The sequence below is a fragment of the Terrapene carolina genome, unplaced genomic scaffold, assembly GCF_002925995.2.
Source record: "Terrapene carolina triunguis isolate 2854851 unplaced genomic scaffold, T_m_triunguis-2.0 Scaffold96, whole genome shotgun sequence".
Lineage (NCBI taxonomy): Eukaryota > Metazoa > Chordata > Testudines > Emydidae > Terrapene > Terrapene triunguis.
The window spans coordinates 38,831,040-38,902,354 of record NW_020664447.1 but is presented as its reverse complement, the minus strand read 5'-3'; the positions used below and the strand labels follow the sequence as shown (position 1 = coordinate 38,902,354).

At 43.4% G+C, this 71,315-nt stretch overlaps 4 protein-coding genes across 4 annotated transcripts in view; 1 reads left to right on the top strand and 3 right to left on the bottom strand.

The window, feature by feature from the left end:
- The window catches only part of ELMSAN1 (ELM2 and Myb/SANT domain containing 1), a 47,783-nt gene extending 44,024 nt beyond the window's left edge, over positions 1–3,759 (top strand). The window contains exons 8-10 of the mRNA XM_029911410.1: position 1; positions 424–635; positions 2,098–3,759. The exon at position 1 is cut by the window's left edge and continues 158 nt beyond it. Of these exons, the coding sequence (XP_029767270.1) occupies position 1; positions 424–635; positions 2,098–2,302 (418 nt within the window). The 3' untranslated portion in view covers positions 2,303–3,759. The remainder of the gene's footprint in view (positions 2–423; positions 636–2,097) is intronic.
- Positions 3,760–18,050: 14,291 nt separating this feature from the next.
- On the bottom strand, positions 18,051–34,292 carry DNAL1 (dynein axonemal light chain 1). Its single transcript, XM_024197519.2, has 8 exons — positions 34,256–34,292; positions 30,528–30,566; positions 25,536–25,645; positions 24,407–24,462; positions 22,074–22,129; positions 20,428–20,554; positions 19,836–19,982; positions 18,051–18,097 (listed from the first exon to the last, which is right to left on the bottom strand). Exons 1-8 carry the CDS (start codon positions 34,256–34,258, stop codon positions 18,051–18,053), a joined length of 585 nt encoding a protein of 194 aa, XP_024053287.1. The 5' UTR covers positions 34,259–34,292.
- A 14,832-nt stretch (positions 34,293–49,124) lies between these two features.
- LOC112104887 (acyl-coenzyme A thioesterase 5-like) lies at positions 49,125–56,364 on the bottom strand. The gene is made up of 3 exons (XM_024197475.2): positions 55,541–56,364; positions 51,200–51,402; positions 49,125–50,778 (listed from the first exon to the last, which is right to left on the bottom strand). Exons 1-3 carry the CDS (start codon positions 56,100–56,102, stop codon positions 50,203–50,205), a joined length of 1,341 nt encoding a protein of 446 aa, XP_024053243.1. The 5' UTR covers positions 56,103–56,364; the 3' UTR covers positions 49,125–50,202.
- An 8,669-nt stretch (positions 56,365–65,033) lies between these two features.
- Positions 65,034–71,315, bottom strand: part of LOC112104889 (acyl-coenzyme A thioesterase 1-like) — an 11,787-nt gene continuing 5,505 nt past the window's right edge. Inside the window, exons 2-3 of the mRNA XM_024197476.2 lie at positions 68,937–69,139; positions 65,034–66,148 (exon numbers count right to left, since the gene is read on the bottom strand). Coding sequence (XP_024053244.1) covers positions 65,546–66,148; positions 68,937–69,139 — 806 coding nt within the window. The 3' untranslated portion in view covers positions 65,034–65,545. The remainder of the gene's footprint in view (positions 66,149–68,936; positions 69,140–71,315) is intronic.

The window sequence follows — 71,315 nt, the reverse complement described above, 5'->3', positions numbered from 1 at the left end:
GGTCAGTGTTGCACTGAGTTGCATGTGCTTCCCCCCCACCAGTCCTTTCTACACCCCTGGTTAACAGTTTGGAAAATGTTGAATAAAGATAGACAGTTCCAGACAAAGTATCTTCAGCTTTAACTTTTCCTGGTGGAAGGAGCTTGAACTGGAAAACTCTGAGTATTACCAGCATCCAGATGGCGTTCTATATGACTTGATGGGCAGGGAGAGATGGTGACTAAGAATGTGATGAAATCCTACACAATGCCCTGGGACTGGTGCTCGGAGAGGAGGATGAGTGGCGCTAGAAATACCAGAGAGAGTTTCTCATTAGGGATGGCTTGGATTGGAATACTGTGGGGTCAGAGTTCAGCCAGCAGCCTTTATTCCAGAGATGCCTCATTTTCAGTTTGCTTTAACAACTGTCTCTTTGCCATGTAGGTCAATGAGATCCTTATTTCAAGAACCGAGGAGTCTAATGCCCCAGGGGAAGCCAGCAGTAGGACTGTAAGGAAGCCTAAGGAGGCAGCAGTGAAGCCTCAAAAGACTTCTCCCCCAGTACAGAGGAGGAGACGGAAACCAAAGCCAAAACCAGACACACCCAGTAAAGCTCAGAACCAAGAGAACACGTTTCCATGTAAAAAATGTGGCAGGTAAGAGTAAATGCATTGACAATGACAATCACAGGAACGTTGTACAAAAGGAACATTAGCTTGAGAAGCAGTTTTTGTGGAGATGTACAATAAATTGTTGGAAATGGAGGCAATAATATGAACAGCTTACCACCACTGGTGCTGTCTTTCAGATTAGATCTTAAAAACAGTTGGTCCTTAATGACTCAAGGTTGTCAAAGGTCCCATAGTAGTTTTCATAATCATGGGCATATTAACCCAAGTGCCCTGAACAGATTACAATTTGGATGATCACATTCTGCGACCCCCATGTATGCTTTAATGTTGCTGTGTGCTGTTAAACGGCTGCACGTCCCACCTCAGCAGTGTTTACATTTCACTGGTGTGTGGAGAGATTCCTGTATAGCGGAAAAAGCACTTTAAGAACTTGTCAGATGACTAATACTATAGGCATGTAGGGCGTTATCATTACGATAGCAGCAGGTGCCAGGTAAGGGGTGAACAAATGGTTTGATTAAATTTACACAGGTCTCTTATGCGTATCGTATGTATATTATTTTCCCTCTGTGACTCCAGCCAAGAAAGTTCAGTTTGCTGCCTAAATTGCTTAATCCCAAAGAATAACGAGTCTCATAATACCAGGAGTTCCTCACCATTTTAAATACAGAAGCAGGATTGGGAGGAGATGAGGAGAACCAGAAGGAATGACATCTTTGTCTAATTCAGTCATCAGTGGTGGTGACAGGTTTCCACGGTGTGGGGGTCACTTAGCTGGCACTGGCAGGACACCTCTCCACTAGGCACTGAAGTAGCACAGCTTTGAGAAGTTTCACTGTTGTCTCTCTAGCCTGGACGCTCACAGGGGGAGAATCTTAATGGTGTTCAAGTCTATTTGGTGCCACTAAAATTGAGAAATTATTGCAGGGGAGAAGAGGATAGAGAGAGAATGGAAACCACAAAGGGCAAAAGGCAAAAAACATTGACCCTGGGGGGAGAAGTGCAAAAAAGAGGGCACTGGTCATTGTTTGTCTGCTTGCTTGCTTATTTATTTGTATTACAGTTGTGCCTAATAAACTGGGGGCCATTATTGCTCAGCAGTGTACAGATCCATAGTGAGAGGCGGAGCCTGCCTCCAAGAGCTTAGAATCTAAATGGACATGACAGATAAAGGGTGGGAGGGAAAATCAAGGCCTAGAGAGGTGAAATGACTGGTCCAAGGTCATACAACACATTGTCTGCCAAAAACAGAATCTAGGTCTCCTGAGTCCTAAGTTAGTGCCCCATCTACTGCACCACACTGCTGCGTACGGAATGGGAGTGAGAGCAGTCGTAGTTGCAGTAGTTCCATGTTGGTGGTGATACAGGGTCTTTCTCTGTAGTCTATTGACTTCAAACCAGAGATGCAACAGCCCCTTTGGCAAGGGAGGGAAGAGGAGGTACGGAGAGACTGAGCAAACAGGTACATGTGTGTGTTCTTCCTCAGGGTCTTCTACAAGGTGAAAAGCCGCAGTGCTCACATGAAGAGCCACGCGGAACAGGAGAAGAAGGCAGCAGCATTGAAACAGCGAGAGAAAGAGGCGGCGGCGGCGGCGGCAGCAGCAGCGCAGCGGGAGGAGAGCAGTGACGAGGGGAGCAGCAGCAGTGACAGCAGTGGCAGTGGCAGCTCGGATGAGGATGGGGAGATTTAGCCATAGCCCTGGGGAAGTCGAGGGAGTAGCAAGGCTGGACCCCACCTCTCTCTCGGTGTGTTTGCCTCCATTCCTGCACTTTCCTTATCTGGACTGAGTTATACTAGGCTTCTGTCCATTGCTGCCATTTCCTCATCCCACATTCTGCACCTCACCCTGTCAGTATAGACTGAGCCAAATCAGTGGATAAAGAGATTTGTGTGAACTTGGATATTCTTTTTTACAAATCAAATTTCTATTTTATTTATAAAGGTACCTGAGGTACGTAATAGAACAATGTCATCAGGAGCGGAATTCAGTTCTCCTGCGGATCAGTCAGGGCTTTCTCCTTGTGCTTGCCAAGAATCATGGCAACGAGACTCTTGAGTATAAAGGCTTCCAGACCTGAGCAAGAAAAAGATGCTCTGCCCTGAGACTGTCTGCATCTAGTTACTGTGACACCGGTGTTTTGTAGTGATTTCCTTCCATAGCAAATTGCCTGTCACTGCCCTTCCCGCTTTCCTCTCCGAGTGCTATCCAGGCTCTTAGCAAGTTCTGTGGAAATATGAGACATACCCTGGGTCACTGTATGACAGAAGTGTGAGGGGGAGGGGTGAAGAACAATTCACCCCACCCCTCTCCTCTGAGAGCAGATTTCTATTTTCCTGTAGCAAGGGGATGCCTGATATTTCCTGTGCCATTAAGAGTTCAGTAGAGGACATATAGCATCCTGTGAGATAAGAGTAGCCACAAACCTTAAAGATCTGGCCACATTGTGTACAGGAAGCGAAGTAGTTATTGGGTCACTTTTAGAAGAATTTGCCCCCTCACAAGTGCAATTTGAAAGGCCTCTATCGATCACATCTGGCTTTAACTCATTACAAAAGGGAGCAAGGTTGTTATGAGACTTGACTCAAGACACGTTTTTTGCATTGTGCACGCCTCACAGAGATGGGAAGGGTGGACTTGGATCTCTTCCTTAGGCTTCTTTACTCCCTTCCACAAAGGGCCATTATGCAGGAAGATGCCCATTTTCCCTTTACCCATCCCTTTAAATGGCCACCTACAGGAGTTACACTGCAGAAGCTCTGTGTCCTTCCATTCATTCCTTTGCAGATGTGTTTGGACTGCACAGAATGCTGGGCTATTCCATCATGGCCCCCTTCCCAGTGAAATGTAGACTCTTCATGCAGAGCTGGCATTGAAATAGCCAAAAGTCTAGGCAGCTAGGCCTGTATCAAAGCAAAGTGTTAAGAGAAAGCAAAAATAGGTCAGCTGAATGCTAAAATTGCACAGAATTTGTCTGTACGTATATACATAGTGTTCACATACCTTTATTTCATAAAACTAAAAAATCCAGTGTAGTTGCAGCTGTGTTGGTCCCAGGATATTAGACAAGGTGGGTGAGGTATTCTCTTGTATTGGACCAACTTCTGTTGGTGAGAGAGACAAGCTTTCAAGCAGGGGTGCAGTATGCAGTACCAGCAAGAGATTTATTATTACTCTGCTCCTTAAAGGAGCAGAACGCAGCTAGGGAGGACATTCACTCTTTATATGGCTTTAACAGCACAATATAAAGTTTGTTAGCATATATAGTGTGCTGTTACGTTGGTCAGGAGTTTTCAAGAGGGGAGAGGTGGGGGGACGAAAGGTGTTTAAACAATGTTTTTGATTCTGTTTCTCCCCATTGGTCTGAATTATCCATGACATCCACACTGCATCACATCAAGTCCAAATCATTAGAGGAATGCCTCTGCTTGCACTGACCAGTGGATGTTTGGATTCTGATGTCAGCCCAGTTCTGCAGTCTGATGGGAATCAGGTGTTGTCCCCAGTGTACATACAATTCCTTTATGCAGCCAAACTAGTCTAACATGCATTTTGCTAACTGGAACTGGAGCAGCAAAACAAAGAAAACAAATGCCTTATTTTCCAGCTTTGTGGGTGAGAGAACTATAAGTGAAGATTATAATGCCGGACACTGACAGCCTTAAACCAGCTGCCTCAGGAATCTGACAAGAACTCTACTGAAAATATGTTACTCATCTTAGCAGTGGAGCTAAGACTTATCACACATTTGCCCACCTTTATTTAAATGAAGCTCCTTCTGATCTGACAGCTTAGGCATTGTCAGTTTCACCCAGAACAATTTACAAACTTGGAACCTAATCCTGTAAACCCCTTAATCATTTGATCAATCCCATTAAAGATAATGGGACTATTTGCATGACTATGGACCACTTTTGGGGGCTGGTAAAAGTTTCAGGAGTCTGTTCCTATAAAGGAAGTTGAATTCCTCATTGAAATGCAATGTTTGGGTACCATAAATTTTGTCTTTTAATAAGTCATACGTGGGCTGAAATGGCTCCTCACCCAACTCCCATATTCCATATAAACAGACTGAATCCTACATATTTGGGGGGAAAGTGAGTAGTTAACCATGTTGATGTTTGTATATACAAAGGGGAGGTATCAGAGGGGACGGAGAGCGTGGGGGCCCCAAGCTCGGGGTGGGGAGGAGTCACTTGGGGAGGTCACGTGCCCCCCCCCCTTGTGTCCCTCCCATGAGTGCAGTACCAGCAAGAAATTATTTCTACTTGCACCACTGCTTTCGAGCCACACAGAGCTCTTCTTTTTCTGAAGAGCTCTGTGTGGGTCAAAAGCTTGTCTCTCCAACAGAAGTTGGCCCATACAAGATAATACCTCACCCACCTTGTCTCTCTATAAAGAATCCAGTTGTTTCCTTGTGCTGCATCCATTGCAGAAGAGAGTAACTGGCTCCTTTCATGGCCTCTGCCCTTCATTATAAGTATAGGGAGAAGAAATGGGGAGATCGGCAGGAGCCAGTGAGAATAACTGAAGAGGCAAATTGGATTTAGTGGCAACAACACCCTGCAGTGAAGCCTCCGTAGTACTGTGAAGCATTTGTATCTGCAGGCAGCCAGTTCTCACTCCCACCTCCGGAGGAACATCATGTGCTGATATTTATGTGGCACTTAACTGCATGAGCAAAGAGCAGTAGTTTGTAATAAAATGTTTAAATGTGGCAGTGAATTGCCAGTTTTCTGATGCTAGTGCAATGCACATCGGATCACGTGCAGTTCAGTAGTGGCATCTGGTGGTAAGATAAGTTAATTGCCTGTGCATTCCTGAGCAGTGCTGCTTGGCTAGTTCCAGTAGATGACAGCAGGTTGTCCCTGATCTGGCTGACTTGCAATAGGCTCTCCAAGCTGCTGGATAAGTTTCAGGTAAGAATGCCTTTGTGCTTGTTCATGCCTTGTGCTTGTTCAACTACAATTTAATATAGTTCAGATTCCAGCCTGTCACCTGCCTGTCCTGGCTCTTTTGCCCCCTGGCACCAGAGCCTCCTCCACAGACCTTGGGAGCATCTCCTTTTTTGGCAGCTACAGTTGTTTCACTGCCTAATTAAGTCCTCAAGCCATATATTTGATACCCTACTCTTTAAGCTGTTCATCTTTGCACAGCTCCTTTTCCTTAGTTAGGAAGGCTTCTTCCTTTATAATAAAAATAAATATAGTTAATTGACTAGTATTTTTTAAATGTTAATCATTTTAATTGACAAGAAATGCCCCCTCTTTCCACCCGCATATTTAGCTTCTGTAACTAGCCTGGGCTTATACCAGTTTGGGGATCAAAAAGCCGGCTTCCAGTCCAGAATCCAGATCTCCGTGTGCAATCCTATAAAACCCATTTGTCACTGTGTGAACTGGTCTGGACTGGAATGTGGAAGCAGATTGCCTGTCACCTGCTATTAATTATTCATTAGCAAACTGCAGAGAACCAAAAGCAAATAATTTTCACAAGAAACGCTCAAGCAGCAAATCTTAAGAATTTAAATATTAATTATTAATAAAGAATATTTTTATTTGAAAATTGGGCACACTCTGCATGCTCTGTGCTATCCCAGCAGTGCTGTAAATAACTGAATATTTGGAGTGCTGTGTCAAGGAGAGAAAAAAGTCAAGTAGCTGTGTATTATGTTCTACTCAAAATAAGTCACTTCTGAATTCTTCACATCTGCTAATGATCCATTTTCAGGGTTGGACGTAAATTCCAGTAAAAGGTTACAATGCCATTAAGCCTTAAAATGGCAGTTCTTTCCAGAAGATTGGAAAATCACTAATAAATGCCAGACTCTGGGAATTAGAGAGCAATGCAGCAGTTTAAAAAGCAAATAGGACGATTAGGTGCATTTTAAAAGGGATTGAAAATAATGCAGAACATATACCATCATATTGAACACCTGGAGTACTCTGTCCTGTTATAAAGTGGAGATCAAAAAGGCCCAGAAATAAGCAACAAAAATAAGTGGAGATACAGCTGGACTTATATGGGCTGAGAGAGAGAGCAGTCACTAGGATCATTGTGTTGGAGAGGAGGCTTGATTTGAGGTATTGAAAATTATGAAAGTTATAAAGGGAAACTTATCAGTCTCTCTCCTTTATTCCATAATAATGGAACAAGGGAACAATCTCTAAAATTCAAGGGCAGTGCAGTTAGAACAAATACAAAGAAATACAACAGCATGTAGCCACTCTGGAAATCATGACGTCAGATACCCTGGCAGGATTTCAGAAAGGGCTATATAATATCACAACCTCTAGAATTCTTAGCTAGGAAAATTAAGATACGGCTAAGTAAATTGTATGGGTCAGAAAATGTTCTTTTGCTTTCCCAGTGAGAACAGTGCAGAGTTAGCTAGGTGAGTTGTTCTTTACCTTCCCCTGAAGCTAGGTAAAAATTCCAAACTAGATGAATCATTAATCTGCTCTGCTGTGGAAAATCCTCCATATAGGACAGGGATTCTGGGACACACCGTCTAATGTGCCCCCAAAATGCCTTCCTTTCTGAACAGAAATTAAATACAGTTCTTTTATCTCTTACGCTCCTTCCCTGATTATGCCCTGAGTAAAATGATTTAGTATTTTTAAAATGCTCCCAAAGTATGCTTGGTGCTTTAAAGAACAAAGTCTAGTCACTGCCAGGAAGAACTCGCAGTCTGGTTGTAGCTATGACATGGCAAATGATGGTAGTGGTCAGTCAGGAGGGGAAGGGGTGAGGAAGTACAGGGTGAAACAACCAGATCATGCAATTACTCTATGCATTGACTTAGTCTTCCTTATGGGATTAATAGCAAGTTCTATTTCTAGGAGCCAGTAGACTAGCTCCTTACTTAGATTTTCTTTACCTCTTTCTCTTATACCAGGGGACATCCATCTAGACATGGGCGCTGATTGATTTTGCTCTGTAGAAAGGTTTTTTTTTTTTTTTTTTAATGCACAAAATTAGTGGATTTATTAGATATTAATGAATCAAACATTGGTTGTTTTTTCATCCATGCAGATATCTTCTCTCCTAACCTTTTGCAGCTTGTCAGTCTGTTCTAATTCAGTGTGTTTGGAGGTGGAATAGGTAGAGTTAGTACGTTTGGTGGGGGTTGCTTAACAGAGAGTGCCTTTTCTATGGGAACAAATTCAATGTTTAAATAAAATCCCCTTGTAGATTGCAATTCTGCATGTGTAAACAGGCTAGTGTAATAGCCTTTTCACTGTTGGAGGTCAAGTGAGAATGTAAACCTACTTGCTATTTGGCCATATTTTAAACATTACCCATTTGAATCTACCAGACACTGGATGCCATTGAGGTGTACTGACAGGGTGCATGTGGGAAATCTTCTCTTTTGCCTTCCTACAGTGTTCCTGGCTTTATAAGCACTCAGTATTACACCTGCTGTCTGGTGTGATCTGCATAGGGACAGCATTTCAGTTTTGTAGCAGTGTGTTTGTTTCTATAGCTGTAGTTATATAAGGAGAGATGCAAATCTACTGTAGCTCTGGTATGTTGCAATTTAGCTGCAATTCCACATTTTTATTTATTCAGCACAGTTATATTTCGGGCTGGACTGAACAGGTAAAACTGATCTGAGAGTACTTGGCTCTGAGGAAAATGTATCTCAAGTCTACCAAGATGCTACAAAATAATAACAAACAAATGAAAAAGCCTACCGTGGCACATAGTGTTTTGAATGGCTATGCAGGGGTAAATATGTTTACTAGCGTGGTATTTGATAGCTAGAGACTAGTAGAAACACAGCTATATGACAGCAGGTAAAGGGTAACTTTGAAATCTGAACCTAAAGTGTCTGTTAAAAATATCTGTTCATCTCTATGATGATGTTGAAATGTGAAATTAAAATTAGCTAACCAGATTTCTGGGTGGCTGATTTTTATTTATTGACTTTAAGAATTTAATTGGATGAAGCTTTTAGTTATAGTACACTAAGATTAAGAATAAAGTGGCTGACACACAAAAACAAGTGTTTCCTAAGCCACACAGAATGCACCTTTTTACAAATGTCTCTGCCTGTTAGCTGGTGTACCCATTCTACCAGTCACTGGTCTAGAAAATCATAATGATATAGAAGTCTCCTGCTTTTAAAGTAAATATTGTGTGGATTATGTCCATAAATATCTTTGTTTCCTTTCAGTATTTGTCTACAACAGGAGAACTTGATATTATGACAATGTTCTAGCCCCAGGATAGTGTCTTCTAAGCAAAGCTCTATAATTTACTGATTACTGCTGTCAGTTAAAAGCTAGAACATTTTCCCATGCACTCTTTCCCCTAACATGCCAACACAAACTGTATTCTCCTCCAGTGTACACTTTTGAAGTTTATTAAATTTCTCAGAGATTAGGAAGCAGTGTCTGTACTGCCAGCTTTGTTTTGTATGAGAAGCGTGTTTTTTGTAAATTTTCCATTTGGGTTCAGCTGCTTCATTCACCCGCATTCTTTCCTGTGTCAGTTGTTGGGAGAAATACAAAATTCTAATCCCCAGCTGTCCAAAAAAAAAAAAAAAAAAATTCTGTCTCGAACAGGGGATTCCATCAACAGCTGAGCCTGGAAAATCCCAGCTCCTTAAGTTTGGGAGAAGGCATATATTTTTATAAAATGTAATTGCATATTTTTAAAAACCTCTTTCCATGTTCGCCAGCTTCTCAAAGTGTATTATTTTCCCCTTGTAGCTTAGATTTGATACAAATAGGTTTTTTTTGTGCGTTTTACCCTATTTTGTTCTGATTTACATTTGGTGATGTACTGTACAGGAACAGTCTCAGCCTTTGTAATTACTGTATAAATGCTTTATTATAAAAAGTATATTACTTTTATTTTAACAAATGAGCAGACACTGCCTTTTTGTGTGTTTGCTGCTTAGGGCACCTTTTAAAAGACTGTTACATATTAAAATAGTGTACATATCTATATAAAATATTTACCTTTTTTTGCTGTACAGTTGTGATAGATCAGACTGAATTTATTTTTTGTGCTCTTTTTATAAAATATTAATACACTAAAGGAAATCTTGCTGATGTGATGTAATGTACCCATGTAACTTATTTACTTAATGTCCCTCTGTATCTTTTTAAACCTTTTATTAAATAAGGTTTAAAAATAAGTTTTATAGCTGAAGTTTCTGTTGTTTTGGTTGAGTATTTTAAGATAGAAGGTGGAAAGGGCTGTATCTCAGCTGTTATGGTGTCTGAAGCATCCTTAAATGTGGTCCATGTAACACACAGACAACAGTTCTGGTTCATGTTACCAATCTCCTTTGCCTTGTATGATCAGTGATCCAAAAATTCACAATAGCTCCTGCAAGTCCCAGTCACCCCAAGGAATCCTCAAGAGTCTGTCTCCATTTTTCTCTATATACCCCTTTCCCAAGATAACATATTGACCTGCAGCAACTTCGTCACATCCAGGAAAGCAATTAACAGTGAGAATTTTGTCTACAATACTGCTCCTGAAGCAGCCAGAAGGGTTGCAGTAAAACAATTCAAAATGCAGTTCTTCAGGACAGATTGAACACCCTCCCAGCATGGAGAGAAGGACCAAATCGGTTTCAGATTCTCTGTCTGGTTAACACCGCACTGGTCCTAGGAGTTTGCTGTTTTTTCCCACCCTTTTCAGAGATGCCAATTCTGGTGTTCTAAATTATAGGCTTTCAGTTTATGTATGCAAACTAGAAAACCTAGTGCACAGTTACAGAAGCCCATGAAAAGTGGTTCCAGGTCAACTCCCAAGATGTAAATAAGTGATAGGATTCTACTTCTGGCATTACAAGCTCCTAAAACCACAGCTACGTGCCAAGTGCTAGGGGAGATGAAATGGTGGTGGCTTGACTCCATTTCAGTGACGGGTGCCTGAAGTGTGAAATCCAGGAAAGATCAGTAAATTGGTAGCATTGGAAAAAACATGCTAGAATAACTTCCTCCAGCAGTCCTAGAGCTAGCAGTAATACATCTCCCATGTTTGATGCTTGAGTGCACAGGATGCAGTTATTCCAGCTGCAAACTACATACTGCTCCATAATTTGCTTGTTTACATTCGTGTCAGGTTTGGGTTTGTTTTTTTTAACTCTTCCATTTTGGCAAATAAGCACATGGAAATAAACACGTGTTCTTTTATCCAGAAATTACATCTCTTTGAAGGAGTTTGATCTTGTTTACTTGATGAACCAGCACAGCTTTGCCTGTAGCTGGTGGTGTCTTAGCTGTGATGCCTAATAAATATAATAATTCCTGTGGCTTAAAAAATAGTCTTTAGTTACTGTAGTTAGGTGTTTATATAGTGCTCATTGTCATTGCATTTAAGTGCCTGGATTCGTAACCAAAACAGGTGCATCACTAAAATTTTATACAGTCAGCGTCTTGCTGGCATGTTAACAAATAAATAAACGATGAGTAAACAAGGGTGCCTCACATAGTTAAACTTAAATTACTTTCCCCTGTGGCTTATATAGTAAATGTGTAGCTACTTAAACCTTTATTCCATGGCAAATGGCCAAGCTGTGTTAGAAGAAGGTTTATCTAATACATACCGTGTTTCCCCGAAAATAAGACAGTGTCTTATATTAATTTTTGCTCCCAAAGATGCGCTAGGTCTTATTTTCAGGGGAGGTCTTATTTTTCCTGGAGCTTCGGGGCCTTATATTCGGGGGTGGCCTTATTATCGGGGAGGTCTTATTTTCGGGGGATGCCTTATATTACAGCGAGAGGCAAAACTGGAAGTAGGTCTTATTTTCGGGGGATGTCTTACTTTCGGGGAAACAGGGTAGCTTAAACACGGCTCTCCAGCTCCAGTGTAGATGGGGTCTAAATGAGGGATGCTTCTAATCAAGGGCAGCAGTTAAAGAAGCACATGTGGTGTTTTGTTTAACTGTTGTTTTAGAGGGAGCAGAATTGCTATTGATCGCAAAACAAAGTGCTTACTTAAACACTGTGGCTTTTTAAACAATATAATCAAAGTCTGAGGGACATTTGTTAAAATTGGACCTACATTAGAATGGGTCCAGTGTCGGCCTTGAAAAGTAGACTGTGTAGCCCTGAAATGGTTAAACCATGCAGATTTTTCATTTCGCTAAGTTTGGACCATTACAAAGGGTCAGAGATCAAATTTTGAAGTCTCAAAATGGGACCCACTTCCTTTAAGAAAAGGAAGCAACTGGTTAAATCAACCATTCCCACTCTTTCCTCACCTAATTTGTGTATTTTTCCATACTTAGGCTGGTTACTAAGGCCAGGACTGTGCTTAAAAATGTTGTCAATCTAGTAATATTGGTTAATGACATTTTTATACCATCAACGCCCATGGTTTAGGAAGAGTTATACTGGCAAAAACATGCATTTGCTAGTAGGGCTTAGTTCATTCCGGAAACTGGTATAAGTTGTGTCCTCAGTAGGACAATTTATTGCCATAGCTATCCTAGCAAACCTAATGTAGACAAGACCTTGGAAGGAAATTTGAGGTAATGGATGAGTAAGAAGTTTGGCTTTGCAAGAGCCACTCAGGCAGTATAAACTTAAAGAAATACACCAAGGCTCTGTAAGCTTTCCAGACCATTTTACAATCATTTCAGAATATTAAACAGAGGATTTTTCTGTGAGAGGGGAAGTGGTGATGAGTTAGTGGGACTGGGCCGAAGTCACATTTTCTATTACAAAAGGTAAAGGGATAAAGAGGATTAAGAGTAAGACCATTTCACTAAAGCCTTATGCTGTAAAGCTAGGACAGGGATGTGAACAAAAATGGAGGATAAGATACAAGGTTCTATAAATTGTCCTTAAGCCAAACTATTGCTCATCATCACACACAACAGGGAGGCACTTTTTCTTTATAAAATAACATTTATTACTATTTATGAACACACTTCACAAAGTAACATTTAGAATTTAGGCCTAAATAACTTAATACACAGCAAGTTTAACACTTTGGTCATGCTACAAAATTACTTGTATATAAAAGATTACCAACAAACTAGGTGTTAAATCTGCTCTCCCACTTGGAGTTTGTTCTAGAAGTGGAGACTTCTCATGTCTGCATTGCAGCTGGGTGCATGCTTCCCAGTGCAACCTAGGCAGCAGTGCTACCTTAGCTCACGCTAGCATGCTAAAAATAGCAGTGTGGCTGTGCTGGCATGTTCAGCAGCTTGGGCTAGTCACGAGTACCCATCACGTAACCTGAGTGAGCCACACACAGATTGAGCACTGCTGGCTTTAAGTTCCCTTCTCACATTCTAGCAACAGTTTTCAGTGTAATTACTGAAATTACAGCCAAGCATTGGCTGCTTGGCGACTGACAATATGTGGGCAAGCGTGGAAACACCCATCCATTTACTGACACTCTGCTTTAATGTAGCAAATTTCTACAAGAAGGAAAAAAAGGGGGGAAGTGTGGGGAGAGACCACACTATGTTTGTGCGGGAGAGCAGGATTCCACATGGCTTGAGAATTTTACATGGGTGCTCCTTTCACCCATGATCAAATCACTAGGTGCTACGTATCATAACAGATGTGGTGAGACATGGAAGATCAGAGAGTAAGGAAATCCTTTCAATAACCTGCTCTGCTAGGCCCAGATCCTGAAAGGTACTTAGGCTCCTAACTGGTAGGCCCCACTCCTTACGGCTACATATCTGCCATACTTTCCACCAACATCCAGTGCATAATTTTTAAAGTGCAAATCTTCTTTTAAAAAAAATCAACCCCCTTCACTTTATTTTGCAAATGTAAAGTTTGATTTGTTCATAAGAGTAAGCATAATACATTAGGCAAGGCGAGACTTTAGCTGGGCTTTCCTGCCAACTGTTAGGGGAAAAAATCAGATTTTGGTAAAAAGCTTTTTCAGCTGACAGTAAAGGAAACCCATTTGGTGCGTTCCTTAGCAAATGCTCTCAAATAAGTCTGATATTTCAGTTCTTGTCTTATCAGAAAGGATGTTACTCCCCCTCCTGTCCCCACTGCACCTAAATTACCATTTCACATTTATTACAGGATAAATTTTGTGTTATAAAATGTACTTTAATGTCAATGAGATTGGCTGCCTAACCCCATCAACGGTGAATTTTCATTGTATTCACAAGCAGCAGCACAAAAAGGCCAGCACAATTCTACCAATTCCTTAATGGTTGTAAGAGCTGCTCTTGGACTTTGCTGTACAGATACTGTTAATATTTAAGACAGAGGTGGCAGGAATTGCACTTTGTTCTGTAACCATCACCCTGGATTATCCTGCAAATCTTTTCAGTATATCGCTGTTTTGTGCTAATCCCCTCTCCTGCACCTTTCTAGTCTGTTCTCAAATGTTGACGCTGACTTGGGAAATGCTGCCTGTGTACTTGCACACTACAACGACTCTACATGGAGGTAAATCAACCAGCAGGACTGTGGGTAGCATCGGAAAGTGTTTTTCATACCCGCCCTTCATCCACAAAAAAGGACGTTAAGAGGCTATAGCTAGTTTAATACCATGGGTGAATGCTTAACTAAAATGACAAAGCCAAATGGCTACTTCTGTGCCCACTGTTCTGAGGATGGCCATACTCACAGGCTACATGATAGCATATTCTTCTCAAATGTGTATTAGAGCTATTGTCAACTGTTTGGAGTTGCTTTTCCCCCCTCCTTAACCCCTTCCTTCCCACCCAGTGCCAGAGAATGCACTATTGGTAGAAGGAGAAGAAAAGCAGAGGGCAATAGCATTACATGAATATGCCAGAGGCAGCCTCAAAGCTCAGTGTGCCTGAGGGCATACTTCTCTGACAGAGTCACTTTTGCTAGCTGTGCTCTGGTCATGGCTCTGCAGCAAACAACCCAAACTGGAAGTGCTACGCAGCGCTCTAAAGGAATTACAGAAACTACAGTTAACCACCTCCTACTACTAGCACTGAAGCTACACATGTGCAAACAGCTTCAGAATGTGTTACTTTAAGAAACCTGGACACCAAGACTTTTGAAGGGAATTCATTTCAGCGACTAGGAGTGAATCAATTCTAAAGTAGGTCCCCACTGACTGATGCTTTCCTTAAGAGATTACTTTGAAAATCCTCCTCAACCCTCCATAGGAGTTTGTAAAATATGTGAAGAGGACTGTTGCTACTTGGCAATTCCATTTGCTAGCAGTATTTAGTCAGGTTTCATACTCACCCAGGCTTTGGCTTGCACCGAGAAATGCTAATATTTTAACTACAGTATTCAAGGGCACAAATCTAGCCTACTGTTCTTGTACACAAGAGTTGACGGCAGCAGAGGCTGAGTATATCATCAACGTAGGGTTTAAAAATAATGTGTAAAGCCACCTCCTGTCCAAAGAATTGTTAATTACTAACTCTCAATGAATTTAGTGCTGAAAGGGATCAAAATGACAAGCCTGGTAACAACAGTTAGCTGTCTACAAAGTTCCCAGCTTTACCCATCTCCCAACAGTATTGTCTATGGCCAGTACTGTCTTGTCCTGATCATCAGTAGAGACTGCAATCCTAGAAAATTACTTTTGAATGGCAAGTTGGCTATAAGATGACCAACAGGACCACTGAGAATAGAGTCAGACTGCATTCAAGGCAGCACAGCAGGCTGTCTGGAAAAGTTTTATCTTAGATGAAGAATGTCAAAGACAGAGGACTCTCTGCATCTGTTCATTAAAAAGGAAGAAAAGACCCTAAAATTAGATTTGAGTCTTACCTGCAATGACCGGGCAATTACTGGGCATATATGGCATACATATTCCTGTGGGAATGTACAGAGTAGCTATAAAGAAGTTAATAGCATTGAATTGCTTTGCCTGTAGTCTTCTACTTCACACTGGTCACTTAGAAATTGATTGTCAGAGCTGGAATTCTACCAGAGTTAGACTCGGGGAAAGTAATGGTACTGCCTACCATAACAGGAGCTGAATACTGCTGTTGCCTGGGGCCAACTGCATCACCACTTTCCTATCTTTGAGCATGGATTCCAAAAATCCAGCCACAGCTTCAGCTTTAGAAACACAAGACAAATTACGAGCGAGGTTCTGCTTCTCTCCCACACTCATTCTGCTCCTCATACAGCAATATGCTCATTGCTGCCATTTTAATCTGATTAAACTGAATTGGTACCAGGAATAGGAAAGTAAACCCAGAACTTTAGCAATCTGAGCTGATAAAAGGCCTGTTTAGGTCATTTTATGCATTTTCTAGGGGTCAGTGGTGCTTTCTCTAATCATCATTTCATGCATTTCATTTTAAAAGGATTTACTTGTCACATCTGGGGACTTCACTAAGATGTCATCATGTGGCAAAGCAGTTTAGCTCTTTATCAATATTTATTTTCCAATTCCTACTTCTAATCTCTTCTGTCCTTTCCCCAGCAGCTACCTAAACCTTTCATTCACCTGCCTACATCTGTGCTTTAGAAACAAATGAATACCCCCCAATCAAAGCTTATAAAAATACCCTCAAGTCCAGGTCTTTTGTACATTTGTTTGTTTCTGAACAGCTATCAACCTCCTTAGTTTAGTAGAATATTCCAGAGCTGTGAAGGACTACATTAATCAGTCAGCTAAAAAGAAAGTCATGCTCAGGCTAGTACCACAAGCCAGCTATTGGCTAGTAAAAGTCTATGTATTCAAATCTAAAGTGCCTAATTTCTTATAACAATGTAAAGAAAAAACCAATAAGTACTTAAATTCCACCAAAAACTATGCAAAGAGTTTCCATTGCTTCATTTAAAAACAAATATATCAAAAGGTAGTCGTGGCCTTCTCAGTAATGAAGTTTTGAGTTCCAGTGCAGTTCAAGATGATCAGTTATAGGTCCACTGCTAATGACAGGAGATCATTAGACCATTCACTGCCTTTTTTAACATGAGCCCATGACAACTACTGGGCCTACCAAGCTACAGATAACTGGCAGAGCTCTGAAGGGCAGAAAAGACAGCCTCACATGTTCTTGAAGTGTTGAGGGGTAGTGATTCTTCTTTGAGTAAATGCAGACGTGTATTCCACTTTGGTGTGTGTGTGCCTAGCACGCTGGACCAGAGACTTCTGCCTAGCAGTACTTGTAGAGGGACAGTGCATGCACCTTGTGGCTGTGGCCCCTCCCCTGACTATATGAGGTGGCGCCGCCCAACCCCCCTCAGCTCCTTCTCACGGTCTGTGTTTTTTCCTAAGTCGCACTCTTCCCCAGAAGAACTGCATCTCCATTCTCTGGATGTCAGGCGATGTCTAGCCTTTTATCTCGACAGGACCACCGGTACATACTTCACCTCGCCTGTTCATGTCACATGCAGCCTTCATGAAGGGGCAAGTGGTCTCTACACAGACCATCTCTAGATGGATAACATGCTGTATCAAGACTGAGTATGAGATAGCTTCGGCTACACCTCTTCCGCAGATACAGGCTCACTCCATTAAGGTGCAAGTGCTGTCCATAGCGTTCCTCAGTGACATTTCCATAGTGGACATTTGCAGGGTGGCCACGTGGTTGTCCACACATACATTTATGGACCATTATGTTACTACTGCATCTTCCAAAGGGAACAAAGGCCTCAGAAGGGCGGAAGATTTAAAAACAATCCCTACTGCAGTAGACTCCAAGTCCCGGTTCCAGATTGAGGTGCTTGCTTAGAAGTCACCAAAGCAGAATACATGTCTGCATCCATTTGAAGAAGAAGAAATGATTACTTACTGTAACTGTGGTTCTTCGAGATGTGATGCAGGCGTGTATTCTACGACCCACCCTCTATTCCCTCTGCATCGGAGTCTCCTCTCATAGGCTTTTGGTGCGAAGGAACTGAGGGGGGTCGGGGTGGCCCTGCCTCATATAGCATGGGGAGGGCCCACAGCCACAAGACGCAAATGCTGCCCCTCTACAGGTACTGCTAGGCAAAAGGCTCCGTGCTGAGTGCGCACACACATCTGCATCATATCTCGAAGAACCAGTTACAGTTAGTAACTGTTTCTACCTGTGACAGTATTAAAAAATAACAAAAAGCCTAGCCTGCAAAGAGTGTGTAAAACAAAACACTGTTGTTCTGGTCTCCATGTTTCAAATGATTAAAAAAAAAAAAAAAAGTTCAGCTGCACGGTTAACAAGAAAAACGGTTCTATCATAACCAGAAAGACAGATCTACAATCATCACTAATCGGGATAAAAATCAGTATGTAGTTTTAGTTAAGGTCTCTCATTACATTAATCAGACAGACAATCTCACTTTCAATAGTCCTCACAGAAGAGCACATGAAATGTACAAAGTTAGTGTCCCCATGTTTTGGTAATTAACTCTTTGGGTGAGGAAAGGAGAGTATGGAGATGAGTTAGTTAAAAAAAAAATTGTCCATAGATTTTCTTTGAAACAAACATTTATACAAAAGCTTTGTGTGCTGAATTGCTCTGAAGAAACTTAAATAATATAATACCACACAAGAAAGAGTTGTGTTAGTTTTCTCCTTCTTCACCTTCTTCTTGTTTAATAACTGGGACACCTAAAAGAGAGAGAGAAAACGTCTGCTAAGAATCGCTGATGCAGTGCCCACTAATGCTAGTCAACTAGGAGTGCAGAGGAGAAGCAAGAACAAGTTTAAGCCGCCACGAGCAAAACAGCCTTTTGCCACTGCTTTTTAACTGAAGACAACGAATCAAGCTTCCCATGCGTCTGAATATCCCCCTCCCTTCCTGATTCGAACTGTTGGTTCTCCCTTCACTACCCCAGGCCTCAGCTTAAGAGCTCTCTTCTATGCTGTTGCTCCCATTTCTTGAGTAGCAGGGACTACAGTATATTAAAGAATGGCCTACCAATAATGAATGGTCAGCGTTCTGCCCGGCTGGGTCATTGGAGAAAGCACAGTGTTTGTGTTGAGACACCACAATGCAGCCACCCCAAGAGGAGAGCTGCACACCTTCTTCTTGGAGGTACATGATCTCGTGCTGACAGGGTATGAGGAACACTGATTAACTCTTAAACCTTGGTGTGTGCCACTCTAACAGTGCACTAGTGTCGTTATGTAAACAAGGGTTACCCCTTTGATCATACAAATACATGCCTCATACCAGCTTCTCTATTCAGCTGTCTACTCATCTCACACAGCACCTGTTGCTCCAGCCCATCCTTCATATCAACATTTCTCTCTGGCCTTGTCTCAGTGTCCTCTTTCCTCCCACCTCTTCAATAATTCAGGCTCTGACTTCTCATCCTCTGCTCCCAACACTGATACTGTATTCTTCACTCATTTGCCTGCCTGCCTCTCCTACTGCTGCTTTCACCACTCACTTCCCAGCTGCTACCCACCCTGCCCACTTCTCCCACTTGCTGTCCACTATTATCCAAACTACTCTCCATTCTTTAGAAGCCATTCAAACAGAGAAGCTCTTTAGATTTGCCTTAAAGGAGAAGTGAGCTGCTTTTTAAATAAATACCAGAAAGATTTATGATCATCAGCCATTAACATAAAATTTTAAATAAGCTTAAAAACAAAACACAATATTTGAAAATCATTTCCCCTTTTATTACCTGCCAGGACAAGAGCTTGGAATTCTGGGTCTCCCCTGAAAGAGCTGATGATATCCCTAGCCCTAGAATCAAGGTAAAGAACATACCGCGTTGCTACGATCTAGGTGTTTTCCCTCTCACCATCTCTTGTGGGAAAACCCAGAATCCTGAACATGGGTGTTAGGAGATAAATCCACTTACATTACTGGGGTCTCATCATTAAGTCAACATGTGAATTCCACAAGAGATTTAAAATCTTAACGAATATTGTCTATCAAAAAATCAAAACACATTTCAGTTCACCTCTAAGTTATGCTGTTATGAGTACTTTGACTGGATACTAGTTCAACACATCAGAGCAAGACCCTCTCTGAAGTGCTAGTGATGCAAAGTGACAGGTCTAATTTGAAATAGGCTTTGTGGTAAATGAAGTCACTTTGAAGGCTGAAGCCAATTCAGAGGAGCTCCACAGCACTCACCCTCTTTCAAACACTCGAAAATCCACTCTCAGAAGAAGTTGAGGCTATGGCTGAACAATTTTGCTTGTGCAGAGGTGAACACATAGTAGAGTAAGTGTTGAAAGGAAGAATGCTGCTCATTGAGTTGGTTCCCACCCCTCCTCCAGATCTCACAGTTGTACTTTTGAGGTGCTGAGCCAATACCCTACTGTTCTCATTACACTAAGCAAAAGATCTTGTATAATAAATGCCACCCAGCTGCTGCTTAAAGCTCACCATCTAGTTTTTTCAGCCTGGTCACTCGTTTGGTTGCTTCCTCGACCCAGCTGCTCTGCTGATCGGCAGAGTATTTCTCTTCCAGTGGATTGCCCACAAACACCAGATCCTCCAGTAATGGCAAGTCTGCCAGTCTCACAAACTCTGCTGCAATCACAAAAGATGATGTTAGAAATAGACTGTGGAACACAAAAAGCACATCTGCACCAAGGCTGCCTTTCAATACCTGCACAGACACAGCCAGGATGTTTTTAGGTGAGGAAGGATATGGATTTATTGGGTACGAATTGGGTACCAGGATGAAGAATGCAGGTGATAGATGATAAAAGCAATGAGTCAGATACATAGTTCAAAGAACAAACCCCACATGACACAGAAGTTGAATAAACAGACTTTCTCAATATTTTTTACATTCTCTTGTATGAGCAGGTAATCTGAACAGCTTGTTCATCTCTGCAGTCTCCATGCTAAACTTGCCCACTCAGAACCTTAGGAGCCAGTTTCCTCACTTTGACCCAAGCTGTCTCAGCTGATGCACACTCACCATACTCAGTAAGAAACTTCAGAAGAGAAACTAGGAGCCTAGGCTTACCCCAATCTTTCACCAAATTATTGGACATATAGAGAATCTTCAGCTTCTTCATGACATGGATGCCCTTCAGCTTCTCAATTAAGTTGTATGAGATCCACAGTTCCTCTAATGTATCTCCAACTGCCTCCTGGAAAATGATAACACCTCTCAGAAAAGTGAGAGTAAGTCTTCCTATATTTCCCAGATTATCTCTGCTCCCTTTCTCCCCTCCAGATGCTATGTCACACAACAAACCAAACCATATCTTTCAATATTCCTTGTTTTCTTTTAAGCAGGTTCCTAATTCTGGATGACAAAACTTCAAGGAAAGAAAATCCCAAGTTTTGAAATACATCTCTCAGCTTGTTTAGAAAAATAAATTAAGACACGAGCAAGATATATTGAACATCTGAGCAGAGTTCTACTCAAGGCATATGGAGAGAAAGGAGCTATTTTAGCTGCATGCCGTGAGTTCTACAGTGCTAGACGACTGCAGTTCATCAATTGTTTTAGAGGGTTTAGTATGTAATATAAGGGATTGTATAGTTTCAGACAAGTGCATGCTTATAGCTGCAGGTTTCAAATTTCACTTTCTATCCTCAGCAATCCTCCAGCAAGAGGAGAAAGAAACAACCATAACTGTTGTTCCTTCAGAGTCGTCTCTGTGCATTCACACCTGTGGGATACAGCAGCCCTGGTGTTGAGTGGAGGAACTGCCTGGAAAAGCCATATCCTGCAAGCAGAAATGCACAGAAGCTCTTGAAGAACAAACTCTTTCCTTTATTTCTTTGCTTTTAATTATACAGACATCTTAACACAAAGGTAATAAAATTGACCCTGATCTGCTTCCTCTCCTCTAGATCTTTGCCTTGTTATATATATTTCTACCCTTGCCTCTCTGCCACATGCCTTTTATTCCATTGTTCAGTGTGCCAATCACCCCTCTGATGGGTGGGTAGAGAGTCACAATGTGGTTTATAGGCAGGCCAATGTGTGCGGTGATTGACCACAATACTAAAAGCACCTTCTGGCGGGAGATGAGATTCATATAAGCAAAGGGAGTAGAAGTTATAATTCATATAATGCCACTGGAGTTTATGATGCTTTACATAGACAGAGAATCTGCATTTTTTACCAATGGATCTTACAATCTAAGAGCCCGCTCTAGTGTGCAGAATCTCATGTTATGGGAATTGTGTGTGGAAGGCCTTACAAGATCATATCCCAGGTTAGAAAAACAACAAAAGCAATAGCAAAGGAGTCTGGGAAAGTTGGCTGAGTGAGACAATAAGGGTAGCAGATAATGCATATTTGAAAAGAAAAATGTTCCTCTTAAGCTTATTGGGGGATTTAAATGTTTTATTTGATGGATTAGCATTTAAAGTCTGTAAAGAGGGAGGGCATTTGAAGGAGAGATTTCAGTGAAGAGAGGGTGGTTGACTGGCACAAGGGAAATGGGAGACTGCTCCAAGCATCATGAGCAACATGTAGGAAGGTGCAAAGATGGCAGCAGAAGAAAACAAAATAAATGGTTAGGCATTAAGGTTGAATTATGTGAAGAGAGATGCAAGAGTAGGTAAAACACTCTTCCCCTATGCCTTGATGCAAGAATTATGTAGCACTTCATTGCTAATTTTAATAAATGTAAACTACAAAAAGGGACGTACCAGCCCATTCAGATTCTTTATGTTGTTTCTCCCCAATGAAAGAATCCGCAAGTTTTCTGCAATGGAGGGAGAAGAGCTTCTTATTAACAAATGACTGGTGCTTAAAATGTAAAGAGCTGTTGGAAATCTGACAACATACTGCATACCACAAACTAGAGGTTTATATTCTGAACAGGCTATATTAAGGAAGAATGACATATCAGAAGCAAACTACATACTGTTCTATATATAGATTGTAATGAATGGGTGGAGTTGATGGCTCAAGTATGGGTATTAGAAAGTTTTTCATCTGTAGGCTGCCTGTTCACATCCAGTCCAGGTAGGGATTGAACAAAACAGGCTGCCATTCTGGTGTTCTAGTGCTCATGTGCGTGAAGCAAGATTAAATTTTTGGTCCTGATCTTACTTCCCAGACCAGGAGGGATTGGGACCAATACTAAGGAGGCAGACTCAATTCCTGAATAGGAGGCAATACCTGGTGTTACTTTATAGCAACCAGTGTCTGATTAGAAAGAGGTCAACTATTTTGGCCCGTGAGATTCTAGTAGCAATACAGACACTCTGATGAGATTTATTTTCAAATTGCCTATACCTGTTCAGCCATGAATTGTTCTTGTGATGTGCCAGAACATCTGAAGCTATCACAAAGACTCTTTTTTGTGAAACTTCATTTCCAGCTGTTCTTCCAGATATATGCATGCACAAAATCATTCTATAATGTCTAGTTAGGTTAACCTCTAATCAGTAGTTTCCATGGCTATTTCAAGCCCTTTCTCACCGTGTGCATTTGAACTAGGCATTAATTACCTAATGATCTTGTTTTTCTCCTGTTTGCACAATAATGAGAAATACAGTATGTACTATTTAATGATGAGGCAAATGAATATTCCACTCAAGAACCAATGGGTGCTGCAGAGAAAGCACATCAGCTGTTTAGAGTGGCTGGGATGGGCTTTGAGTTGGTCAACAGTGACCTGTCCTGGCCAGCCACACCTGTAAGTAAAGGAAGGTTGTGATGACAGAAGACCTATATACAGGAGATGAAAGAGAAGGGGAAATAGATGGGCTTTCATGAAGAAATTCAGGTGCAACTGGAATTGTTAATGAAATCCCAGGATCTATGCAAGTCCTGGACATATTACTTTCTTGTGCGAAGAATACAATAGGGTGTAATGTCAAAAGATAGTTAGGTGACGTCTTTGGAAGGGAAAAAGTAAATGCCACTCAAAATACAGTAAACCTGAAGCCTATTGGAACCATGTTACCTTGAATTTCCCAAACTCCCCATCCCCTGGAAAAAGACTCTTGATCTAGCCCAGGGGTCGGCAACCTTTCAGAAGTGGTGTGCCGAGTCTTCATTTATTCACTCTAATTTAAAGTTTCACGTGCCAGTAATACATTTTAATGTTTTTGGAAGGTCTCTTTCTATAAGTCTATAATATATAACTAAACTATTGTTGTATGTAAAGTAAATAAGGTTTTAAAAATGTTTAAGAAGCTTCATTTAAAATTAAATTAAAATGCAGAGCTCCCCGGACTGGTGGCCAGGACCTGGGCAGTGTGAGTGCCACTGAAAATCAGCTCACGTGCCGCCTTCGGCACACGTGCCATAGGTTGCCTACCTCTGATCTAGCCAAATTATCCTCATGTTCTTTGAAACCATGATTAGAAACTATGGATACTTTTCCAAAAGCACGTAACATTGGCCTTTTGAGTATCTGTTCAGTTATTATAAACCTTAAAATATAAAATTGGTGAACTGATGTTACCTGAAATGATGTCCAATTGGGGAAAATATTACTCCTTAAATACTCTTGTACTCAGAAATCCCAAACTTTGCAGGAAGCAAGATTTTCCCCAATGTAATACTGACATTAAGTAAAACACAATTAAATGATTCAACCTGGCCTAAGCCTCATCCCTCAAAGGGAGCTAGGCACATAAGTCCAGGCTGGAGGGAGGCATCTCCCCACCACTCAGAATTTACAGTCCTGAACTCTCTCATAGAGTTAGGTGCCTCAGCCAGGTCAGCACTTTCTTAAGGAAAATGGAGGCAACAGTGCCTCCTTATAGCCAATGGCCCATTGGTTAAAGCACTCAACGAAGATGTGGGTTCAAATTCCCATTTTGCTTGATGTGAAATGGGGACTGGAACCAAAGTCTCCCACCTTCTTGGTGAGTCCCCTTTATTTATTTATTTTTTTGGAAGCGGGGGAATGGAAGGTGATATCAGAACAGGATGTCAATAGTTGGCCATGTGTCACAAGCTATGGAACATATCTAATCCAAGCAGCTGGAATATAAACACAATCAGTCATTGACATATCACTTACTTAGGCCGTTCAGGTTGGCGATTTTTTCGATGCAGTTTGTAGACAGAGACAACTTCCTTTAAAAGCAAGAATAATTAACAGCTTATATTAACAGTGCAACAGGAATCACTGAATCAGAAGAAGGCCCTCTTACAAATAACATTTTGTTAGAATGAAATCACATTTTACTCTTCTCTTATTATGTAGTAAACCACTGGATACATGCACAGTCCTGTTCTCCTCAAATCACGCATCTCTGTAAGATTTAAATTTCACTTTTTTGGGATTCCACCACCAATTTTATAACATATGTGTGGCATCCTCCTTTGTGTGCCTGGCTCAAACCAAAGACAGGTTACAATATTTCCCAAACTTTTCTTTCTGACACTACCAATTAGCTCTATTTTGTCCTTCTCTTTCCTAATTCAGATGGAGCTAACATTACAGTGTTTCTCTTGGAGATATTTTGGTCAAGAGCAATGCCAGGAACAGCAGCACTATGAGCTGTCATGGATGCTCTAGGCCCTAATACTAGGATTTCTAGTCCTGTGGAGACCCAGGACCTCAGGACCAGTCAGTCATTATGCTGTTAAGAAAGTAATACTGCAGCAAATTAATTTCGGTACTATTACCATATGAGATTGAACCTCAAGACTTTTATTTCTGAACAGCAGTTCCTAGAGAAAGCCTGAGCATCTGGATGTGGTGGTGTAGACTTTGGCTCACAATTTCACACAAAGAGGTTATGCAGCCACAACAGTGCAGGAGTCTCTAAAGGGACCACACGCTCATCCACAGCCTGGTGGACTTCAGACATGGGACAGAAATTATTCACTTCAATGCCATCTACCAGCCATTCAATGGACTGGTATTAACGCTGAGTTTGCGTTAATGTCTGAGAGAACTAGGTTCTGTCTTCTCAAGTAAGTGGCAATGATATTACTAAGCAGAAGAGCATCTGTATGTTTCTATGGGAGAAAGAACAGAGCTTAGGAGAAAGGAGTGGTGTTGGACTGAAGAGATATTTTGTTCACATCTAGAGGTAGATGTAGGGGGAGAGAAAGCCTAGACTTCAAAAAACCAGAAGCAATGATTAAAAATTGACTATTTCCAGGTTTGTTTGTTTGTTTGTTTGTTTAACAGAACTTACTCGCAGTTAACAAGTGTGGACAGAGATGCATCCATCTTCTCTACAGGAGGAACTTGGGCATATAGTTTCACCTCCTTGGCCTCCGATGCCTTCTGGCCGTTTTTTTCCTCCTGAGGAAAACAAAGAAGGAAAAGAAAGGGCAAAAAAATGAGACACTGATTGGAATCTGCACTGGTTATAAAAATTATCCCTAATCTTCAAGAAAACAGAAGAAAAAGGGTTTGAAATCTTGTTTGTTGTTGTTCATCTGAATTACACACACACACACACATTTAATTTAAAGGAAAAGAAGAAAGAGAAGACTTGCTTATTTCCAGGATATTAAAATGCTTATCAATGCATGTATTTAAAAAAAAAAATACAGCCCTGGATCAGATTCAGGATTCAAGTCTCCAGCAAACTCAGTTGTTTCCCTTAGCATTTCTTTTTCCTCTCTGCCCTTTACACCTATTCATTTCAGTCTGAATTAGGAGCCAGGCACAGCAAAAGTATATACCTAACAGTAGCACTACTTTCCACTACATCCCTAAAGGTCAGTTTCAGGGAAAGTCAGACTTAAATTGTATTGATCTGGGCTCCTCATAGTTCTGGCACCCTAATCCCAACCCTGAATGCATGTTTCCAGATCACTGATAAATCAGCTACCAAAAGATTTAAGTGTAAGGCACAAAAGCCTCAAATCACAATCTGAAATCAGTAAGTCTCAAAGCATAGACGAAATTGGTAAAACAGTAAACTGAGGAACATTCACTTTTGGTACTAAAAGAATTAAACAAAAGACCCCCAACGTTAAAAGAATATTATTTACATTGCAGTTAAGCACTCAAAAATTAGGAAATGCCAGATTTATGAATGCTTATGTAGACTTAATTCTGCTTCCTTCTGCTTCCACCTCGCGTATCTCCCAACATTTGAAATGGCTAACATAGAACTGGTGCTGCCCCGGGGGGAAGGAGAGGAGGGGTCAGGGTGTGTGTTGCAGAGTGAGCCTGACCTGCATTCACCCTGCAGCAGTGGTTCCTGCCCCAAGGGGCTGCCTGTGCTAGGCTCCCTGCTCTTGGTGTTGTGACCTGGTCCTTGGCATAGGCGCCGAGTCCGTGGGTGCTCCAGGGCTGGAGTACCCACAGGGAAAAATTGGTGGGTGCTCTGCACCAGCAGCAGCCAAATTCCCCACCTCAGCTCACCTCACCTCCGCCTCCTCCCCTGAGAGCGCCTCGTCCCACTTCTCACAGCGCTTGCTGCAGCAAAACAGCTGTTTCACGGTGTAACAAGCTGTGGGAGGGAGGGGGGAGGAGCGGGAATGTGGCGTGCTCAGAGGAGGAGGAGGGGAAGAGGCGGGGATTTGGGGAAGGAGTCCAATGGGGCGGGGAGGGGGCGGAGTTGGGGCAGGAACTTTGGGGAAGAGGTTGGAATGGGGGCGGGGCTGGGGTGGAGTTAGGGCGAGGCCTGGGTTGAGCACCTATCGGCACCAGGAGAAGTTGGTGCCTATGGTCCCTGGTGCTTGAGGTTGCAGCAGCGCTCAGGTTTGGCCTGTCTGCCCCACTGTAGATGGAGATGGAGGATCAGATGACCCAAACCAGAGAGGGGTGCCAAGCCCAGCCAGCCCTATGGGACAAGAGCGATTTCAACCAGGACTGGGAGTTTGGGGGGTCAAAGCAGGACAGTCCCATGCAATGTTTCCTCTAATTTTTTATATCCATGTGTGGAATGAATTTTGTTATGTGCACCAATATGGAGGTGACGTGTGGTGGGGATGGGGCCGGGGGATTCAGAGTGTGCATGGACGAGCTCAGGACTGGGGCAGAGGGTTGGGGTGGGGGGGGGTGAGGGCTCTGGCTGGGGGTGAGGGCTCTGGGGTGCAAGAGGGGGCTCAGGGCTGGGGCAGAGGGTTTGGGTGCAGGGGTGAGGGCTCCAGCTAGGGGTGCCTGCTGAGGGGTGGGGCCGGGGATGAGGAGTTTGGGGTGCAGGCTGCCCCAGGGCTGGGGCCAGAGGACTCCCCCCAGCCCTCTCCCCACTGGCAGCAGCTCTTGGAGAGAGGTGCTTCTCCCCACCAGCAGGAGCTCTGGGACCAAGGGAGCGGCACCTCTCCCTGTGGCAGCCCTGCACGCCCCAACTTGCTCCCCTCCCTGCCTACCTCTCTCCTCTCCCCACACCCCTGTGGCTGCGTGCCTGTGCGGTCCTTTATAACCTGCTGCGCGGCTGCGCAGCTTAGAGTGAACTTCGGTCCCATGAAACCCAAGACTATTGGGAGGTCTGATCCTGTGCACTGAATAAGGCAGGGGTCTTATGAGAAAAAAGTATGTGATCACTTCATAAAGACTATCTTAAAGCATATGAAGAAGGGGGCTGGATTTAGGCTGTGTGGGCAACCATAAAAAACAGTATTTCCTAACTTTCAAGTGCTTGACTGTGCAACCTAAGTAATATCCCTCTAATGTAATTTTTTGTATGTAATTTCCTAGGGTTTGGTGGGGAGGGGGTAGGAAAAAGGTAAAAACAAGTTTAATTACATGCAACAAGCAGTTATAAATGCCATCAGCATCACAATTTGAACCACAGACCTTCACCACTTGAGTTACTGGACTAACTACATATTAGAAGCAGGAGCAGGCATTTATTCTAGAGGAAAGAGGACCATTGGGTCCAAGTACTAGGTCTTGGGGGTAGGTTCTGGGGAGCAGACGGAGGATAGGCTAGCCCAGCTCTCTCCCCACACTCTCCTCCAGGAGTTGTGGGGAACTCCAGGCCCATGTAGTGCCCTGAGAGGTTGGAAAGGGATGCTGGGCCATGTGCCAGGGCTGTTGGGTAGGCATTTATGGAGGGGGGAGCCTGGCATGTTTCCTCTCCCATGAGTGCCTCCAGAAAGGTATATTGGCCACTTGGTCCACATGCCAGGTCCTGGGGTGTGAGAAAACACAGGCTGTCTCTCTTTCCCCCCTTCTACTGCTATAGCTGGGTGTTTGCTGTAAAAGGTTTCTGCTGTTGCTGCTATGGTGATGTTAGCCCAGTCTCAAAATGTTCATGTACATAGCTATTTTGACAGTGTCCCTGTTCTGAAGAGTTTATAATGTAAACAAAATAAACTTGCATGTAAAAGGAGAAACAGGTTGAAACCAGGAGGGACTCAGTCAGATTCTATCACATCTCCCAAGGATACAGGTTGAGAGTACAGAGAAGAATAGTTAAGAAAAAGGAGTATCCTGAACTGAAAATCCAAACATGGTAACAAAGCTCTATTATCCTACTCTTGGGTTGTGCCTATACAATCCACACCAAGCCCTGAACCTGCTAGAACAGTGATTTTCAAACTGTGGGTTGCGACCCAGTACTGGGTCGCGGAATGTAAAGCACTGGGTCACGGCGGCTCTGGTGAGCACCGCCGACCAGGCCGTTAAAAGTCCTGTTGGCACTGCTTCCCAGTTAAGGCAGGCTAGTTCCTACCTGTTCTGACACCACACAGCGCCCTGGAAGCGGCCAGCAGCAGGTCTGGCTCCTAGGCATGGGGGGGGAGGGGCACGGGACTCCGCACGCTGTCCCTGCCCCGAGCACTGGCTCCGCACTCCCATTGGCTGCTAAAGGGGGCGGTGCCTGCAGGTGAGAGACGCGCGGAGCTGTTTGCGCGCCTCCGCCTAGGAGCCGGACCTGCTGCTAGCCGCTTCCAGGGTAAGCCTGCGCCCCAACCCTGGGCCTCAATCCCCTGTCCCAGCCCTGAGCCCCCCCAAAACCCAGAGCCCCTTCCTGCACCCCAAACCCCTCATCCCCAGCCCCACCCCAAAGCTTGCACCCCCAGCGCAGAGCCCTGACCCCCTCCTGCACCCCAACCCCCTGCCCCAGCCCAGAGCCCACCCACACCCTGAACCCCTCATTCCCAGCCCCACCCTGCAGCCCTCACCCCCGCACCCCAACCCTCTGCCCCAGCCCTGAGCCCCTCCCACACCCCTCATCCCCAGCTCCGTTGGGTCGTGGGCATCAACAATTTTCTTCAACTGGGTTGTCGGAAAAAAAGTTTGAAAACCACTGTTCTAGAAAGTAAAACAGTATAAATAACTTCTCTAGTATCTGGAAGGAATTGAGCATGTGTGTCACACCTATGCCATGATTCAAAGCACACTGAGGTCAGTGGAAAAATTCCCATGGATTTTGGATCAGGTCTCTGGACTATTTTCCACACCATTGTCCGATATCACTACTGTGCGATCTCCAACAAACAGAGCTTTCTAGAGGGTTCTTAGCTTAGTGTGAAGGCACTTAGTCCATAGGCACATCCCAAAAAATGGAGATCTATACTAAGTCTAATTGAAAAAGAATAATATATAATAAACTTGTTGCTCATTTAAACTTTGCAGAGTGGATAATGGATCTGCATGCATGGGGGAAAATTTATGGATGATACTGATATAAGTCATCTTTAGCCTTTACATTGTTAAAACATTTTAAACAGAGACTTAGTTTTGAATTCAGACTTTTTTTTAAGTTACTTCTGGGAGTTTTTTCTTCATGCACTGTTCAGATAAAATCTTGGCTCAACTATGTCAATGGCAAAACTCCAATTGACTTCAATGGGGCCAGGATTTCATCCTTGATTATTTGTGCTAGGGATAAACTCTAATTAGGTGATCAAGATTGAACAGGGTATAATTAGACAGAGAAAATCAAAAGACATCCTGCAGAGAAAACCTCTTTGTAGTATCAGATCTTCTGTCAATGTACAATCTGACAGCGTTAGGCCAGACACTAAAATAGAGCTTTCGTGGTCAGGACAATTTAATAAGAATAGCACACAGGGGTTCAAATGAAATTGATTTCAGTGAGATACTAATAAAATAATATTGTTTCATGAAGCTTCTTTTAGTGGCAGAAGTTTCAAGGAAATTATTTTTTCTACATTATTGTAATGAATTCATCAAACTGGATGAAGCCATCCTATTTACAAATGAGATCCAGGCCACAGAGTACCACTGAGACAACTGCAGATACTTCTCTTGAACTTACCCATCTGGCTAGAGCTTCTTTAATAGTTGTTGCTTTTGCCTAAACACAAATCAAAAGAAGAATCATTATAATTTTTTTTGGCTGAATTGTTCATTGCAGAGCTAGTTTTTCCCCCTTAAGTTCCATGGTCTCTCTTCCTACAACTGATCCTAAGAAGCAGAAATTGAACCCCCTTCCAAAAGCTGCTTTTAATTTCATTCACTGAGTCGTCCAACAGCAATTTTAGAGGTGGTGCAGTAAGTTTGAACATACATACATGCACAATTTCCCCGGGAGACCAAGCACATCATCTTCTTGATATTGCCTGCTCTCTGTAGGCATGGGTAGCACAGGGCTTGGATTACTGGACCAAGTTCTCTGCATCTCTGGTGAATCTCTATTGAAGTCAAAGGAGTTATACTAGTGATTAATTTGGCTTAATGCCCTTAGCAGATCATGCTTATCACAGAGATTTCCCCATGTGGAAATTTGCTAAGCCTTTTTGAAACATACGGAGGAAAACTTTGTCCTTCCTACACAGGGTCAGGTGTAGCCTGTGGGATTTTCTTATTTTATTTTGATTTCTCCATCAACTATCCTATGCTTCTAGGCACCTCAAATCATTGAAAGTCACACTGTGTTCAATTTAAAAAAGAAGTGTGAAAGCTACCATACAATATTCACTTAATGGATTGATCCACAATAACAGTAGAAACTTGGTATACCTTACTGCAATACCTCAGCCACCATATCGAGGCCCATTGCAAAACCCCACTAAATCCTCTACCTACTTCCACGCTAATGCCAGTGAAGAAAGAAATTTTGTAGCATCCCCAAAAAGTTAAAAAAAAATAATCAAGGCTCTAAAGGACAAAGGAGGGAGAAATGTTTCAGAGTCAAGGATCTCGAGGAGAAAACAACCTGTCAACTGCTTCCTCACTTTAAAATCAAGAGGACTCCAGCTTGAACACCTCTGCTGATCTTAACTGTACAGTACAGCACAGGGAGAGATTTCCTGGTAGCGGAACAGATCAAAGAACACTAGTGTTATGTACTTTATGTCCAATGCTCCACTCAGCAAGAGTCATCCCATTCTCACTAACTTTAGTTTCTGAATGGTCTCATCATGTAACCCCCATGTAGAGCATATTACGCTAGTGCAATCTCAAAGTGGCAAAGCATGTATAATAGTAGAAAGGTTAGATTGTAAGACCCTTGGGGCAGGGACCATCTTTTTGTTCTGTGTTTGTACAGAGCCTAGCACAACAGGGTCCTGGTCATTACTAGGACTCCTAGGCATTATGGTAATACAAATAACTAATAATGATAACAATAACAACAACAAAAAGAACAGGAGTACTTGTGGCACCTTAGAGACTAACAAATTTATTAGAGCATAAGCTTTCATGGGCTACAGCCCAAACAACAGCAGCTCTAGATACAAAAGGAAAGTACATGTGCTTTTTGCCAGACTACAGAACATGCACATGGCTAAAACTGCTGAGTGGTCAAAGTGATCCAGAATCTAACAAAATTCCAAACTTGTGAACCTGTGTCTCAACTGGCAGGCACGTTTCTTCATTTGGGGATGTAGATATAAACCTCACCAATTCTTCCAGTTGCTTCCCCAACCTTCCACCATCAACACAATCTTATCTAGATTAAGGTACTGCCATCTAGCCTTTATCTATGTCCAGTCACCTAAAAGACATTTGGTAATTTGTTCCACCACACTAGCTGAATCAAACACCAAAAGCATTATAAGGCTGAGAATCATTCTTGAATTAAGAACACTGCATCCCTTCTTCCCTCACTAAATCTCACAACTCTATCAATCCCTGTGAAGGACTACAGATGAGCCAACAAAAGTACATGTCTTTTGGATTTTCAGCTCTTTGGGACATGATCTGTCCTAACACCATGGGGCCCAACTTGATTGCAGCATGCAAATGCTACTGCAATAATAAACATTAAATAACTGGTTCAAAAGGAGGTGACAGGAATAATAAAATCAGCATGAACTCTTGATCTGTATCACTCACCATTAAACAAAAAGATGATTAGTACAGTTTCTTTCCCATACTCTAGCCTAAAAACTGACTGAATTTAAATTTAAATAATCCATGTGATATAATTTAAATATAGTGACCAGTTTCTTTCCTGACTTCTTCAGATTTGCACCCCTAACTGTCCTGCCTCTCCTACTGTTGACACCTGGCTTGATGCTGATGGTGAGGATGAAAACCAGAAGCAGGGAAATAGGTCATCTGGGTAGCACAGATCAGAGATCAGGGTTTCTTGGAGTGGGTTCAAATTCACTCCAACAAGAATACCAATATAGCCTGCCTTTTTATACTGGAAGGCTTCACTGATCCCAGGCATGGTGCACCAACTAGCCTTGCTGTAAATCTCACATGAACCAGCCCAATACCAGGCATCCTTCACCTGGAAACTGGCTGCTTTCCCAGAATGACTCAGGTTAAAGGAGGTTAGATTGCCGAAAGGAAAGACAAGTAATCAAAATGCTGTACCACTGATTATGCCAAATAATCAAGGGCTGAAAATGTCACCCTTGACAGCTCACATTGATTTTACAGGAACAAGAACAACAACAAATAATCTAAGGAAAAAATAAAAAACTGCACACACAGAGGACTGGTAAAATATAACAGAAAAATATTAAATAATCCATGCTCTGCCCCCTCAATGGAATCATTTCTTACAAGGGATCATTACAGAACATTTACAAAACTTCAAAACATACAGCAATGTTCCCAGGGGAAAAATAGATAACTGGGCTTCATCCTCATTTTTATGCATTTAATTCTTCTTGGTCATTTCCGTCAAATAAAACCACATGGAATTTCATAGGAAAGGGAGCTGTAATCAGACTAGTCAAAGTAGATTGTGTATTTACTACAGTCTTCAAACCATCTATTAATTCAGCATTTTAATGATGGTGATTCCTGGCACTCAAGCAGCTCCAGAATGAAGAATAAGATCATCTGCTCCCGCTATTCTGATCTAGCCCTGGAATAACTCTTTCCAAGACACAACCTTTTTTTTTGTTTATTTGTTTCTTTATAACAAATGTTCTCAATTGCAGGAAATAACCTCAAGGTCCTAGATAGTGGGCTAGTTTATGTGTTGCCCTATAGCCCATTTATACCTCTCCAGGGATTGGCTCTACTACCAAGCAGTTCACTCCACACCAACACCCCTTGCAGCTCCCATTGTAGGGGCCTGTCAAGGAGAAAGGGGGAACAGCGACAGCAAGTTGCTCTCTGGCTATTCTGGACTGCAAAACACTGTCTAGGATGCTGTTGCAGCTGAGAGCAAGTTAGAATAACCCTGAGACTGCTCTAACTTATGCTGGGGGCCAGACGGGCTCCTGGCAGGGCCCAGAACACAGGAGGGGCAAAGCGCCTCCTCTCTGTGTCCAGAAACTGGGAGTCAGGCCCATCATTTCCACGTTCAGTGAAATATGCTCCAATGGCCAAGCCAGGCTCCCCAAGTCCCTTCCCCTCCCCTTCCCTTCCCACAGCCAGGGCCCACTTGGTCCCCCAGCTCCTCCTTTCCCCCCACCCCAACCAGGTCTCCTCAATCCCGCCTCGCTGCCCCCGCCAGCCAAGTCACCTCCTCTCTCCCTCAGCCACCCCAGCCGGCCAGGTCCCGCCTCTCCCCTTGCCCCATCCAGCCCCTCACCGCCCCCTCCCCCAGCTCCTCGCTTCGCCTTTGAACAGACTCACCATTACGGTTGCTACTGTCGCTGATCCGGTTGCTATGGCACGCTAGTCTCCTGCGCATGCTCATCTGCAGTAAAGGCGAGGAGCCGGGGATCATAGAGACACCATGGCAACTAGATAGTCCGTAGCCCGGAAATCACATGACCTTTCCCGCCCGCTCTGCGCTCACTCGTCTTCTCTTCTGCTGTGCAGAGCGCCGCTGTGTCGCTGAGCGCAGTGGTGCACTGGAGGACACGGTTGGGGTCTCTGTCGCTCGCGAACTCGGCACGGCACGGCACGGTACGGTAGGTAACCGCGGCTGCGTGCGTGGTGCTACGCTGCGGTGGGGGTCTGTTCCGTCGGGGTTGGGGGGCGTGGAGGGGTGGCGTAGCTGGGAGGTGGAGGGGTCTGTGTGTGCTGTGGCAGAGGGGGCGCTGGCACGGATGGGGCGCTGGCATGGATGGGGGCTGTGAGGGGCAACAGCATGGCAGGGCGCCGCGCAGGGGGACAGCATGGCTGGGGTGTGTGTGGGGTGGCACAGCTGGGTGGGGGGCTGCAGGAGGGGCTGTGGGGTGGCACAGCTGGGTTGGTGGGCTGCAGGAGGGACTGTGGGGGAGGGGTTGTGTGGGGCTGTGGGGTGGCACAGCTGGGAGGGGGCTGCAGGAGGGACTGTGGGGTTTGGGTTGGGCTGTGGGGTGGCACAGCTGGGTGGGGACTGCAGGAGGGACTGTGGGGGGTGGTGTGGGGGAGAGGGTTGTGTGGGGCTGTGGGGTGGCATAGCAAGCCTGGGGGCAAGGAGGGATTGTGGGGGGTTGTGGAGGGCCGTGTAATAGCCAGCCCAGCCTGGGTCGGCGGTGGTGCCACCCGTCCCGGGGCTGTGCGGGGAGCAGAGACATGGCTGGGGGGGGGGGTGTTTGGGGGTGTGGGACAGTATGGTTGTGTTTGTTGGTCGATCGCTGCCTGGTTTAGGATTTGTGAGGAGGGAGGGTGGTGGCACAGCTTGGTGCTGGTTTGGGGCTGCCTGCCAGTGATACTGCTCTGTGTGTGTGTGTGTGTGGGGGGGCTTTGTGTGGAACACGCCCTGCTACGCTGACCCTCTGCTCTGGGAGGGAGGGCATTGTGGGCCACAGTGGCCCCCGGCGAGTCTCTGGTGCCTCTCCCCCATGGGTCTGCTGTCCCCTGACACTGGTGGGGATCCCTGTGATGGGTTCGGTCACAGAGATCCCCTTGGGATAGTCTCCTGACGGGCTGAAATTACCTCTGAGCCCGTTTTCCCTGCCACCTTGGGAATCCAGAACCCTGCCTTGTTGAGCCAGACACACTAGCCTGCTGCAACACAGACCCAGAGTCTGGTCCATCCCCCCAAAGCTGCAGATTTAATTGGAAACAGCTCAGCAGGTTACTTGCCTCCAGCACCCAGACACCCAGTTCCCAAGGGGATCCAAACCCCAAATAAATCCGTTTTACTCTGTATAAAGCTTCTACGGAGTAAATTCATACATTTTTTGCCCTCTGTATCACTGAGAGAGAGGGAGAGATGCACAGCGGTTTGCTCCCCCAGGTATTAATCACTTACTCTGGGTTTATTAATAAACAAAAGTGATTTTATTAAGTATAAAAGGTAGGATTTAAGTGTTTTCAAGTAATAGACAGAACAAAGCAAAATGAAACAAAACATGCAAATCTAAGCCTAACACATTAAGAAACTGATTACAGGTAATATCTCACCCTCAGAGATGTTCCACTAAGCTTCTTTCACAGACTAGACTCTTTCCTAATCTGGGCCCAGTCCTTTCCCCGGTACAGTTCTTGTTAGTTCCAGCAGACATCTCAGGTGGTAAACAGGGGTCTTCTCATGACTGGCAGCCACCTTTGTCCTGCTCCACCCCCTTTTATAGCTTTGGCACAAGGCGGGAATCTTTTGTCTGTACTTGTCCCCACCCCTCCTTCTAAGTGGAAAAGTACCAGATTTAAGATGGATTTCATTATCAGATGACATGGTCACATGTCACTGTAAGACCTCTAGTCTCCATTCCCCATGGGCTGGCCCACACATACACAGGAAGGCTTTCAAGTAACTAAGGCCATTTACAACTGATTGTTTCTGGAGCACCCTTAATGGCCTCCACTTAATATGTTTACATCAGTGATACAAGTTACACCTCTACCTCGATATAACACTGTCCTCTGGAGCCAAAAAATCTTACCGCGTTATAGGTGAAACTGCGTTATATTGAACTTGCTTTGATCCACCGGAGTGCACAGCCCTGCCCCCCCCCCGCCCCGGAGCACTGCTTTACCGCATTATAGCCGAATTCGTGTTATATCGAGGTAGAGGTGTATATCTTATTCTCCTAACTCCAGATATAGAAACAAATAGCTCGTAATCTACTAAGTGTGTTCATCCTAATGACATCATACAAGGGGTATTTAGTGTAAAACATATTCCAGTTATGTCATATTTATAAGAATATTTCCATAAAGCATATGGAGTGCAATGTCACACCCTCCTCCTGAACTTACTGCCAGAGACTTGGACACTGACCATGGTGGAGGCAGTACTGTACATTTAAAATTCTGGTTCAGCTCTGGTCATACCCCCATCCAGCGTTATTAAACACTATAATGCTATTCATAGGGGTTCTTGCAAAGTTCTGGGTTCCTGGTCCCCAGGTGCTCGAGAATGTGTTGGGGTGTAGTATTGCTAACAGAATGCAGATAGCAATATCTGTTAAAGTGTAGGTGTCTTGGCATTTAGCCACAAATGCCATGAGGCGGTGTGCCTCAGTTTCCCCTTCCACACAGCAGTGTAGGCCTGTTATGCTTTTGCTGCTGTGCCAAGCTTCCAACCTGTTTACACGTATAAGCTGAAAAGCAACATGCTTGTGGGATTGTCTTGTCACCATCCCTAGCATGTACAAAAGTTTTTTCCAAAAATCAAGTGTTACACATTTTCACGGGGTTTATCATTCACATCAATTCCTTTGTCTTAGTCTCCGGCGCCTCTCCCCCATGGGTCTGCTGTCCCCTGGCACTGGTGGGGAGGGTCCCTTCTGCTCCTCCCCCCCCCCCCCCCCCCCCCCCGTCTGGAGCTCTGGCAGGGAGTGTCTGCCTTGACACACACACATCCGGTCACTAGGCTCCTTGCTGCACTGTTGGGGAGGGGCTGTTCTCTGCCTACCCTAGTGCCGTTCCATCATAGTCCTACTGTGTGTGTGTGGATCAGTTGCCCCATGCCCAATACAAGGATAGCATCAAGGAGTGAGAAGGCTGGGAGCAGCCTACATCTCTCCTTCCCCCATGATGACATTGAGTAGCACCCTCTCCCAGTCGCTTTCCCACCCCCAGGATTGTGATTCTCTCTTTTTTTTTTTTTTTTCTTCCAGAGAGGACTGCTGTGGTGCGAGACAGATGTAATTTCCCCCCTTTCTCCCCACTCCTGCATGCTTGCTTTTGGATCCACCACCAGCTTAGAGACTGGACTCTGTTTTACAGAAACATAATCAATTCAATTCCTACCAACAAGTCAGAATCAGAATTCTGCTTATTCCCCACTTTGAACTCTTGGTTCCACACAGGAACAGATGTGCCTGAGCCCACTAGGGTACCATAGAACACATTCAAAGGATCTAGGGATGAGTGATTGACAGAGCCAGCTGTCTGAAAAGGAACAGCTACATCCTTGAGAGTTCAAAAATAAGACTGTTCTGCTCTGCAAAACTAGCAGAACTAACTCTGGGACCCATAGGCGTGTGCATGGGTGTGCCAGGTGTGCTCAGGCACACCCTAATGCAGGGCAGAGCTCTGGGGGGTGGGTGGGGCAGTGTGTCTGGCTCTGCGCTGAGCCAAACTCTGCTAGGAGCCTCATGGTTAGGGGGGCTGGGGGGTTGGATAAGGGGCGGGGGCAGTCAGAGGACAGGGAGCAGGGTGGGTTGGATACATAGGTGGTGAGATGGGCCGTGGTGCCCATTCTCCACAGTTTGGCAACGTGGGGTGGGGCGCTCTCACCTCGGGGGCAGCTCCCCCATCCCCGGCATCCCTGCAGGCAGCGGAGAGTCTCGGCAGAGGCAGGGAAGCTCCGAACGCTGCCTCCGTCCCCTCTCCCAGAGCTGACCCGGTTCCCAGCCCATTGGGAGCTGGGGGTGTGTGTGCCAGAGCTGCCTGACCGCACCTCCCCAGCAGGGAGGGGAGGGAGCTGCAGGCAGAGAGAGCAGCAGGAGTCTGTCACCGTCATACACAGATTCGGGGGAGGGGCATTGTGGGGGCAGACAAACAGATGGAGCTGGGGGCAGGAGAAAGGAGCAGCGATGCACCCCGGGGCTGGCATAAAATACACAGTACAGAGGGGGCTTCCTCGGGGGGCGGGGGGAGGTAGGTATAGCAACACTCCCTTCCCTCACAGACCAGACCTGGGCTGCAGCTGGCTCTGTCAGTCACTCCCCCACCCCCACCCCACAGAGACCCACACAACCCTCTGCCCCCCTGGAAGATTCCCTCCAGCCCCTATGCCCCCATCACCCCTCTCCAGAGAGCCCCCCCTTTGTGCCTCCAGAGACAGCTCCCCTCTCCCCTACCTCCCCTGCTCCCGAGCTCCCTACAATCTTCCTCTTTGCCTTCCCCCTCCTTCCCCCAGCTCATTGGCCAGGAGGCTTCCAGACTGTTGGCCACCAAGGCCAATGGGAGCTGCACCTGAGGCAGGGGGCCTGCTTGCAGATGCAGAGCTGCCCAGCTGTGCCTCCAGCAGCACTGGGAGGGGGAGCCACAGGTGAGCAAACCCCGGTCATCATCATCACAGGCACAGCAATTCTCTGGATATTTAATTTCACTGAGGCAAGTAATTTAATCTACTCTTCCTTTTCAGACAGTTTGTAGCTTTTCCTGTAAGAAAACTTACAATTTCTTTGCAAAGAAGTCCAGTTATAGTTTTTCACTTGAGAAGTATATTTTCTGGTTGTTCATAAGCTCATTTATTTTGTTAACTCAGTTTCATAGGGAATTTTAAGTCACTTGAATTGTAACTGTTTTTTTCCATTGGTTCAAAAACACATGGAAGATGTGCAGATTTTTATTTCTGTGGGCCAAACCATGTAGAAATGTAAATGTCAGAGCTAGAAAAGCTCTGCAAGAGTATGGGTCCCTCAGGAAATTGTCCTCAAGTCATTCATTCTTCTGGGCATTCCATTCTATTGTTCCCTCTTACAGTGATAGAGATCAGTGTCTCCACCCACAGGGGAGATGCAGAAGACTGGGCCAACCCTGCAGCCACTCTGCCTCTACCCTTGTTCTCTGTCTGCTCCCTCCACCAGCCCTTTTGGTCTCCCTGGGATTCCCCCTACCATTACTCCCTCTGGGTCTTCTTTCTCTAGAGCATCTCATGAAGTAAAGTTGTCATTACAGGTTCTTATCTCTGTAATGTATTTAATTTTGATGTATTTATTAAGTGTTAATTAATGCACTTTGGGAGTCCCCCTTCAGCCCTCTGTATAAATTGATCCTCTTCTTTCCATATGTTTTGCCCATAGGGCAAGCAGGCTTCTCTGTCTAAACAAGAAGAACGGTGCCATAACCGAAGTGTAATGGAGCAACTGATTGACATTGTTCTGTGTTTGGTGAAAGATGGGAGACCATTCAGGGGTCACAATGAAAAAGCTAACAGTTTTGAGAGAGGTTTATTTCTAAATCTTGTCAATATGCTCCAAAAATATGATCCTGTAATGGCAAAGGATGTGCAACAATCTCCTCGAAACGCTACCTATCTGAGTAATCGCATCCAAAATGATTTAATTGTGGCCTTGCACAACGTTGTGCAACAAAAGATTGCGTCTTCACTAAATGGAAAAATGGTCTCAATAATTGCCGACGACACTACTGACTGTGGACACCATGAACAGATGTCCGTTGTGGTGCGGTATTTGACAATGAAAAACATAGTCCAGTTGAACATTTTGTGTCTGTTCAGAGACTATTAACAGTTGATGCTCAGTCTATTTTTGACCAGTTAAATGACGTCCTTGGCATTCTTAAAATTGACTGGTCATCAGTGATGTCTGTCTGTTTTGATGGTGCATCTACTATGTCTGGATTTACTGCGGGAGTTCAAATGAAATGTAAAGAAAGAAACAGTGAAATACTGTATGTACACTGCTATGTGCATTGTTTGAACCTCGTCCTAGTAGATGCATGCACTTCAAGTAAACAAAACAGAGCTGTCTTTGATTTTCTTTGGTGTTATTCAGACTCTTTATGCCTTCATGTAGGGGAGTCCTGTGCGACATGCAGTAATGGAGAAGATTTCACAAGAAGTAGGATCCCAGTTGAAGACTTTGAAGTCACTATCAAACACAAGATGGGCATGCAGAGCAGAAGCAGTGGCTGCTGTAAAACAAAACTACTCCATCATTTTACAAGCTTTACAAGAGATTATTGAAACAACTCGCCTTGCTGACGCTAAAATAAAAGCCAGGGGCCTTATCCACGAACTAAATTAATTCAAATTCATCTTTGCCCTTCACATGATGCACCCTATTCTCCAGATGGTGGTAAAAGTGAGTAAGGCTCTTCAAGCTCCAGATCTCAACTTACTTACTGCAATGACAGGGGTGAAAAGCTTGCGTAACTCTTTGGCTGCGATGAGAAGTGGCCCAGAATATTTTCAATCTGTTTTCAATGACAGTGTGAAAATGTGTGTAGAGAATGATATATCGATTCCCCCAGTTAAGAAGAGAAAAACGTCCACTCATATTGATGATGAGTTTGAGTCCCAGCATCACTTTGATACAAAAGAGGAGCAGGAGAGAATAACTTCTTTTTACCCACTCCTAGACTCAGTGATTACACTGGTCTACAATTTTTGAGAAGTCGTCTGCTTCAGAGATAAAATGTGCTATTTATTATGTATTTTGATGTGCTGAATTCAAATATGACGATTAAAACAACTGGCTACTGTTTCTAAGATATTTAAGTTTTTACATTTTATGTCTATATATATATATATATATATATAGTGTAGATAGTAGAGTTTTAATCATAAATTGTAAACCTAGGTCTTTTCATGTGTTTATGGTTGCTTTACATGATAATATTTCACCTGTCCTGTTTATGTAACACTTTAAAAATCAGCAAAAGGGTTATATAAATAAAATTTATTATGAAACAAAAGGCAAAAAACTATTATGTACATAGTTTAGTCCTATTCAGTGTCTACTCGGCGCTTCTTGGCTTGTCTCTTGTATTCATTAAATGGAGCATCTCTTGTCACTGTCCAGCAATAGTCTGCAAGCATTGATGGGCTCCATTTGCCCTGGTAGCGTTTCTCCATTGTTGCAATGTCCTGGTGAAATCGCTCGCCGTGCTCGTCGCTCACTGCTCCGCAGTTCGGTGGAAAAAAATCTAGATGAGAGTGCAAAAAATGTATTTTTAGTGACATGTTGCAACCAAGGCTTTTGTATGCCTTGAGGAGGTTTTCCATCAACAACCTGTAGTTGTCTGCCTTGTTGTTTCCGAGAAAATTGATTGCCACTAACTGGAAGGCTTTCCAGGCCGTCTTTTCCTTGCCACGCAGTGCATGGTCAAATGCATCATCTCGAAGAAGTTCACGAATCTGAGGACCAACAAAGACACCTTCCTTTATCTTAGCTTCACTTAACCTTGGAAATTTTCCACGGAGGTACTTGAAAGCTGCTTGTGTTTTGTCAATGGCCTTGACAAAGTTCTTCATCAGACCCAGCTTGAAGTGTAAGGGTGGTAACAAAATCTTCCTTGATTCAACAAGTGGTGGATGCTGAACACTTTTCCTCCCAGGCTCCAATGACTGTCGGAGTGGCCAATCTTTCTTGATGTAGTGGGAATCTCTTGCACGACTATCCCATTCGCAGAGAAAACAGCAGTACTTTGTGTATCCAGTCTGCAGACCAAGCAAGAGAGCAACAACCTTCAAATCGCCGCAAAGCTGCCACTGATGTTGGTCATAGTTTATGCACCTCAAAAGTTGTTTCATGTTGTCATAGATTTCCTTCATATGGACTGCATGACCAACTGGAATTGATGGCAAAACATTGCCATTATGCAGTAAAACAGCTTTAAGACTTGTCTTCGATGAATCAATGAACAGTCTCCACTCATCTGGATCGTGAACGATGTTGAGGGCTGCCATCACACCATCAATGTTGTTGCAGGCTACAAGATCACCTTCCATGAAGAAGAATGGGACAAGATTCTTTTGACGGTCACGGAACATGGAAACCCTATCACCACCTGCCAGGAGATTCCACTGCTGTAGTCTGGAGCCCAACAGCTCTGCCTTACTCTTGGGTAGTTCCAAATCCCTGACAAGGTCATTCAGTTCACCTTGTGTTATGAGGTGTGGTTCAGAGGAGGAGGATGGGAGAAAATGTGGGTCCTGTGACACTGATGGTTCAGGACCAGAAGTTTCATCCTCTTCCTCTTCCTCATCTGACTCAAGTGAGAATGATTCTGGTGCATCAGGAACCGGCAGCCCTTCTCCGTGGGGTACTGGGCGTATAGCTGATGGAATGTTTGGATAATGCACAGTCCACTTTTTCTTCTTTGACACACCTTTCCCAACTGGAGGCACCATGCAGAAGTAACAATTGCTGGTATGATCTGTTGGCTCTCTCCAAATCATTGGCACTGCAAAAGGCATAGATTTCCTTTTCCTGTTCAACCACTGGCGAAGATTTGTTGCACAAGTGTTGCAGCATATGTGTGGGGCCCACCTCTTGTCCTGATCTCCAATTTTGCAGCCAAAATAAAGGTGAGGCTTTCTTAACCATAGCGGTTATACTGCGCTTTTGTGATGCAAAAGTCACTTCACCACAAACATAGCAGAAGTTATCTGCACTCTTCACACAAGTACGAGGCATCTCTGCTCACTTTGGCTAAACAGAAATGTGTCCCTTTGCAAAATCAAACACTGACCAATAAGAGAGCACGACACTGTATGATTTCTAGAGCTGATATAGGGCAATTTGTTCAGCAGAGTGATGTAAGCTTCATTAGGATTGCATCATCCATGACTTCTAGGAATAACATGATGCAATTCATATCCTGTATGACGCAATATCAGCTTCAGATTGCATCATTCTTTGTTTTGCCTAAAAAGCAAATACTGTCCAAACCCAGTCATAGATTTATTCATAGATCCAGTCAAAGATGTATTTTAGTCATTTCTGGTTTAAATTGAGATCCCTTCCCTTTATAACTCCCTTATCCTCCGCCATTCCCAAGTCAAGGGTCGTATATACTGACCCAATAGCATATCTTGAAAACTAGAGCCAATCAACAATTTTAAGCATCATTTTCGTTCTCAGTGACCCTGAATTAGTAAAGTTTGACTACATTTATTTCAGAAGCATTTTGGCTGTAGAGCAGTGCCGGCATTGACCAGCGATTTGAACAGGAGACTCGTAAAATTGTGACTACAATGGGAAAACTGCTGAGCTTAGACATTGGCAGGGATGATATGAGAATCATTGCCAACAAATTTAAAGTGTCCCTGGATGAGTTGGAAGCTAAAGTCGGATTGCTTCGGTGTTATGACGGATCTGTTCCTAAAGGTAGCACTACGACCACCACCAGAGAGTGGCTTGATTGGCTAAAGGAATCGGATCAGTCTTCTATGTTCCAGGCCTTTTACAAATCTGTTCAGTTCTTTGCAGTCTTACCTGTTACAAGCTGTTCATGTGAAGGAGCCTTTTTGAAACTAGCACATGTAAAAAACAAACTAAGAAGTACAATGTCCCAACAGCACCTCGACTCACTCATGATTTTGTACATTGAACAAGAATTGGCTTCATCAGTTAAATTCCTCAATCACATCATTGTAATTAAGTCCATAACACCTGGTGAGCAACGTCTCATTCTCTAGGACAGGAAGATGAAGAAACCTTAATCTGTTTTGGTCAATTTGGGTTAGCTCATTATCTGGTTAAAGATAATGATCATGAAAATTGACTATCTTTTGTATACGCCTAATTATCACTACAGCAAAAAATTGGTATTTTGTCTCATTTTTTAAGTTTGTATTTTTTAAATAAAGTTTTTAGTTGTTAATTTAAAAAAATTAAGTTTAGTTAAGTTTTAGTTTCTTTAGTTTGCTTGATGAATAAAAATAATGTCCTTTTATGATTGAGTATTCAATAAATGTTCGCCTTTAAAAAAAATTCCCTGGGTGCCCACCCTAATGAAATGTGCTGCGCACGCCTATGCTAGGACCATAGACAACTGAAACCCAGGAGGGAAGTAGACATTTAAGTCCATAACCAACTCTGGGACAACAGACAACTCCACAACCAGCATAAGCTGAGAGGCACTTTCTGTTTACTCCACAGACAAAAGACTGGAGACAAACTTTCCCTCAGCAGTCATGCTGCTAGTCTCAACAGACAAACAATCTGGGATTTCCTTTCCCTTGTCCCAGCACACATGGTTGTTCACAGATAAATGCTTGGAGATTGGAGTAGCTCCCTCCATAGGCGAGTCATTACCGCTAACAGACACAGGAACATTTCCTTCATTCTCACAACTCTTCACACTGGTAACAGGTAAGGCATAGAGATACTCAAGTTTCACTAACCTTGCCTTCCCAAACTGCTGATTAGACAAAGCCATCAGCTCACAAAACTGCCTAGGCTCACCTAAATGTTCTTTGCCTTTCTCTCCCTTATCCCAGCATCCCTGGCTGACTACAGCCATGGGAGAGTGGGAAGACTTCCTTAACAGGCAAGTTGCCACTCCCAACAGACAAACAATTGGAGACAGTGTCTCCCTCAACAGATAAACAGCTGTTTACCACAAACAGTGGTTCATCATACTGAGCTACTTTAAGCAAATCACTTCTATTTTATTCTGGCTCGCTTGCACAAGCTTTACTTTTCAGCATTCCATCACCCACAAAAAAATCTGCCGTTCCCTTCCTCAGTTAGGGCTTTAACGTGACTATTAACTTTAATCTGCTCTAAAGAAACACTTTCCTGAGCAATAAGTTCTTCCTGTGCTTCATCTAATTCCACATTCATTTCTGAGATATTAGATAGACATTCAGAAATTCCTTCTACGTATAAACTGCTTTTCTGTACAGACAAACAGCTATTTCCCCACAATCTCAAGGCTAGAGATGCTCTCTTCCTTGCCATAGCATACCTGGTTAAACACAGACAACTGCTTAGTCATACACACCCACGCACCCCCTTTCACTAATCTCCCTGTTCGTTAAGATAACACAGAAGATTCACATTCATACTTATTAGTATTGCAAAGAGAAGAGTTTTTTGTTTTATTTTTTAACAAACAAATTTAAAGGGGCATTATGAACTTAAAAAAAATCTCATTTTCTGAAAATTGTTTGCCTACTATTTTAACTGATTCCCTTACATCAGTTTGAACTGTAGGGTTTAGAGCATTTTCTTTTTGCTACTTTTCCAGTTAGTTTACTTTGTTTAAGCTTTTGCATCTCTATTGTGTGTCTCCAGACCAAGGTAACACAGCATCAGGAGCTGCAGCCCACAGCATGTAATTGTCCCAAGTACTGGGTGGGGGCTTGAGCCAGTTTTGTGTTGTGGTGGTGTTGAAGAAAAAGCCCTAGATATTGAAGCTGGTCCTGGTTGCTACCAACTCCACCTGGAGAAGTGTTACATACACTTGTGTGGACTTATGTTTACTAAAAAAAAAAAAACCCATGGAATTTGTATAGAAACACCTCTTCTGAAATGGGGTGTGCTTGTTCTGAAATGTAGTGCTGCTTTTTTTTTTCTTGTGGGACTTGGCAACACTCACCGGACATGCACGGTGCATTGTGGAATACCAGGTATTGTCTTTCCAGTTCTCCGCTGCGCTCTGTGGTGAGTGTGCAGTGGGTGTCAGATGGCTGCTGTCTGCCCATCCTGACAGGCCCTGTGCGCTTTGCTGGGCCCCCTTCACTTTGCCACTTGCGGCTGCTCTGGGGGACAGGCTAGTGATCCCCCACCCAACTTGGCTGACATCGCTACCGTGTCTAGTGGCCAAGATGGGATGCTGGCAGGTATGGCTGTTGGGTTGGCAGCAGTTTCAAGTGCTGCATCTTAAAGTGTGTGGAAAGGAGAGAACCGGGCTCTCTGTCTGGTAATACATGTGCTTCCCATGACAGACTGATTCATTCAGGCACAAAGCATATTACAGCCCCATGCACTTGCCCTAAACAAATGGTGCCTACACGGGATCCTTATCAATGCTGGTACCTCAGAAAATGACTTTTGGTTTCTTTATGGGGGAGACATGCAAGTCTCCTACTTCAGCTCTTTTGCTGCAGCAGAATTTAATGGTTTGGTGACATTCCCTCTGCATATAATCACTTAAAGTGTATAGGTTAGAGTACCCTATTGTCATGCAAGTTCAGCATCTCTAGAGTGGTTAATATGGTAATACTTTCAGTGCAGTTCATGTTCAAAGCACGTTAGAGTCATCTAACAGAAAAGGGATATCTTAAACTGACAAGAGTAAAGCTCATCTCCATAAAAATCAACCATTGTAACATAGATGAAGTACAGAAACTAGGGACCTTTGCTTGGATCCCCTAGAATCTTCTGAGGCAGAAAGCAAGATGGATTTGTGTAAGTTTGGAAGGATCTGGAAAGTAGAAAATCTCTGCGAAAGGGAACAGAACGGTAACTGAGGCAGTGTTATCTTGGGCTGGAGACTGACAAGAGAGATGCAGAAGCTCTAAGAAGTATGAACTGCCTCATGCATCTCTGAAGCCTCATGGGGACAAAATTAATATCATTTAACTATTTCACTGCTGACCATTTTAGCAGAAACATATTTGGTATAGGATCATGGGCAGAGTGCCTTCACTTCCTCCTCCTCCCCACAAACCTTTGTTTTAAAAGGAAAAAAAAAAAAAACACTTTAGCAACACATTTTAGAAATTTATTGTAAGCTATTCATGAAAACAGGCAAAAAGACAAAATATTGCAAATAAAGTCAGTTCACACAAACTAGCTCCATCATCCCACTTGCAAATGAACAAATCGCTAGTAATTTGTTGAACAAACCTCCTTATTTGGATCAATGTAGTTTATTTGTCAGACTGCATAACCATCAGCTGAGTTGATATGACACCTTGGGATTGATCTTGCTCCCTTTTGAAGTCAATAGGAATTTGGCCACTAACTTCAGCAGAGCTGAAGCAGGATACTTATGGCATTATCAACCTAGTGCAAGGGTTGAACCATAGCCACTCTTGCACAGAATGAGATTCTGAAACAATTCTGCAACTCCAATATTAATTTTACCTTGATCTAGGGATCCCAAAATCCCTGATCATGCATTTGTTACTCAGACACTACTTCCACTGAAATTCGTTGGGAGTTTTTCCTGAGTAAAGAATGTAGACTCAGGGCCTAAAAATAAGGTCTTAAATATGGCTATAACCAGGCACTCCGTTTTAAGGCATACTGCATGTTTATAATGGTATTCCATTTGCAGTGTAAATAAAATGCATTTTAGAATTTGAGTTTTAGAACCAATTTGCTACAGATCATTGTGTGTGTGCGTGTGTTCTTTGGTCATTAGTATCTTCTTCTGAGTGTGAGATGTATTTACACAATCAGATTGCAGTATTCAGTGCTTTTAGGTTTTTTTCCTTCTCCCCTTTGAAAAATCTGAACAATTTAAAAAAAAATAAAGCAGTAGCCTAATTTCTACACAATATTAAATGTTTTAATAAATGGCTTTCCTGCCCCTTTACTGTGGTTTTTAAAATTTAAAATGAAATTTTAGAGGATTTTGCTTTATGAATAAAGTGAGGGCATTTTAAGCCACCTGTTTTTTTTTGGTTTGTTTGTTTTTTTTGACAACTGTTGACATTGGCTTTTTGATAATTAATGAAAAATGTGATATTTATTTAAAATCAGAGAAATCTAACAATACCTACATTCAGAATCTATTTATACATGAACCCAGAAGTTTGATTGGACTTGTACCTCTTACTGGCCCAGTTTGACTAGAATTGCACTGGATTTTAGAAACTTGTCCCAGGAACTTGCAGGAGTGGATCTGCATAGGTAAGAAGACACAATGGAGATTCAGTAGGCAACACTGAGAGGGCAACAAAACAGGCTGGCAGGAAGCACTGCCCAACCTAAGGCAATCAGGCATCTGGCTCCAATTGGTGGAGGTACATGTGAGAAGGAGGGTTAGAAAGTGCAGACATGGGAAACCAATGGACAACCTCTCCTTCTCTGGTCACAACCTGGAGTAGATTTGGTGAAGAAGTAGTAACGTAAGTGCAGGAAGCACTATTGTGCTTATTAGAGCTGGCTGCAGGCCTGTGCTCCTGTTATCTATTTTCAGGGAAGGTTTAGGCATCAGAGCCCCGTGCAAGACCCATTCAACCATAACCAAGCACCAGCATGCTGACAGCAGACCAGAAAAGGGAAAGAAGTTTCCATAACACTAAATAAAAGTCAAGGTCACAAGCCAAAGCTCCATTTCCTCCTGGGCAGCTCTTTTAAGCTGCTCTGACAACAGGGACCCTGGAAAGGGAATTGTGCTGGCAGTGGCACTTGGGAACCAGGCTTCTAGCACTACCACTATTTCAGAGGACTAGCTGAGGTCTGAAATATTAAAGAAGAAATTATGATTCCTTTCCCTCAAGATGATGGGAGGGGGCAGGCCTACTAAACAGGCAAGAGGGGAGGCACTAGCCTAAAATTAATCAGAATGGAAACAATTCCCCTGGCAGCTGTGGGCACAATTGCTCCCTCATTCCTGGGCAGGTACAGGAGAATTATCCCAGGATTTTTTCATTTTTGATTGTCTGATACTTAAGCTGGTTGCTGTTTATGACAGCCATTTAGTGTATGACTCTACTGCCTTCTGTTGGCCAGGCTCCCTTTTCAAATCATCCATCTGCTCCTCCGCTCCTCTCAATAGTGGTTATCAGTATCAGCTATTCAGTATCCAATGGCTACTGACGGCCACTATCCATTACTAGGCAGTTCCAAAAACTGGCTTCTTCACATTCCTCATTTAACAACAGTCATTACTACTTTAAAAACAGGCAGTTAGAAGACTGAACTGCAGGAAGAAAGAAGGAAATATATCAATGCATATAACAAAACTGCATTTAACCAAGCTATCCAGTGGAACTGTAATATCCACTAGCCAAGTATTAGATTCCAGCCTAAGACACCACAGATAGAGATGAGTCCCTCTTGAATACTCAACTAGTAAATCACTGCTGGCACTACCCCTCTCATTAGCAGGCATTGAAAACACTTCATCTTTCTTTGCAACCAATTGGCTGTGTAAGGAGCCATTGGCTGTGCTTGCTGAAAGCTGATAACCAACATCAAGATGTTAGACACATGTATCCAGGTATGCACCCCAAATAAAATTCAAATAGAAAAGATTTCCAAAGCAGGCAGAGCAAACAGTTACAGCTTTAAAATAGAGTGCTCTGTGGGGGACACATGCTAGTGGAAGACATCTGGGCTGAACTAATGGATTCAAGTCCCAAAGGGTGAGCCAAACATGTCCAGCTCACAGGGCATGGCTGTTTCAAAATCTTATCTTGGGCTACCATCATTCCACTCAGTGCAGGTGAGTCTCCTCAACTGCCATTCTCTGCAGGCCTGGCCAGGTTGCTGGGCTCCTTTACATGCTGTAAGCGAGGGGACTTCTACCACCTTCCTTGGGTGATTATTTCCCAGTCTAAAGTGATCTTGGCATCAGGAAACCTTTACTAACATGAACCCTGAAGTTTTCCATTGTTCCATTTCTCCCCAATACTCCTAGCTATTGCCCCTTCCACCACCTTAAATAAATCCTCACCCATCTCCGTGTTTACACCTGCCACTGAGTTGTCATTTGATCAAGAAATGCATATTTAACTTTTCCCCCAGTCCTCTACTCCCTTGGGTGGCTCCTCTCTCAGCTCCCTGCAATTTATTGGCAGCTTTCAGGTAATGAGGTGTTCATCCCAAATGTAAGTGCAGAAACTCCTGGATCTTCCCCCAGGAATGTTCCTGTGCATGGGCATGTGCTCTTCTCTCCCCACCACCCAGAATGGGCAACCCTAGGACACAGTCCAGGGCTACTGAGCAAAATGGCAAAAAGGGTGGATCGATTCGGTGGCCTGCTCCTGGATAACTCAAGAGTTTAAAGTTGTCCTTCCCATGTTGGCGCAGGCGCTCAATTGCCATCTTGGCAAATAAAGAGCTCTTCCAATTGCGATCATCTTCTCCTACCACCAAGAGAAAATGACCTTCTGCTTCTTCTATGGGGATGAGGCAGTGGGAATTAGCTGGATCCATTGGGTCATCCAGAGCGTCAAAAATATCAAACACACCAGTCTCAGAAATGCTGATCTTGCTCATGTCAAAGCGCAACCCAGGCAGAGTCATCTCACCATAGTGAAGAGCAGCGACTGTATTGGCACTACAGCCAGAGATACAGACAGCAGCCACCACCTGCGGCAGGAAAGTAATCATGGAAAATGCCAGTTCTGCCCCTTTCCCTGTCCCGATTACTCCAATCCCTGGCCCTTTCACCTGCAGATAAATAAAGAGAGGGAGAAAGGGAGTGGAGGCAAAGAAGCACATGCATTAATGAGACTGTGGTGGATTCTTCAAGGAACATTGTACAAAATTAAGTTCCTGCTGGAAAATTACAAATGGGAACTGTTAATGCAGACCAGGATTATAATCCTGTTTCCCCTGTTTGTGTCCGATTTTTCAGAGAACACAAAAGGTGCGAACTCAGGTAAAATATTGTGAACTCTTGCACTCTAGGGTATAACTATTCAGACCTGGCCAGCAGAAATTGCTATTTCCTAGAGTACCATGGAAATTAATGTACTATTGTTCTTCCCCCCACACATATTGCTACCAACACAGAACTGTTGATGAGTCTTCTCTCCAATCCCCACATCCAAACGAATGCGTCTACAGGAATTTATCTCATTACACTCACCTTTGGGTGACGCTGTAGAAATCTAGCTGCCTCCTCAAAGTATTCGAGGTGCAAATCCTTCATGACAGTGGGCAGATCCTCAAAGTCAAAATAGGGCAGAGAAAGAGCAGCAAAGCCATGGGTGGCTAGGAGACTGGATCTGAACTCAATCAATCCACCTTCATCACCAAACATGTCGATCACTCCTGGAAAGGGGCCGTCCCCTACAAAAATGAGAAAAAGAACAACAATATTGTTATCAGGCCAAGATATTAGAGGGAATATATTAAAGAATGAACTGCAAAATACAGTAGGCACAATTAATAGAAATTTTTTTATTACCTTTCCACTGGCAAGATATTATCAGTACTAGTGATACTTCCCATTTCAGCTATATGGTACACCTGCTCAAACAAGTAAACGTACTTTTTAACTGCACCCAATGTGCTTTCCAAAGGCTTTGCCTTCTCATCCTGAAGAAGCAGCTCATATGCTAAACCAATGTGTTGTTGCAGCCAGTCTCGTTGGCCCAGATCCTCAAAAGTATTTAGGCAATCAATGGAAGTTAGGAGCCCTGAATGCCTTTGTGGATCTGGGTCACAATTACTGCACAGTGGCATGCATTTATTTTCTAGTCATGTTGCTAGCATGGTAGACAGTGGATACCTGATGAGTTTAGACCAGGGGTAGGCAACCTATGACACGTGTGCCAAAGGTGGCACACGAGCTGATTTTCAGTGGCACTCACAGTGCCCGGGGTCCTGGCCATCGGTCTGGTGGGCTCTGCATTTTAATTTAATTTTAAATGAAGCTTCTTAAACATTTTAAAAATCTTATTTACTTTACATACAATGGTTTAGTTATATATTATAGACTTATAGAGACCTTCTAAAAATGTTCAAATGTATTTCTGGCACGCTAAACCTTAAATTAGAGTGAATAAATGAAGACTCGGCACACCACTTCTGAAAGGTTGCCGACCCCTGGTTTAGACTTTGGCCTAGGGTTTAAGAATACTGTCCCCTGGATCTGTGAGAAGCACAAGCCATCTTGGTATTTTTCTGACTGGCCATCAGATGGCATGGTTGATCCATTCAAATCCAGGTTGCTGCAATGAGCTAGAGTTGGGAGAGGGAACAGGTCTATTCTCATGTGACTGCACCTTAACATAATGCACTGATGGAAGACTAGACCTCTTGGCTCTTAAGGGATTTTGGAAATGAAAGCTCTGAGCAAGACTCACTAGACTATTGAACAGTGAAGCTCCATTGCTTAGAACGTTTAAAATTAGACAAAGCACTGAAAATATATTGTACGGAAAAATCAGGCAGTGCAAGGGCTGGACTAGATGAGCTAGTTCTCTTTTTCATTTCCAACGTCTATGATTCTAACAGTTCTCACTTTTCCTCAGCAATAAAGTTATTCATGAAAGCAGCAGATTGAAATGGAAATCACTGAGCAGTTTCATTGCTGCTACTATCAGCCCTCTGAGCAGCTGTGAAACAGACAAGTATGTCAATTTCACCCTGATACTGCTTGAGGAATGAGGAATCAAAAATGAGGAATCAAACATAAACAGCTAAAGCTCTACAGATGTTTCCACCTGAACCTCCCCCCTATGTTTTATAGTAGTCTCTTGCTAGTAAAGTTAGCCTTCTAACAGAAGTATAATTCATTTTAAGGTCATGTATTCTGTCCAACTCCTCTGGGATTCTCACAGTGCAAGCCATGGGTAATCACAGAAGCCTTAATTAAACTACAAAAAAAAAAATTGGTAAGTTGTAGGTGGCTTCTATCTAACCAAAAGGAACATTTTTTTTTTAAGGCTGCATGAGAGGAATGCAGCGGGATAACAGCAAATTTACACAGCTTCTGGCCCAAAATTACAGGCCAAGATTTTCATAAATGGGAGCCATAACTGAGGCTCCTGAGGCCTGTATAAACGTCCTGACTTTCTGAAACGCTGAGCACGACGCAGCTCTCTGACTCAAACATCAATTTTACTGTAACTTTAATGGGAGTTTCTGAGTGCTCAGTTCTTTTGAAAGTCAGGTCACTTAGGGAAATTGACCAGAATAGCTATTCCAGCATAGCTCCATGTGTGGCCACTCTATTCCAGAATAAATGTGTTTTGATTCCAAAATTATTACACTGATTTGGATACACACTAATTATTCTGGAATAAAGTGACTATTATTCCATAATGGTGCCTATGGAGCTATGTCAGTCAATTTGCCTGTGTAGACAAGCCCCTATATAGGTACTTAAGTATGGAATTAGGAGCCTAAATTCAAGCATCAATTTATGAAAATCTTGGCCATGGATTTCTTTAAAGAAAGCACAGGTTGCAGATGGAATCTGCTTTGGCCCTGATAAGTGCCAATAGACTGGGTTGTGTAGCAAATTGAATGGAACACAACTCAGAACAAAATATATTTATCTCCAATTTTATTGATAGCAGCAAAGAAACATATAGCTTTCTTCAGTTAGAGAAAGAATCGCCAATTTACCTCATACAGACTGCAGAAAATACAGGAAAAAAAACAAGAATCTTAGGTCCTGATCTTGCTCAAATTGAATTCAATGGCAAAAAAAAATAATGATTTCAATGGGCAAAATTGGGGCTTTAATGAAGTACACCCTACCATTGAGAACAGCAGGACAAATTGCAAGAGAGGCAGACCTTTTTATAACATGTATATCTGACTTCCTTGCTCCATCTGGGTGCAGAAAATGAGGAATCAAAATAGAATAGTAAACCTGTACATTTGGATGTAGTTTTCAGGAGGGTGGCAAACATTTTGCCTCTGCTTCTGTGAACAAGTGTTAAATGCAAGATTTTTCCTATTCCACAATGGTACTAATGACAAATTTAATAAAAACAGAAGTTAAAGATGAAGTGTGTCTTGTGAAATATAACAGAATGTTCCCATTGGGAGGGAAGATGAAGGATATAGTAAAACATTTTAGATGCATTAAAAGTTTTTGTATTATACATTTTGGAAACTCTTGAAGGTCTGAGTATATGAATAAGATACTCCATTGCCACTGCTTGTGACTGAGGGCACTATATAATTCAAGCAAAGGTACTATCTAGGCTACATATGGTAGCATCACAAAACAGGAATGTTTAAAGAGACAAATTTAGTTCTAGGTTGCAGACTTGTGGCTACCACTAAATTCAGTGGAAACCCTGTGCATGCCTGTAAAGTGGATGTGGTTCTTAGCAAAATACCCTGGTTTCAATATTGGTGAATCGACAGTGCTGACTAAGGGCCTCCAAAGTCCATTCAGATCAATCTGAGTCTTTCTGCTGACTTCAATGGACCTTGGATCACCCTCTAAATTAACCAGAGATCATGATCTAGGCCTCAATCTAGCAAAATGCTTCCTTTATAGTATAAAACTCATGAGTAGTTTTGGTTCTGACATAAAAGAGAAAGAGTTGGTATGCATGTATTTGCTATACTCTCTTCAGATGGCCTGCATATTTATATGCATTTAATGAAGAGAAGTGTCGGATAGGGCACAATCCTACTCCTGCTGGAATCCATGGGGGATTTGCCCCTGATTAACTGGGCCCATAACTATCTCCAGTTAAGAAGAAAACATGACTTCTCACTAATTCAATCACCCTTCTACACATTTTGGGAACTCCACCACACTTTATCTTACTTCAGAGTTATGGGGAATCCCAGATGCAGATGGAGTGATGAGCTGATCTATAACAACCGCCTTTCTTTTGCTCTGTTATGCATTAATAAATTGTCATCTTTTGCTTTTACCACTCAGTTATAATAAACATCTAAGATACACAGCAGGATTATTTATAGTAGTATATACCACGGGTTAGTCCTTTTCATTTTCAGCATTCATCTTATTCTTGTGAACTTAAAAAAAAAAAAAAAAAAAAAAGTAAACTACTGCTGCAGTATGTGTGTGAGGACATGGACTATTTTACAGTCTTGTTTTGTGCAAACAGAAATCCTGTGTGATTGTCCTCAGATAAATTATATTTTGCATTTATATCATGTCTTCCACTTATTTAAATCAGCTTTTTGGAATAAAAGGCTTCAGAGCAATTTCTAGACTATTTTTACACAATGAAATGGCCCAATCTTATAAACCTCTATTGAACTCTTGAGTCAGGAGAAATATGCTTTCACTCTCCCACATCCTCACTAATCAGATGAGATAGTACTTTGCATAACACTTTGCACTTAGAAGCACCTTCTGTCAGTGGATGTCAAAGCCCTTTACAGAGGCGAGTGATTGTCATCATCCCACTTCACACGTAAGAAAAGGGAAGCCGCCGGAGATTCAATGCCTCAGCCCACAAAAGGCAGAGCTTCCCTCACTCACCTGAGGGTAGGAACAGGCTGCCTCTCACGCTGCCCTCTTTCAGCCTAATCCTTCGCACACCGGGGGCAGTGAACCATCTCTCCACATTGGCCTTGGCTAGGACCTGCCCCGGGATGGTGCCAGGATGACTGTGCCCTTGGTGGACTGACACCTCCACCTTCATGGGGGTCTTAATCTGCTTCCGCACGAGCCTCTGGTAGGGTCTCTCCATACCGGCAGGGGAGAGGCTCCAGAACAGCCCCATGGGCTCCACCCCAGTGTAGTCCCCGCCCTGGGAGGTGTCCCTGGACAGGTCCACCTCCCCGCGGCTGTCCGCCAGGTAGTGGGCGCAGGAGTCGAAGAGGCAGCCCTGCTCGTTCACCACGAGTCCCCTCAGCGTCACCCGCTGCCCCGGGGCGAGCCCCAGCACCTTGGTCGCCACCGGCTCGTCCGCCAGCCCCGCCGCGGGCTCCACGGCCACGGTCGCTGCCCCCCTGCTGCCGGAGCGCGGCCCCGGGGCCCGGCACTGTCTGGGAGGCCGCAAGCAGGCGGCCCAGGCCCTGGCTGTGGCCACTCGCCACATGGCGGGTAAGGGCAACCCCGCTCGTCGCCCCTCTCCGCGCCACCAGCCACGGGGCGGCCCGGAGCCGGGCACTACACACCAGCCTCTGCCCCGCTGCGGCCGGGCTGGGAGACCTCCAAGGCGGCCTCAATCGATCGCAGAGACACAGCGCCGCCTCCGTCCCGCCGCAGAGGCTCTTCCGGGGACGCTGCTCCCTTCTGCCGGCCGGGAAAGCCGCTTCCTGCAGCTGGGGGCGGAGGGGGAGCGCGCCCGCGCCCAGCCCCTGGAGTGAAAAGGAGAAGACGGGGGGAGCCGCAGCCTAGATATCCCGCGGACGGGGCGGGGAAGATCTTCGGGAGGGAATTTGAAGAAGAGGGAAGGGGGAAAAACTACCCCAGCCAGGCGTCCAGAGTAGCCAACCTCCTCCACAACTGCTAGGAGCTTAAGCCTTAAGGAACAGTGTTAATTTGTGCCCGAGCTGAGCCCAGCCACCTCTAGGCTTGACATTTCATCGCCCTGGTACCTCCAGGCTTGCCACGTCAGTTAGTAAAGTAAAAAAAATTGCTTGAGACCCAGCACAGGTTTCATTACAAATTAAGCACTGCTAAAGCAAAACCCTCTCAGGTCATGGCTACACTACAAGATTATGTTGACCTAAGGTAGGTCAGTATACAGCTGCCACAGTTATTACATTGCTTGTGTGGGTGTAGTATTGGCTCCTTGTGTTGGGCAATGCCCGTCTTCACCAGGAGCGCTTGAATTGATTGTATTGTCAGGGTGAGACACTGTGGGACAGCTCCTGAAAGCCATTAACAGTCAAAGTCAGCAGTAGTGTCTACACTGGCACTGCGTTGAGCTAATTACATCGACTGTGACTCTACACCGGCTGCGGAGGTGGTGTTACTAAGTCGGTGTAGAAGGGCACTTACGTCAGCAGGAGCGAAATTTAAGTGAAGACACTTCCATAGCTAGATTGACACAAGGCAACCTAATTGTGTAGTGTAGACCAGGCCTCAATCAGGCATAACTGTGCCAAAGCCAGGGCCAACTCGAGTTTTTTTGCCGCCCCAAGCGGCAAAGGGAAAAAGAAAAATCCGATTGAGCTGCCGCCGAAGAGGAAGAGAGGGAGTGAAGGACCCGCCGCCAAATTGCTGCCGAAGACCCGGACGTGCCACCCCAACAACGGACGGACTGCTGCCCCTTCCTTCGCTGGTGCCTGGAGCCGGCCCTGGCCAAAGCACAAATGGGGGGTGAGGTTCAGGCTTATCCCTAAGCAGAATAGATTCCTCCCAGCCCTGAGACTTTCATTTAAGATTTTTGTTTGTTTGGGAGAGTTCTGCCTTCTACTCTTTGAGCTCTTGAGAATAGCAACATGAATAAATCAAAAGTACTGATACTAAATTTTTCCCATTTCAAACCACAAACCAGAGGTTGAGAGGGAAGAAGTTGAGCTGCTTAGGTTTCTGAGAAAAAGAATATTCCTCTGAGAAGGAACTGACACCTAGAAACGTCCAGCACTGAAATCCAAAAACCCAGTGATCAATGTAGCAGACAATTTAGGATGGAGAAAGGTTTTACCTTACTAATATTTTAAGAACTCAATTTATACCTGTAAATAACCAAATATATAAGGATGTGAACAAAGTCAACTTTCATATTGTAGGAAGTAGAAATAGGACAAAAGGAAGAAATCTAATGTAGGAAGAGGCCTTGAGCCATCTTTCCTCTCACTTTCAGCCTATAACCGTTGGCTCTGGTGTCTCATTAAGAGGGAAGACAGGTGTATGATCTTTTAAAACTAGCTGGAGGCTATTATGAAAGATGGAGCCTACACGCAGGGTCCAGGGACAGCACCCTAAGAAGAATCCCAGACTCAATATTCCTGATATTTCTAAGATTTAGAAAAAGCAGAAAAAAATGCTGGTTCTTTTATTTAAATGTGTAATTGTTTTTAAATGTTTAACTTCTCCATGAACTTTGACTCTAGAGCCATTTGGACATATGCATTCTTTCACCACTGGAGCATTGAACTATTTATGAACCCATTGTTTTACCAACCAAATCTCTAGTACCCTGTTTCCCACATGAGAGAAGACTTTAGATTCTAGACAAGTGGTCATTTACTTCTGCCACCCACATCTATTTAGGAAATCTCAGCAGCTATGCACTTTCCTGGAATGTGGTAACATGGGCAAAGCTGCAGGCCAGCATTGCAGGCTGCGTAAAAGGCTGCATTTCACCAGCTTTTGAACATTGCTGATAGGCCACATTCAAATTTCACCTAATCTCTCTCTACCTTTATTACATCAATAACATGGGATTTGAAGCCTAAGGCATTTGCCTTGTCACAGAGTCATATCAAAGCATAGCTACATTAGGTCCATGCCTAGGACATCAGCTTCTGGAGTCACAGTCAACCTGTGGAACTCTGCCAGAGGATGGTGTGAAGGCCAAGACTATAACCAGGTTCAAAAAAGAACTAGATAAGTTCATGGAGAATAAGTCCATCAATGGCTATTAGCCAAGTTGAGCAGGGATACAAAACCATGCTCTGGTGTCCCTAGCCTCTGTTTGCTGGAAGCTGGGAATGGACGACAGGGGATGGATCACTTGATGATTACCTGTTCTGTTCATTCTCTCTGGGGCACCTGGCATTGGCCACTGTCGGAAGACAAGATACTGGACTAGATGGACCATCGGTCTGATGCAGTATGGCAGTTCTTATGAGAGCACAATCTCAGCTCTCATTTAAAAAAAATTGTTTCTAGTTTTCACATGTGCAAGAGAAACTTGAAAATGTGAACAAAGTATAACTGGCCTCTCTGAGCATGCAGACAGCCTGAAACAATAGCTCCAGAGAGTGTGAATGTAATGCCTCGTTCATCTTAACTCTGAAACTTGCTGCCACTCCAAGGAAGGATGGAATCCACGGGCAGGACCATCGCACGGGGACAACATGTGAAGTGTGGCTAGGGCCACTGATTGCTTTAATTCAGACCTTCCTCTTTATTCTGTAAGGTGGCTGCTTGGCCCTTCCTTCTTATACTCATCCAGCACCTTTACTTGGGCCTGCCAGATTTGGAAGAGCAGCCCTCCAAACACCACTACAGGTTAAGCCCTTCTCCAAGTTTTCTGCTCTCACTCCAAGACTTCTGCAACCACTGGAAGATCACTCACAGGCAGTGTTTTCCCCGGGAATTGAAATTAGGTGGGGTGTTCAAATTTACGGGGGGCAGGGTCAGGGCCGATGAGGGGTGAGACCGTGAGGGTGAAGGTGGGCTGTATGGCACCATAGTAAAAACTGAAAAATGTTTCATGACCATTTTATTAGATTTTAAAATCACACAAATTAAAGTTGGCTACTCAAGCCTTCTATGAAGCACTACCTTCTTGGTTTCTTGTTATAATTTTGCACAACTCTGTTAATGAACTTCTTGAATGCAATGCATTCATCTTTGGTGGCTTCTTGTGTGTCCGGTACTTCCATTCCTTCAACTGATATGCTCATTAGTTCATTCACATGATCAGGCAGAAGGCGACTTCTTTCAAAACACAAAATTCTATTCAATGATGAAAAAGAACGCTCAACTGTAGCTGTTGTGACTGGGAGTAGCAAGAGATGAATTCCTACTTATTTCAGCCCAGGAAACATAGCATAAAGATCGGGTCGAGCCACTAGTGATGATAAAAAAGAAGTTGACGTCAAATCTTCATTCATTCGTCGTATGATACTCCACTCTGTGTTCAAATTCTCTATTCTGTCCTGAGCACATGGCAGCCACATTGCTGATAGTGCCTCACTCCACTCAACCGTCGGTGATTTATAAGACAGGGATCTGTAAAAGCTACGTAGAGGTTGAGTAGAATCTAGACGTCGCTGTTGTAGATTTTTAAGAATCAAGTCTGTGTACTTCTTCAATTGTCTTAAACGCTTCTTGTCCTCTTCACTTAAGGATTCAATATAAATGCCTTCATTAGTCAACTTCTGGACTGAAGTCTTTGCTTCTTCCAGTACTTTTTCAATTGATAGCTCTCTGGTTGATCCAAATGTAGCTTCTATTGCTGGACAAAGATCTACTACTGTGGTAGCAGATGCCTGGATGGCATTGTTTAATGACCCAAGTGGTTTCAACAGTAGACTTACAAGAGAGAGAATGGCAATAGTCTTCTCTGAATGTAGTAGCAAAAGTAATCCACCAGCCTCACTACTTAGATCCATCCCATCTTGGTAGATACTTTCCAAAGCCAGTAATAACGGCTGGAGTAATTTTAAGACAACAGCCAAAGATCGCTTATGAGAAAGCCAGAGGATTTTCCCAGGTTAGACTAATTTGAACTTCAGTCCCAGTGTATCTTCTATATTTTCCAAGATATTCAGTCTTTTTGGACTCTTGCTGAAAAAAGAATATAATGAAGACATTCAATTTATAGCTTTTTTAATATCTTTTGAAGAGTCTGCAGCTTGTACTAGCGCTAGTTGGAGTACGACTTCTGCAGTGTGTATAGGCGAGATTAGGGTTACACTTTCTTCTGAGCAAAGCTTGTGCTTCACCATGTCTTCCAGAGAAGTTTGCAGCTCCATCAAATGCACAAGCAGCCATCTGTTTGGGGTCCAATTGACATGCATTTAACTCTTCTAAGATGTGGGTTGTCACAGATGCAGCCAATCTTTCTTCTATAACTTGAACATCTAGAAATGCATCTACTGGCCTACCACTGACATCAAGATAACGTACACAATGACTTAATACTTGATGCCCATTTGCATTGGTGCATTCATCAGCCATGTATGCAAATTTTTTGAATGTGGCGAGAGAGTTCTTCACTTTTTCAACTGTTGAGTCTTTCACTGTTGCACCATACGCGTCTAGCCGGTCAGTTGAGTTTCTTGCAGAAAGATAGTGAGCATTTACTGGTCTTGTTCGGAACCAGTGTTCAACTTCAGGATGAACAAGTGGCAATGCACTTAACATTGGCCTCCAGTTTGTAGTGTGTGGTATCTCTTGTTTAAATAGAAAGTATGATGCCATGGCCACGTTTGTTCGCATGAACTGTGTTGTGTCTCCAGCATTCTTAACAGCCTCATTAACACTCGCCAGTGTTGTCCTTGGTCAGTGGAGACTCAGAGTTCAGAGGTGCTTTCACATGAGTTCATCTCCCAGGTGGGGAGCAAGAAGGTACCTTGTTCGTTCCTCCATCTGCTCATTGTTCGGTCTGGCCACTGTTGTTCATTGTGCCACCATTCACTCCATCGCTCTGTTGCCAATGGCCCAGCACCATCACCTTCTGCTGCCACCTGCCACTGTGACCTCTGCGAGTTGATCTCTTGAAGTTCCACCAGCTCTCAGTGATTTCAGCTGAGCTCTCAGTGGGGGGAACCTCGCTGCTAGTGCAGACTGGGACGTCTCTTCCACAGAAACACTCTCCCACAGCAGGTCTAAGCACTTAGACCTGATTATCAGTGATTTCAGCTGTAGTGGTCACTTAACAAAACAAAAGACTATCTATGAAGCCTAAACAGCTCTGTCTTTAAACAATGGAGAGAGACAGGTCAAATAGTACTTGTGATTCAGGCAGACCATCAAGCAAAACACCTGTCCCCACCCTCTCTCTTGATGTCCTAAATCAGCAAAGGCTAAGTACAGTTCTACTGTCCTTTACTCATACAAGAATAACAAAATTTCTTTATCCCCCGCATTCAAGTGATTTGTAACCCAACCCCAGCCAAAATCTATCACTTGGGCAACGCAGCTCTATTTGCTGGATACCTAGGTAGATTAGATGTGAATGTAAATACAATCTGGTCCTGAAGCCTTCCCCCCCCAGCCCATCACTAGCTGTCAGGAAGAGCTCATTTAGACTTTGCTTATAAATCATAATTTGAAATTATTAGGTTGGCCAACATCACCGAAATGAATGGACTGACATGGTCATAAAAAACAATAGCTGTATAAGGAAGCTAGTCTATGTTCATATTTTTCAAATCTATTATACTTTTTCAGATACATGTATTTTAGGATACACTTTATATGCTCTTAAAGTGTGTATTAATGTTTTAATTTCAATTCAAATTTCCAAACAATCACTAAATTGGCAACACTGGGGGCACATACAGCAAAAAACCCCAGTGGCAGTGAGGCTCGGATCCTGGCTCAGCTGACTTGGTTTCACGCTATGGAACTAAAAATACCAATGTAGGCATTCCTGCTTGGGTTTGAGCCCAGGCTCTGAGACCTTCCCCTCATGCCGGGTTTCAGAGCCCAGGCTCCAACCCAAGCCCAAATGCCTACACTATTATTTTTAGCCCCATAGCATGAACCCAAGTCAGTTGACCAGAGCTCAGAGTCTCTCTGCCATGTTGTTGGGTTTTTTTTGCTATGTAGATGTACCCTAAGAAATAAATGTGCTCAGGATTCATGCTGACTTGGACTGACACATGTGAGCAAATCTCTTCTCCAGTTCAACTTAGATGGGGCTACTATAATGTGGGTGCATAACTGGCTGGATAACCGTACTCAGAGAGTAGTTATTAATGATTCCCAATCCTGCTGGAAAGGTATAACAAGTGGGGTTCCGCAGGGGTCTGTTTTGGGACCGGCTCTGTTCAATATCTTCATCAACGACTTAGATATTGGCATAGAAAGTAAGCTTATTAAGTTTGCAGATGATACCAAACTGGGAGGGATTGCAACTGCTTTGGAGGATAGGGTCATAATTCAAAATGATCTGGACAAATTGGAGAAATGGTCTGAGGTAAACAGGATGAAGTTTAACAAAGACAAATGCAAAGTGCTACACTTAGGAAGGAACAATCAGTTTCACACATACAGAATGAGACTGTCTAGGAAGGAGTACAGCCGAAAGGGATCTAGGGGTTATAGTGGACCACAAGCTAAATATGAGTCAACAGTGTGATGCTGTTGCAAAAAAAGCAAACATGATTCTGGGATGCATTAACAGGTGTGTTGTGAGCAAGACACGAGAAGTCATTCTTCCGCTCTACTCTGCACTGGTTAGGCCTCAACTGGAGTATTGTGTCCAGTTCTGGGCACCGCATTTCAAGAAAGATGTGGAGAAATTGGAGAGGGTCCAGAGAAGAGCAACAAGAATGATTAAAGGTCTTGAGAACATGACCTATGAAGGAAGGCTGAAAGAATTGGGTTTGTTTAGTTTGGAAAAGAGAAGACTGAGAGGGGACATGATATCAGTTTTCAGGTATCTAAAAGGGTGTCATAAGGAGGAGGGAGAAAACTTGTTCACCTTAGCCTCTAAGGATAGAACAAGAAGCAATGGGCTTAAACTGCAGCGAGGGAGGTTTAGGTTGGACATTAGGAAAAAGTTCTTAACTGTCAGGGTGGTTAAACACTGGAATAAACTGCCTAGGGATGTTGTGGAATCTCCATCTCTGGAGATATTTAAGAGTAGGTTAGATAAATGTCTATCCGGGATGGTCTAGACAGTATTTGGTCCTGCCATGAGGGCAGGGGACTGGACTCGATGACCTCTCGAGGTCCCTTCCAGTCCTAGAATCTATGAAATCCTTTTTATCTATTTCTATGTACAGGCTTTTTGAGGGAGTGGATCTTGCTTGTTTGTTAAAGGACTGATAGGCCCCTCATGTCATTTAATGTAACAGCTTACTACACTGAATACAAACTTACATATAAGAAGATGACAATACAGTAATAAGCCTGCAAAGTCAAGCACTCAGAAGTTAGGAAATGAGGCAGAAGTCCAGAAGAAAAAATAGTATGATCATAATATATGCATGGGCAACACTACTTCTGACATTTCATAACTTCCAAGTGCTTGATCGTGCAGCCTTAATGTTCTTTTAATGTGGTGGTTTTCTATATAATTTCCTCGGTTGTTGTTTCCATCATGTGAAGCCATATTAACCCCAACATAGGTCATCAACAGGATTATAACTTTTAGATCCACCACAGCATAGATCTCTATCACTTGCACCAATGGAGTAATTGGTTATAGTAGTAGGCTATTATCCTGTAGGTGGACCAGTCACTAAAGAGGCATGGAACACACTCTTTGTTAATGGGTTTGACAGCTATTTGCTGACAGCAGAGTTTTGTTGGGACTCAGGAATTCTGGACTGTATTCCATGTTCAGAAATGAGTGTCTCTCTAGTGGTTATAGACCCTTCTGCTCCATCTCCCCCCACCTGGCCCCTTCTGTTTCTATCTCCCCTGCTTCCATCTCCTCCCACAGACTGTGTTCTCTTCTCATCCCTCTGAATTTGAGCAACTCAGGCTGCACCTTCCTTTCCCTCTACACAGCCAATGCTCCAGCAGTGGGGTCACTGAGATCAAAGGAGAGACACTCCCTGCTCTCTGTACTTGTGTTTAGTGCTACAGCAGGCAGGAGGAGCAATTTCAGGAAAAGTCCTGCTCAGCACATGCAACCTTGGAATGGATCATGCTCAGTCTGGTCAGCACAAGGAGCTGTATGGGGAAGGGGTGTGCTCATTGCAGAGAGAATCTTTAAAGATTAATACTGTCAGCCTCTAACAAACCTCTAATGAGCATGTGCAAACTTCAATTTCTAGAGGCTTATAATTTAGCTAAATTGGGCAGATTTTTACAAATCAACAAGAGGCATATCCCTGATACTAAGGTGATCCACCTGCCAAATTTTGAGTCCCTGCTCCAAACCAATGAGGCACTACAACTTCTGAATAAAGCAGTTGTAATATTTTAACACAGGAAAACCAAAAGAGTTCCCTACTCTTTCTTGGAAATGGCTGACCCATTTTAGCTGAAACAAAATCAGACTGAGGCAGATGACTGGCACAGAAAATCTCAGTCCAAACAGTTTAAGTCTGGCAAAGTTACAATCAGTTGAATATAGGGCCTTATAATGGAATGTGTTAGGCAACCTTAACCTGTGTCGCTGCCAGCACTTCCTATAATACAACTGCACGACAATCCTCAAATATGTATTTATTTAATTTTAATGATAATGAAAAAAAACCTCCATAAAACACTGAGTTGGTTTTACAGTCAAACAATTTTAGCTTGGATTTGCAAGGCACTGGATTTTGAAATTTATCAAACCAACAAACAGTTTAAGTAAATTTAATTCAGAAGCAACAGACAATATTTCAATTCAGTTGCTTATAATCCAAGCCATGAGACTAGAATGAGAATCATATGTAATGGCTAAATCCCCACACAGTAGGCTGAAAGTTAACTCTACTGTGCACTAATCCTCAACTTGTGGGGTGTGACTGCAAGTGGGTTATGTCCCATGGGCTGAGAAAACAGAAAACCCTCTGGTCCTCTAAGGTCCAGCAGCAACCTGGGCAGTGGAGAGGAGGAACAAAAAAATTCAGTTTAAAGATTTATTCACTCAGATTCCCTTTCATACTCACTGAAAGATTCTTTTACCCAAGTAAACTTTAACAACTAGTAATTTTATCTGTAAAATGCACCTTATAGCCAGGTGTGTCACAGCTTGCCTGTTACACATTGTTTACCACTGAGGTGTTTGTGGAAGAAGGCTTGGATTTTCTGCCAAGCATCCACTTGTGCCACAGAATGAGCTTTGGGCTCACCTCCCCAGATCACAGGGTTGCCAACCAACAGGTGCATTGAGGCTGAGCACATTGGGGAAAAGGGTGGTTCAATATAATGCCCTGCTCCAGGGTAACAGACTATCGCAGGCTTTTCCTTCCCATGAGCCTGCAAACGATTGGAGGCTTCAGTGGCAAAGAATTCACTCTTCCAGTTATGATCATCTTTGCCAACAATGAACAGGAAGTGCCCCTCAGCCTTCTCCAGTGGGATAAAGCTTTGACGGTCAGCTCCCTCTAGTGGGTTATTCAAGACATCCACAATATCTGCAATCCCAGACTTATCAATCTTGATGCGCTTCTGATTGATGCCAAGAGGTGGAATGGTGATATCCTTGTAACGAAGCACTGCACCCACATTGGCCACAGAGCCATTGATGATGACAGTGGCAGTAATGCCTTTTAAGAAGGAAGCCATGGAGATACATAGGTCACCACCTTTAGAGATTCCAAGTAACCCAATTCCAGGACCTTTAACCTGAGTGGGAGAGAAAGAGAGCTCATTAGCACTGAATGGAAATTAATAATCTTACATTTCTATAAAGATCCAAATGGATAAAAGGTGCTAAGGGCTCAAACTCTGATAACTGTATGAACTTCATAGAAATCTATTCACCCTCTAGTGAATGCTGCCACATCTGGAGTGGGGTTTTTACATTGCGAAGTGATGGTATTACAGATAACTAATTAATATTAATTCCTAGGAGAAAAGCCACTTACTGAATCAGCAATAAACTTTCCTGTAGTAGCCTAGGTTTTCCTTATAATTCTTCCATCCATGTACTAGCTCAGCCCAATTCTGCATAGTTTATGAGATCACAGCTTGAGGAATGGCTTCAACCTCACTTCTAAGTATAACTCACTGAGGGGGTCCCTTGCATTTTAGCTGGGTTTGAGCTTACTCTCAAAAAAAACCCCAAAAAACTTGCAAACAGATATACACATTTTAAAACAACTATATTCTAGGTTGTTTTCAGATCTAGTGTGTTAGGGAAAGAGGAGGACATCTATACTGAATATTAATTCCCAGATAAAAACTATGATAAACTTGTGTTAAGACTGAGTACGTATTGGCATTTTAAAGAAAAACCATTTCAGAGATGCTGTTGTACCCACTGGACATGTGTGTTATACTTCCTCCACTGTGCCTAAGGGAAAGAGGATGCAAGCTGTTTACAACTCCCAGCTATGGAACCTGGCTCTTTTGCTCAATCAGTAGATAGATTTGTGCTTAGAACTCTGGAGATCCCTAGTTGAATCCTGGTGTCAAATAAGATGGCAGTTGTCATACTAATTATCCTCACACCAAGTATTACAAGCCCAGGAAATTCAGAGTTAGGGTTCTACTTAAAGAAATCCAAACATATTAAGATATAGTAAAACACAGTTAAGGCACCCAAACAACTTTAACTCCAGTCTATATTGATGCAATACAATAACCATATAATTATAATTAGTGCACAATAGGGTTTGCAGCCCCAGATGAGAGTAAAACCAATTTTTAAAGATACTGTACATTCAATTTGTCCTCCCTCATAGTGGTCACTGGTGGAAGCCACCCATGACCGGTTCTAGGGGCGGGTAAGAGGGGCAGTTGCTCTAGGTACCTTCTTCCAGGGGGTGCTGGCACAGATTGGTTTTTTTTCCCTCCACTCCAACTGGTTGGCCATTTTTGCTTTGCTGATTGGTTGGCCTTCCCTCCCCCCCCCCCCCGCCCCCTTCTCAGCTGCTTGGGAGAAGGCACCAAAAATGTTTTCCGCCCTGGCCAGCAATGTGAAGGCAGCTCGGCATCCCTCTCATTGGGAAAATGAGAGATGGCAGCCATTTTGAAAGGGGCCAGTTCTTCACTGAATTCTCTGTAGAACATCATTATTCTTCTACCGCTGCTGAAGGAGAAACGTTCAGTTAATAATAATACTAAAAATGAACATTAATCCCGAGAATGTTTCTTCAACTGTAGCTGATGCACAAAACTGTTCAGGAAGTTTGAAGAGTCCGCATTATTCTATTATTAAGATAATTTGGCATAGAAAAAGAATTCTTAAAAGGGCCCATTTTAATTATTTTTTATCTCAAACTACTCACAATGTACTTGTAAAGAAAGACATTTATAAGAATTTACTCAAAGAATAAGTGCTGTAATTTTGGAAAGGATACACTGTAATCTTCTTTAAAATACCAGTAATTGAATCCCTGCTTTTAGTTCAAAATACTCAACCGTAATTATGGAACTGTCACTGGTGCTTCCAGAGTACTTTCCTATATAGTTTCCCATTTATAAATGCAAATTCATTACAATAAAAAACAGCATGATTTTGGAGATAAAATATTTGTAAAGGATTTAATCTAACCAGGTTGGCTAACTCCATAATGATTCCAGAGTGCTCATCAAGTGTAAGACACTCAAATATGAACACTTAACTAAAGACTGTGCCATAGTTTACTAAGATTACTCTCCTTCACCACCTGTTTCACCACGAACATAAGTGGCTGCAACTCCACTGGCTTCAAAGAACTGGAGGTAGGGGTAAAATTATGCAGGGCCTTCAAAAGATGAAGGGCATGGAACTTTAACATGATAGAAAATATAATGGGGGAGGGAGGCACTGACAGCATTCAAAGAGGGTGGGGCATCCTGTGCTCAGTATGGTGGGAGAGAAAGGGGATTTTACCAATAGACTTTTGGGTAGATTAGAGTGGCTCTAGTGGTTGTGGCTATTATAAACTGTACAAAGACAAGGCCTCAAAATATCCATCACCAGGTACTGGAAACAAATGCAGTTCCAGAATACAAAATTTTAACATTTAGTAGTGACCATAACAGCTTCTTAAACTAAAAGGCAATAACTTAGTGTTTGTGGACTTCCTTGAACTGTGGATCACAGAAGCTTGCCATGCATAAAAATACTCTGTCATGGCCAATCTACAGAAAAAATAAAACAAAACCCCTTTTGGAAGCTCGAGAATCTCCGGCAACAGCCCTCAAAAGAAACAAACACAACTTCAGTAGAATTTTATAATGATGTGTAGGTGGGTGGGTTGGGGGAGTAGAGGGGGTGTCAGTAAGACACCCCCCAGGAAATGGTACCAGCTAAAATGCAAAGCTCAAATGGACCAGTCATAGAGGATTACCAATACAAGTTGTTTACAATGGACTTTGATAGAGCTGAGATTTTAAGCACAGCAGCTGTGTATCAAATATTGCTTTACAACAGCCTTATGATGAGAGCTCCCTGTATCATGGGAACACCCATGAATAAACTGACCTGTGAGTGTTGCAACATATAGTTCACAGCTTCCTCAAAATACTCTAGATGGAATTCCTTCATATCTTTGGGGAGATCTTCATAGCCATAGTAAGCCAGAGCCAGTGTGGCAAAGCCATGATTGGCCAGCAGGCTTGCCCTATATTCAGGAAGTCCCCCTCCAGTACCATATATGTCAATGATTCCAGGAAAGGGGCCATCTTCTGTAGGAAACCAAATAAAGGGATGCAATTAGCTCAAAATTCTTCCTTTACATTCCAAATTTCAAACCATTTGGACTTACCTTGCTCTAATTTTTTTTTTTTTTTTTTTTAAGAAAAGCTACAAGATGAAGGTTCACTAGGCTCTCCATAAACTACTAAATACTTCGGAGATTAGAATAGAAAACCTGCTATGTCATGTGCAGGTCTGGATAATAATACATATTCTTGCAATTACTGAAGAAACCAAGGATTATTTGACAAGCAATTATTGATTGCGATTTCCCCGACATGTCTATCTTATGATTTAGGTGCCAGAATTCTTTATTATTCAATAAAATTTACCAAAAAGAAAAAAAATTCAGCCACATTGCAGACACAAGTCTCCAATTCCTTTAAACCTTCATCAGTCTCTCAGTTTGACTCCACCTTGCCCCATACTTAGAGAAGGCCTCAGAAACAGGTGGTTCTTGCAATGGGTCCTGCAGGTAATCAAATCCAAGATCTAGTGCACCAAGGCAGAAGCAGGGCCGGCTCCAGGCACCAGCACCGCAAGCAGGTGCTTGGGGTGGCCAATGGAAAGGAGCGGCATGTCCGGCTTTTCGGTGGCAATTCAGAGGCGGGTCCCTCAGTCCCTCTCGGAGGGAAAGATCTGCCACCGAATTGCCACCCAAGAACGAAGCAGCGATGGTAGAGCTGCCGCCGATCGCGGCTTTTTTTTTTTTTGCCACTTGGGGTGGCAAAAACGCTGGAGCCGGCCCAGGGCAGAAGACAACTTTCAGAGTCTTGGACTTCACTGAGAATACGTTGTTACCTCCCTTTTATAATCAGGTGGTGAGTGTTAGCTGGAGTCCCTCCTGGGTTATTAAATATTAACTTTTATCATTTTTGTATGTTAAACACTCTTAATTCTATTATATGCATTTTTATTCTGTGTATCTATTTATTGCCCTACATATATTTATGTAGGGCAATCAATGAATGAATGAATGTCCAGGGAAAATAGCCCTCAAACTACTAAAAGTGTCTACAGAAGTATGTTATAAACAAAACTGGATGATTGATAAGGGATATTTGTTATTGCACATGTTTTCTGTAATGGATTAAATAAGGATCCATTGAAAGATGTTTATAAACTCAATAAGAACTGCTGATTATTACTGAGAGCTGTGACAATGACCAAATTAGAATTCCCTTTGGCTTATTGATCCTGTAACCCAGGGGTCGGCAACGTTCGGCACGTGGCTCGCCAGGGTAAGCACCCTGGTGGGCTGGGCCAGTTTATTTACCTGCTGACGCGGCAGGTTCGGCCGATCGCGGCCCCCACTGGCCGCGGTTCGCTGTCCCGGGCCAATGGGGGCGGCAGGAAGCCGCGGCCAGCACATCGCTCGCCCGCGCCACTTCTCGCTGCCCCCATTGGCCCGGGACAGCGAACCGCGGCGAGTGGGGGCCGCGATCGGCTGAACCTGCCACATCAGCAGGTAAATAAACTGGCCCGGCCCGCTAGGGTGCTTACCCTGGCGAGCCACATGCTGAACGTTGCCGACCCCTGCTGTAACCTAAAGATACCATAAAAGAAATCCCATAAGTAATTAGGTACAATTAAAATTTCAAAACAGAACACATAGTGCAATTAATTACACTGGTCTACAATTTTTGAGAAGTCGTCTGCTTCAGAGATAAAATGTGCTATTTATTATGTATTTTGATGTGCTGAATTCAAATATGACAATTAAAACAACTGATTGGCTACTGTTTAAGATATTTAAGTTTTTACATTTTATGTCTATGTATATTGTGTAGATAATAGAGTTTTAATCATAAATTGTAAACCTAGGTCTTTTCATGTGTTTATGGTTGTTTTAAATGATAATATTTCACCTGTCCTGTTTATGTAACACTTTAAAAATCAGCCAAAGGGTTATATAAATAAAATTTATTATGAAACAAAAGGCAAAAAACTATTCTGTACATAGTTTAGTCCTATTCAGTGTCTACTCGGCGCTTCTTGGCTTGTCTCTTGTATTCATTAAATGGAGCATCTCTTGTCACTGTCCAGCAATAGTCTGCAAGCATTGATGGGCTCCATTTCCCTGATAGCGTTTCTCCATTGTTGCAATGTCCTGGTGAAATCACTCGCCGTGCTCGTCGCTCACTGCTCCGCAGTTCGGTGGAAAAA

Coding starts and splice junctions, on each gene's coding strand:
- DNAL1 (XM_024197519.2), bottom strand. Junction 25,646..30,527: donor AAGAAGCTCTAGCCAGATGG/GTAAGTTCAAGA, acceptor TGTTTTCCTCAG/GAGGAAAAAAACGGCCAGAA. Junction 24,463..25,535: donor TCCACACTTGTTAACTGCGA/GTAAGTTCTGTT, acceptor TTGCTTTTAAAG/GAAGTTGTCTCTGTCTACAA.
- LOC112104887 (XM_024197475.2), bottom strand. CDS start 56,102: ATGTGGCGAGTGGCCACAGCCAGGGCCTGGGCCGCCTGCTTGCGGCCT. Junction 51,403..55,540: donor CAGCCTGTTCCTACCCTCAG/GTGAGTGAGGGA, acceptor TCATTTTTGTAG/GGGACGGCCCCTTTCCAGGA. Junction 50,779..51,199: donor TTCTACAGCGTCACCCAAAG/GTGAGTGTAATG, acceptor ATTTATCTGCAG/GTGAAAGGGCCAGGGATTGG.